Source organism: Nycticebus coucang, chromosome 6 (assembly GCF_027406575.1).
Source record: "Nycticebus coucang isolate mNycCou1 chromosome 6, mNycCou1.pri, whole genome shotgun sequence".
Lineage (NCBI taxonomy): Eukaryota > Metazoa > Chordata > Mammalia > Primates > Lorisidae > Nycticebus > Nycticebus coucang.
Genome location: NC_069785.1, coordinates 28,150,209 through 28,222,297, shown reverse-complemented (window position 1 = coordinate 28,222,297; position 72,089 = coordinate 28,150,209). Strand labels below are relative to the sequence as shown.

The window sequence follows — 72,089 nt, the reverse complement described above, 5'->3', positions numbered from 1 at the left end:
TTCCATGCCCCAAGCCATATACCAAACTGCCTCTTCAAACCCCCTAAGAATAATAACTATCCAGTTGATTCTATGGCTTCTTCAATAGACTTGTTTCTGACTGTTGAAAGTGAGTATTTCTCAGAGATACCTCAGAATGATTACTCTTTAGAAGACTGGACTTTACATAGACATGGCACTGAGGTAGGTGTGAATTACAAGGGGCATTCATCAACCAGCACCTTGCATAATCTCCATCAGTACCCTCTGTATGCTCTCAATATTTGCATTATTTAAATAAACTACTGTACAGGCACACTTTAGAAACACTGTGGATTCGGTTCCATTTTATTGCAATAATGCTAATATTGCAATAAAGTGAGTCACACAAATTTTTGGTTTCTCAATGCATAAGCTCTGCTTATGCTATACACTGGTCTATAAAGCGTGTGATAGCATAACCCCTAAAAACATACCTATCATAATTTAAAAATACTTTACTGCTAAAACATGCTAATTAATCATCTGAACCTTCAGTCCCTTGTAATTTTGCTAGTGGAGGGTCTTGCCTCCATGTTCATGGCTGTTAACTGAGCACAGTGGTAGTTACTGAAGGCTGAAATGACTGTGGAAATTTCATGAAACAAGAGAACAGTAAAGTTTGTCACGTCAATTGAGCCTTCCTTTCATAAAAGGTCTTCCCGTAGCATGCAATATCTGATAATATTTCACCCAGGGGAGAAGTCTTTCAAAATTACAGTCAATGCTCTGAAATCTGCTACTGATTTATCAACTAAATTTATGTTATATTCCAAATCTCTTGCTGTTGTTTCAATGATGTTCTCAGTATCTTCACTAGGAGTAGATTGAATCTCAGGAAATCACTTTTTTTGTTCACTCATAAGAGGCAACTCCTCATCTGTTGCTGTTTGATCGTGAGATTAGAGCAATTCAATCACATCTTCAGGCTTCATTTTCAATTCTACTTCTTTTGCTATTTCCAATACGTCTTTAGTTACTTCCTCTACTGAACTATTAAACCCGAGAGTCATCCATGAGGGTTAGAATTAACTTCTTCCAAATTCCTATTAAAATTTATATGTTGACCTCCTGTCATGAATTACTAATGTTTTTAATGACATCTAAAATGGGAAATTGTTTCCTGAAGATTATGATTGAATTTGTCCAGATTTGTCAGTATAATCGCTGTTTATGATAGCTATAGTTTTATGAAATACATTTCTTAAAAATAAAGCTTGAAAGTCAAAATTACCCCTTGATGCATGGGCTTCAGAATGGATAGTGTACTAGTAGGTATAAAAGCATCTCCATCAGAGCTCTTGGGTGACCAGGTACATTGTTGATAAGAAGTAGCATTTTGAAAGACAACTTTTTTCTTTCTGAGCTACAGCTAAATGATGAGCTTTAAATATTCAGTAAGCGATGTTACAAGCAGATGTATTATCATCCAGGCTGTGTTATTCCATTGGTAGAACTCAGGCAGAGTAGATTTACATAGTGTTTAAGGGCCAAGGGTTTTCAGAATTGTAAATGAATGTTGGCTTCGATTTGAATTCACCAGCTGCATTAGCTCCTAACAAGAGAGACTAGACTGCCTGTCCTTTGAAGATTTGAAGTCAGGCACTGACTTCTCCTCTCTAGCTATGAAGGTCCTAAATGTTCTCCTTCCAATATAAGGTGTTTTTTCTACATTGAAAATTTGTTGTTTAAGGTAACCACTTCCATCATTTATTCTGGATAATTTGCTGCAGCTTCTAGATCAGCATTTGCTTCTTCACCTTGTATTTTCGTGTTACAGAGATGGTTTATTTCATGAAAGCTCATGAACCAACCTCTGCCAGTTTCCAACTTTTCTTCTGCAGCTTCCTCACCTTTCTCAGCCTTCACAGAACTGGAAGAGAGTTAAGGCCTCCTTGTGCATTAGGACTCCAAGAGAATATTATCGCTGGTTTGATCTTTTATCCAGACCACTAAAACTTTCTCCGTATTAACCATAAGGTTTTTTCACTTTCTTATCACTCATGTGTTCACTGAAGTAGCACCTTTAATTTCTCTCAAGAACTTTTCTTTTGCATTCACAATTTGGCTGTTTGGAGTGAAAGGCCTTGTTTTCAGCCCATCTTGGCTTTTGACATACCTTCCTCAGTAAGCTTAATTATTTTTTGTTTTTGGTTTAAACTGAGAGATGTGCAAATCTTCCTTTCTCTTGAGCTCTTAGAGGCCATTGAAGAGTTATTAACTGGCCTAATGTCAATACCGTTGTGTCTCAGGGAATAGGAAGGCCCAAGATGGGGTGGTGGGTGAAGAGATGGGGGAGGAGAGAGTTAGTCTGCGGAGCAATAGGAACAATATTGAACAGTAAGTTTGCCATCTTATATGATTGTGGTTTGTGGCACCTCACAACAATGACAGTAATAGCGTTACAGATCACTGATTTACAGATCACCATAACAGATACAATAACAGTTTAAACAAATTGTAGCATTGCAAAAATTACCAAAATGTGACACAGAGACATGAGGGGAGCAAATGCTGTTGGAAAAATGGCAGCACTAATCAAGTTGCTCAGTGCACTGTTGTCATGAACTTTAAATTATAAAAAAATATGCAATATCTGGGAAGCACAATGAAAGAAAGTGCAAGAAAATGAAGTATGATGCCTGTGCTTCTTAATGAACTTCCTCTTCATTGGTTGTCTCATCAGAATTGCACCCCATACCCTCATGTAGAGAAGTTTGGGAACTGCCACTGACTGCTCAGGCCTTACAGATACCTTCACATGTAGCAATCATTGAAAAAACAGACTGGATAGGAAGAGCCCAGAGATGTGGAGTGTATGAATTTTTAGGTCCTCTGCTTTATGTTAATTATGTACTTCTATATCACTTTTCTCTCACCGTCCACAGAGAGCTTTCTACCAAGGACTTATTCAAGTTATTAGAGCCATAGGCTTTCGCTTGCATTCTTGGCTATTTAAAAGCATAAGAAACATTCTGAAGTTGTTTACTGAAATATTGCCAACCATTTGTTTCTCTCCCCACCATGGGATATACGCAAGGAGAAGTGTAATGCATTTATCTTCTCTCTCCAATCTTCTCTGGCCATCTGTGGTGTATCCAAGAGGACCAGGGAAGACTGCATCTATAATGACTGCGCTTTAATATTCTGGATGCTACTATAGATACCAATAGATCTGGGGAAGAACTGAAGCCTAGGGAAATATATGGGTAAATTCAGCTCGGTTACCTTCCTTCAGATGACTTGCCTGAAGTAGAACATCGTAAAGTTTGCAGGTTTATACGTGACATCTTTTAAAATAGCTCTAAATGTGCGGCCAGCTCTGTTGAAAAAAAAAAACGTCAAAGGTGACTCAGCCTAGCTGAAGCAAGAAAAGTTTAATTCAGAACATAATTTGCTTTCCTTTATTTGCACACTGCAGTTCTGGGGGAATAAAAGCCATTATGGAATCAAAGGACAATTTGCTTTGTTGTTGTTGTTGTTCTGCACTGAATTTTTAAAGGCTTTTTTAAAAGAACATAAACAGATGAATGATACCAGATTCAGTGCGGCTTAAAACTAAGTACCTTGAGCTCTTTTCCATGATAAACAGAAACCAGTCTTGGCTCTCTGCCCCCAAGCACAGTGCTGCATGTACTCAGTGAGACAGATCCTCTTCCTCGTCTGGGGGAAGGAAGCCCAGTCAGATATGGGCAATGATTCTCAGAGAAGTGGAAACTTAAAAAAGTTTTCAATTATAAATGTTCTGATACTCTGCCCTCTTCTCCTCCTAAAGCTAGTTCTCTCACTGCCTTTTAGTTATCTCTGTCTCTCTGGACTTACAGGGACAATTTTGAGCCTGTCAGAGAAGTTTCTGAGCTCTTCTATGTATCTTGTGAGGTAGGGGGAATATAATTGGGATGGGGAGGTCAGGCAACCCTATATCTACACTGAAAAGAAAATAAAAGAGAAGATTTAATAGAAAGAGGGAGCCAGCAAAGATGCAAAGCCATATGAAATGTGCCTTTGTGAGATTTCCTGCTGGAAGTAGATTATGAAGCATGGACCCAGAGGTTTTCGGGGGCAGTGGCTGACTATGAGGATATTGATATGAATTATGCATTAAATCCCTTGGACCTTCTTCAAGAAATGTCAGCAGAAGGTGGGATTGCTTTTAATTACTTTTTGATTGTTGAACTATTTCTCTGGTTGTGACACTGCCCAGAGAATAGACAATGTCAGGTCCCAGTTTATAACAGAAATTAAAGAAGAAATTAAGTCTAAAGGCAAGAGAGAGATAGTGGGTCTTTCTAACCCTTCTTGAATCAGGATATCCCAGATGCATGTGTCCCTAAGGACCCTGTGAAGTCCCCAGGGAGAATGATGACCTGGAGTATGGTGAGGGTCTTCAGATAATTCTCTGTGCAAATATTTATCTCCATAATTCCATCAGGACTCCACTGCTGACCACTGGATAGCAGGATTTATCGCTACCATTAAGATACACTCTGCTGTAGTCCAAGAGAAAAGACAAGAACAATTAATTCTGTGTCTACCAGGGGCCCAGTCCTGGGGCGAAGGAAAAAATGGCATATGGTTCTTAACAGCTGTAAGCACCCAGGAAGCTTACAGTCTTGCCAGGGAGTCATGACTAGGCACAACTGGGGACTAGAATGAGCCTGAGAACAAGGAAAGGCACATTCACTGGACATTTTAGAAAGGGCTTCTTGAATGGCACCTAATTCGAGTTACAAAGACGGTCTAAGAGCAGAGGTTGCAAGTCCTTGGGGCTCACTCATTGCTGTGGGTTGCAGGTGCAGACCTGTTGGAAGTGGAGATTAACCTCCCTGTTCCTGGTCAGGGTCCCACATTTTCACTCTGCACTGGGAACTGAAAATTATGTAGTTGACTCTAAAGATGAGTAATATTCATATAAGGAAAATGGAAAAAGGGAGAGTTGCAGGCAGGAAAAATGCATGAGACTAGCATGTTCTGAAGAGAAGTCACTTCTCTCCTCTGCGTTTATGAAGATTCGTAAGTATTCTCTCAGCTCAAGACAAGAAAGATTGGAAAATATAATTGTTTCCTGTGTAATTACACTATTGATTAACTCCAGAACTGACTTGTGATTATTTTCATTCTTGTATCATTCTACCAGAGACACTGGAAAGTGATAATACTCAATTATCCATCAAACCGTTTTGCCAGAGGTAGGCTGTGACAGTTCTGGCCAATGACCTATATAACCTAGAATATCTGAGATTATTATTAGAATTATTAGAATGCCTGAGGTTTGTGTTGCCTCCAAAATCAAAAGGCAAAAATCTCACTAGTAAGGCCTAGTCTTCACCCTTCTTCCTCTGAGGAATGCTAACATCAGGTGGAAATTCTATTCATTACTCTTGAAACAGGAAACATAGGGGTTAAGGAGTATGTGATAAGTAGGAATGAACTGAGAGATGCAAATGTCTTTGGTTCCTAAAGGTGGCCTCTTGGAGTCACCATGGCAGTCTTAATTTTCCTACCCTTTAACTTCCTGCTTTATGAGATGCATAATGCTTTAAGTCATAATAATTGTCTATTATTTGCAACCAAATGAATTTATAACTAGCAACTCAATAGAAATGCCATTTATCCCCTTTCTCATAGAAATGAATCATCTTCCTACAGTGGCAAGTCTAATTCTTTCAGTTCTCATTACTCCTTCTACACCCCCTAATGACTCCCTAAATTTAGAGCAAAGCTTCCATTTTTCTTGGGTGATACATGATACCCAAAGTCTCATACTAATTGCCAGATGCTTCAAAAGGTATTCTCCACAGTCTTTGAAATTACTAAAGCATTTTTAGCCCCAGACTAACACTACACCACATTCAAAGTCTAGCTTGTGGTCTAGGTGAATAGCAAAAGACTTATCCAGTATTTTGTATTTCCACAGTAAAAATAAGGGGATAGATCTTGGAGTAGAATGTGTCCATTTATGACTGAGTTCATGTGATTTAAGACAGCTATTTACAAATAACAAAATTACTTAAACTACTTCTCTAAATCAATGCAAGTAAAAATCAACTTATTTTCTAAAGTTGCTTCTATTTATAGCTATGCTATATTCTAGCATTTGACCATATCAAATAAACTGTCTATACCTCAATGCTACTCTTTTAATCTGATTTTTTAAATGCATTACTATATTATGAAATGTGATATTTGTTCATGATTTTGTGGGGGCCCAAGTGATCTGTGTCAGTTCAGATGCATTCAACTCTGTTGGGATGGAAATTACCATGTCTTGAGTCAATATTTATGAATATGCTTTGTTTATTTATCAAAAATTTTGTAGGTTGGAAATTGCAAGATTTGTTTTTCAGTTCAGTGATGTAATAGGACACTGATTCTTTCTGTTTCCGTTTCTTTAATTGCTTATTCTCCATGTGTTGTTTCATGTTTGTCTCCTCATGGTAGCGTGAGTGAGGGCTGCCACAGCTCCAGGCATGTTATCACTGGTCAGTAGTACACAAGCAGAGAAGGACTTAAAGTTACATTCTTCTACACAATTCTCCATTTAATTAGATGGAATTAATTCCTAGATGCCCTCTAAAACTTCCTCTTTAGGAAATCATACAAGAATAATATCTGCAAAGAATAAGAGAAAAAAAAAGTATTGTTATTGGCTTAGACTCACCATGATACACCCCTTGGGTTAGCTATATTGCTATACAGATTCTTTTATAATGCACCCCTCATTTTTCTGCCAATTGTAATGTTCTTCATTATTCTTTATTATGTTTTTGTATCCTTACTAGAAGTTCAATATCATCAATAAGTTAATTGTTATCCATGTGTTAGCCTATAATTGTTTTTAAGTGAAGGATAGCCTTCACCTTAACCTTAGCAACTCTGAAAGACTTTAGATGGTACAGAAATGCAAAACCATAGGATAAACAGTATACTTTCATTCATATGTTCATTCAATAAAGTTTTACTTAGTAGCTACAGTATGCAGCTAGATACTTAATATTCTAATGTTCTAATGTTCTAGATACTTAATATTTATCAGGGTAAAGAGCCCTGCCCCTGAGGTACCCTCTCTATATTTCTGAGCTCGGGCTTGGCCATATTATTTGTTTTATTATTTGTTTTAGTTAATGACATGTCAGTGGAGGTAATGGATGCTACTTCCAAGCAGAAGCATCTGTTCTTTCCTCTCCATCAGGAGGAAGGCAATTCAACAAGGACTACTTAGAATTAAGAAGACACTGAAGCAGAGCTGTAGTCAATCTGTAGAAATAAAATGTGGTAGCATTTATAATTGATTGAGGTCACTTAAGACTGAGCATGGCAGACTAACGGGGTTAGCATTGTGAACAATACATAAGGTAGAGAGACACTACATATTGTGGGGAAAGGAAAACACTAATGCAGAATGTGGAGACCAGTAGGTAGCAGGGTGGGGGATGTTCAGGTAGCCACGTTAAGTAGGACAAGGCAGAGCAGACTTCACTGAGGAGAGGAGAGTTGAACTTCCATTCTAGAAAAATGCAATGGGATTTTGCTAAGAGGATATCTGAGGAAGGAGTATTCCAGATTAAAGAGCCAGCTGGAGCAAAGGCTCTTAGATGAGAAGACGCTCAGAATGTTTGGGGAATATGACAAAGCAAGTGAGAAAGGGGAGGGTGGTAGGAAATGCGTCAGAGGGGTAACCTCAGATTGACGGGGCTTTAGAGTTCATGGAAAGGCCTTTCCCTCTGAGCTGGGTGGGAACCACCGCAAGGTTTTCCAGCAGAGGAATGAAGGGTGCTAACCTGAAATGTGAAATCATCAGTGTTGTGTTGAATAGACTGTTAGCGGCAAAGGTGTCATGGGGAGACCAGCTCAGAGTCGATGGCAAGAATTCAAGCCCTAGATGACGGTCACTGGAACCAGGCAGGCAGCTGAGGAGCTTATAAGATAACGATAAGATTCTGGTTTTATTTTAAAGGTAGAGAAAACAGTGTGTGCTGATGAATTGAGGGTGGGTGAAGAAGAGGCAAGGACTGTGTCCCTGGGATAAAATGAAACGTGCTCCCTAACAAACAGCAATATCTCATTCGGTGGGAGCAGGAGAGGCACTCAGCACTGTCCGCCCTGCTGCCAGCTTGGTGTTCCAGTCCGTGCTGCCCCCTGAGCCTGTGACATACAAAATGTTCCCAGATCACCAGGGGAAAGTGTCCCCAGTCACGAGGATTTGTGAAATAGAAATGGAAATTAGGAATTATCTAGGCTTGCTAGATAAGAATCCAGGCATTCTTGCTACAGTGGTTTTATTATGAATTGCATTCTTTTATATTGTGCAGCGTAAATCTAAAACAATTTGTTTTATTATTTTGTGAAACTTTTGTGCTAGTTTATGATAAGCTCTTTTGGTTTCAGTAAACTAAAAATACACCAAATTCATATTTATTAATACATAAATACCGAAATCAAGAAAGTTGATGATAAATGTGGAACTTACACAAACTCTTGTGACATTTACCATCCTCCATGGGGATCATAATAATACCATAGGCCACGTGAAAACCAGAAGACAATTATATAATAAGGAGGCATCAGTGTCCACATCGAGTTTAGCTGTTATTCAAAAAAAAAAAAATTGTTACCAGAAAATGATTGAGTATGCTCAGCTGCCAAATGTGGGTTTATATATCACTGAACGAAGAATAACTTTTCCTTTAGATCAACGTTCATTATTTTAAATTACTTTTGCTCAGCTTCCATTTCAAGGTTTCTTGTGGTCTGATAGTTGTGGAACTTTATGAATAATTACGTGATGCTGTTGTTATATGAGCATCATCAAATTCTTCAGATAGAAAATCAGTTAACTCAGTAATGGTTAGATTATTTTGTTCAAAGTGACGCTCTTTAATTTTCATACTTTTGAAGGCAAAATTATTCAAATGTCATTATTCCGAATGCCATTTGGTAAAGCACAACAATAAAGATCAAATTACTTGATTTATAGTGAAAAATCTGAATGCAAATTTGGGGGAATACAGCATCATAATATTAAGAATAACTTCCTTATTCATTATGATCCTTGTGAAAGGCCAGATGTAGTGGCTCTGGCCTGTAATTCTAGCACTTTGGGAGGCCAAAGCAGGAGAATGGCTTGAGGCCAGGAGTTTGAGATTAGCCTGAGCAACACAGTGAGATCCTTTCTCTACAAAAAATAATTTAAAAATAAAATTAGCAGGACATGGTGGCACTCCTCTAGTCCCAGCTATCCAGGAAGCTGAGGCAGGATGTTTGCTGGAGCTCAGAAGTTTGAAGTTGCAGTGAGCTATGCCAGCCTGGGCATCACAGTGAAACCCTTTTTCAAAAAACCAACCCGCCCCCCCCCCCCCAAACCAGGAAACAAACAAACAAACAAAACAATCTTATGAAGTAGACATATATCTAGAATTGATTCAGGCATACATATCATAGCTTACTCTAAATATCAAAATGGAAGTTGGCAAACTTCACAAATAATTTTTTATTTATACACAGAAAAATGACCTACAAAGCTGATGTTTAATTTTTAAAAAACAATAAAAAGACTTCAGCAAGGCATGGATGCCATCTTTGTTCCTGTGAAATGCTACCAAGTGGTTTAAAATGGTAATGAACTATTTAGAAGTGAATGTAAGAATTTGGGTTGCTATTTGTTCTAATTTGGGAATCTTGAATTGAAGCATTCAAGAATCATAGAGCCAAACCAAACTAAAACAAAACAACAATAACAAAAAGAAAACACTCCAGCTTCTAAAGATTGTAATGAATTGCAGCTAATTATTTAAAGTCTAAAAACAAAAAAAAAAGTTATTCAAATTTATTTGTATGAAGGCAATAAACAATAAAACAAAATAAGAAATGATAGGTCACATAATATTCAAGATTTCATTTTGAAATTTGACAACTTCTACTCTAATATTCCCAACTTAGAAAAAAGTTTTCCATGGAGCTCCTATTTCTAATTCAATATCTGCATATTCTATACTAGTGGAATGAAAGTGGAAAGTTTTGTGATTTTTCAACAACATCTAAATTTGATAAAACATTCAAAAGAACCATATGTAAATTATCTGACACTATTTTCTTGTAAAATATTAATTAAAGAAAGGTTCTCTTGATGGAGGCAAACAAAGAACTTATGGCAGATTGGGGATGCATCCTTCAATGAAAAAAATGGAATTAAGCTATACTACAAATTAAATTTATCCTGAGATTTGGAGTTAGGGTTTTGGTTCAGTGAGAGGGGCAGAAGCTAGCTTCACTGCCTCGAGAAATAAGCAGGGAGGGAAGAATAGCTACAGAGGTGGTGGGTACTTTGAAAGTCTATAACCATAAAGCAAGTTGTGATGAGGACGGGGGTGTCCAGAGAAGAACGTAATATCATAAAGTTATTTTAAAGTTAGGTAACACTTGAGCATGCTTAGTACGGATGGAAAGGATGCCCCGATAATGGGAGAGATGAAGATGCAGGGGAAGGAACCCTCCCTCATTGGTAGAGTGAGACACTGTAGAGGTGAGAAGGCAGAAGATCAGGTTCACAAGCAGAGGGGTGAGTTTCTCCACCAAAATAAGAAGCAGGGACAGGAGAGGTGCAGGTGCAAACAAGCTGCTTGGGTTGCATGGAGTTGAACAAGATGTATTAATAGGCATCTATTTTCTCCTTGAAGTAGGAGGTTAGGACATATGCTGAGGGGTAAGAAGCAAACTGGCAGGAACATCAGTTTTAGGAGAAGGAAGAAGGTTAGAAATACCGTTGCAAAGAAGGAGGGTTGTGACTAACTAGGAAATCAATGGCAATACCCCTGAGGTCAGACACCATGAATTTAGGGTGCCTTGGTGCTCTCAATCTGCTAGCTAGAGGTTCCCTAAATGCTCAGTATTAAGGGTATAAATCTAAAGACAGCAGGCAGTTAAATGCAGTCAGAATTAGCTTTTTCCAGGTGGATGTTTTAGAAAGGCAGAGAAGTCATATGACACGCATGCTTTCAGTAAAAGCAGATTAGGATAAATGCTGCATGAATACCAGACAATGATGTCTGCTAATGCATAGAGAAGAAGCTAGTTAGTATTGGCTGCATTTGTCAAAAAGAACAGTGGTCATTTTCTAAGAGAGTTGGGAAATGGCAGGGCATTCTAGGTAAGGAAAATTCATAGGTGATTGCTTAGGCATAAAGCAAGCACCATGCTCTTGAGATAGGGAAAAGAGTTGTAGAAATGGCAAATTCTCAGCGAGAAAAAATGTGAACTATCTGTGACAGGTAAGTATGCACAAGTGTGGAACACGTGTGTGTGTGTGTGTATGTGTGTGTATAAGTTTGGAGCCATTGGAAGTTGAAGCAAAGCAGTGATACATTGTGGGAAGGAGTAATGAATAAGGAACACACACACACATACACACAACACACAACGTACACACCCATCATTAACTCATATTCTTTTATCAACATCACCACTGATGTGGACACTGATGCTTTAATTTGGTTAACAATAAATGGATGCCTAGGAATATGGACACAACCACGATTCCTATGCAGCTTATAAAATTCTACACCTACTAAAGGAACTTTTGGAAACTCAATAAATTGTTCAGTTTCTATAAAAGCTTGGTTGCTTTCAGTCAACAGATATAAAGTACCAGCTAGTGTACTAGGTGCTGAGGTAAGAGCATGAAACAAAACAGAAAGAAAGAAAAATCACTGCTCTCAACAAGTTCACCTTTTATTGAGAGACAAGAAAAAAAAATAGAAAATTTTTTTTTTCTATTTATGCCATGATGTTATGTGTTCTTTAGGAAAAAATAAATAAAGGATGAAAGGTAAATGGGGAGTGCCAAGGTCTGGGGGATGTTTAACAGTTTTGAATCAGTGGTTGGCAAAGGTGTCATTGTGAAGCTGCCATTTGAAAGAGAGGTGAAACATGCAGTGGAAGCAGCCATGGGGTGATCCAAGGTGATTGTATAGACTTTGGTTTTTACTCTAAAATGGCTCAATTAACAAATCATGTGTTTTTTTCTAGACACATTGACTGGTGTGTGTTCAAGAGTAGAATAGTCAGCAACTGAGATTTAAGCAGGGTTGAGATTTTTGTCCTATGAATGTGATGCAGACAGAAGTGCCCATGAGAATTGAAGAAACATCCTAGAAAGTGAATATGTTTGCTCTTGGTAAGGAGGCTAGGAAGAACGGGACATAGGTGAGACACAGTGAAATCGTTACAGGATTATTGAATTGTAGGTCCTAGTGTGGCAGGAGAATTTTATTATTGCACTTGGAATTACTGAGCCTTTCCAGAACTGTCAGTGGTTTAACCAATTAGTCAAAGACTACAATTTTTGAACTCAAGTATTATAACAAGAAATGACCTGATCTCACCATAAGAGATTCTAAAATTGAATCATCTTTGGGTGACCCAGAATTCCTTTTAACTATAAACAGAAGTTTAGAAAGAATGTCCTGATTTTGTTATATATTACCTCTATAAGTTAGGTAACATCACATAAATTGAAGAAGACATGGTTTGTCGTGGATATTTTCAAAGTTGAACAAGTTCAATTCATTATGTTTCTTAAATATTTGTAAACCCTGCTTCTTAAAAACAAAATCACTATTTTCAGCCTTTCTGTGTATGACCTCCTGTCAACACTTCTAGCTGTCCACCCCATATAAGTAGTAAACATATTATTTTATACATTTTCAGGATACAGGGCCCTGTCTATCCTTGGTAAGATAAAAGAGAGAAAATTGATATAAGCTTATGGGGGTGATTACATAAGGATGAAGAAGCTAGGAAGTGAAACAAGGATGAAAATCTTATTTTCTGCTTACAACAGTGCAAACTTATGTCCTTCTGGAATGGACATATAGAATCAGGCAAATCTGGGGCACAGTATTCTTTTTCTTTTGAATGAGCATATGGTAAAAAATTTGTAAAAGAATCTAGGAATTAAAAAGCTGTTTTCTAGCAATTCTACATAGGAAAACCAGAGACACATTAGGTGGAACTAAACCTTGGCTTATTCTTGCTGTGACTGTCACATCAAGACAAAACCCCACACCATTCCCTCATCATTTAACATCAACTTGAGGGACCATGAATAAAATTAAACAATAAATGTAAACATTTAATCCATAATGGATTGTAAGCCTTTTATCATGGTGATAAAACCTGTGATGTTTTTGAATATTGTCATGGACTCTCAAACCACGGGTTTTAAAGGATTCCAGGTTGAAAAGTTAAAAGATGGAATTATATTATTGTAGCTTCTCAACTGTCAGACTAGAGCACCTGTTGCCACCAAACTTCAGTAGAAGTTCCTAGAAGTAAAGCTGTAGGAAACAAGTTTCGTACTCCTCATTTTCCCATTCATAGCTCTACCTTTTCCCTCTTTTTATGCAGACAAACTTGCCTTTCCATTCTTGGGCATTACTTCAGAAAAATGCCTTTGTTAGGAAAGTTTCAAGTAAGTTGGGCTCAGATATAAGATAAGGTATAGGAAAAAAGTCAAGCAGATTTAGTTTATTTTCAGTGACCCTTCTTTCATCAAATTAAAACTCTATACGCTTTTAAACAACTAATGAAGTCAGGCAAAAATTACAAAAGAGGTTTAAAAAAATGGAAAATAGGCAGGCAGGAAAGTGAGCCCTTAGGGAGGGGACACACATGAGGTGAGCTCCATCATGGATTCAGCTTTTTGCATGGGGGCAGTTTCAGGATTATAGGGCAGGGGAAGAAATAGCGCCCACTGTCTTTCTGTCTGGAGGAGATAGAGTCCAGAGTTAGAGGAGCTTGAAGAAGCTAGAATTCACAAGGCAGAGCACCAGAGGAAAGAGAGCCATGCAGGAAGAATGCCCTGGAGGCCTGCAGAGGTTTCTCCTTGAGCCTTCAGCTGTGTACTCATCAACACATACTTATGAGGCAACCAGCAAGGTAAGAATCACCCAAAGGAGCTGGGAAACAAACATCAGGAACCCCATAGGGCTAGAAATAATTTGATTTTCCAAAAGAAGAATGAAAGGAGCCATAAAACATAGGACATTTAAATAGAATTGTCAGTGCCTCAATAATAGTACAAATTAGTTCTAGACCAAACTGTTCCGGATCTGCCTAACAAAGCCTGAAAACAAACCTGGAGAGGACCCAACTGTTTCCAAATGACTAAACTACATCCCAGAACAAAGCCCCCAAATGTTTAAAGAAATAGAAAAAAGTTATGTACTCATAAACCAAAATTCATAGTGTCTGGTATCCAGTAAAAGTTCCCTAAAATTAGGCAGCACCTGTGGCTCAGTGAGTAGGGCACGGATCCCATATACCGAGAGTGGCAGGTTAGAACCCGGCCCCAGCCAAACTGCAACAACAAAAAAATAGCCAGGTAGGCACCCGTAGTCCCAGCTATTCTGGAGGCTGAGGCAAGAGAGTTGCCTAAGCCTAAGAGCTGCAGGTTGCTGTGAGCTGTGATGTCGCAGCACTCTACCAAGGGCAATAAAATGAGACTCTGCCTCTAAAAAAAAAAAAAAAAAAAAAAAAGTGTCACTCAAATGATGATAACATTTAGGGGCAGCACCTGTGGCTGAAAGGTGTAGGGTGCCAGCCCCATATGCCAGTGGTGGCAGGTTCAAACCCAGCCCCAGCCAAAAACTGCAAAAAAAAAAAAAATTCTCTAAAATTATGTATACTTATTATGCATCAAGGAATGCAATAAATAAAAAATATTCTATACATTCAAAAAAACAGGAAAATAGAAACCATAGTAAGGGGACAAATTAATAACTAGTAACATACCTTGGAAAGTAGATGGATTATTGAATTTGTAGAGCAAAAAAATATACCGGCATTTATAAAGATACTTCTTGTGTGTATAAATATCCTTGATGTGATCAAGAAAGTAATAAAAGTAAACAGGATAAAGAGACAGTGTATAGACATGACACACACACATATACACAAATACATATACATAAATATATACATAGAGATAGCCACATCACACTTCTTGAAATTAAAAAACACTACATGAGATTGGTAGGAAATGACTACAGAAGAATAGAATAGTGATTATTAAGACATAGCAACAGAAATTATACAATGAAACGAAGGAAAGCAAATACATAAATAGATCATCAGAGACTTGTGAGACAACTACAAGCAACCTAACATACATGCATTTGGAGTCTCAGAAGGAGAGGATGAAGGAGAGGAAGTTAAAAAATATATTTAGGGCGGTGCCTGTGGCTCAGTCGGTAAGGCGTCGGCCCCATATACCGAGGGTGGCAGGTTCAAACCCGGCTCTGGCCAAACTGCAACCAAAAAATAGCCGGGCGTTGTGGCGGGCGCCTGTAGTCCCAGCTACTCGGGAGGCTGAGGCAAGAGAATCGCTTAAGCCCAAGAGTTGGAGGTTGCTGTGAGCTGTGTGAGGCCACGGCACTCTACCGAGGGTGGTACAGTGCGACTCTGTCTCTACGAAAAAAAAAAAATATATATATATATATTTAGGGCAGCGCCTGTGGCTCAGTTAGTAAGGCGCCGGCCCCATATACCGAGGGTGGCGGGTTCAAACCCGGCCCCAGCTGAACTGCAACCAAAAAATAGCCGGGCATTGTGGCAGGCGCCTGTAGTCCCAGCTACTTGGGAGGCTGAGGCAAGAGAATCGCTTAAGCCCAGGAGTTGGAGGTTGCTGTGAGCTGTGTGATGCCACGTCACTCTACCGAGGGCCATAAAGTGAGACTCTGTCTCTAAAAAAAAAATACATATATATATATATATTTAAATAAATGATGGCTGAAAATTTTCCAAAATTTATAAAAAACTATAAATACACAGATTCCAGAAGCTCAACAAAGTAGAACAAATAGGAAAAAATTACACTGAGATAATAACACTGCATAAAACAGATATGAAGACAAAGTTCTAAAAGTGAAGCAGAAAAACACATTAAATACATAGGAATAGAGGAACAGAGATAAGAATGACAACAAACTTTCTTTTGGAAATAATGTGATCTAGAAGATAGCAAAAGATCACCTTCAAAATGTAGGGTATGGGGGAACTATCAACTCAGCAAAAATATCCTTCAGAAAATAAAAGTGAAAGTAAGACTTCTTACTTTATAAAAAAGCAAAATAAAATCATGAACAGAACCTGCCTATGAGAATATTAAAAAAAAATCCTTAAGCATAAGGACAATAATATTAGCTAAAATATGGATCTAAACAAAGTAACAAAAACATCAGTAGAACTCATTATAATAACCAACTAAAGGAAATCCATGTGATCATCTCAATAGATGCTGAAATGTACTTGGAAAAAGCTTAACTTTCATCTATGATTAAAATTTTTAAAAATCTCAGCAACATAGGAGTGGAAAAGAAATGTTTTCAATCTATTGAAGGTATCTACAAAGAGACTGAAAGCTAACATCAGACTTTATGAGGGTTTGAATGACCATCCCTGTGAATAAAAATAAGACAAGAAAGTCCATTCTCACCATTTCTACTTATCATTCTGCTGGAAATTCTAACCAGCATAATAAGGCAAGAAGAAATAAATAAAAGGCATACTGATTATAAGTGAAGAAATAAACCTGTCTTTATTCACAGACTACATGCTACTTTACTAGGAAGATCCTAAGATATTTCTAAAAATCCACCAGACCTGATAATTGAGTTTGGCAGAGCTCAAAGTCAATATATAAAAACCAACTGTCTTTCTCTAAATAGATAATAAAGAAGACATTTCCATTAAAAAGCCAATATTATATACAATAACATGACAAGTGTGAAACATTGGCAGATAAATTTGCCAAAAGAGAGACAAGATCCATGGAATGAAAAGAAAATTTTGTTGAGCTAAGTTAACATAGTGACACTTAAATGGAGTGAGAGAGCATGCTCAATGATTAGGAGACTCAATATTGTTACAATATCCATTCACTTCAAATGTATCTGTAGATTCAGTGTAACCCAATGAAAATTTTGGCAATGTGTTTAAAAGAAATTGACATGGTGATTATAATATTTATATAAAAATGCAGAAAACACAGAAGACTTAAAGCAACTTTTAAAAAGAAAAACAATGAAGAAGGGCATACACTGCATGATTTCATGACTTTTTATAAACCTAAAATAATCAACAGAGTATGGGTATCAAGTAGACATGTGGAGCAATGGAAGAGAATACAGAGTCCAGAAATAGACGCAGACATGTACAATCAACTGGTTTTCAGTACAGGTGCAAAGGGGAAAAGAATAGTATTTTCAAAAAATGTTGCTAGAACAATTGGATGACCCTATGTAAAAATCAATCAATCTTGACTCTTATCTCTAATTTCATTATAGATAAAATTGTAGCTGTTAAATCTATAAGTATTTAGCAGATAACACAGAAAAAATATTTGGGACTTTGAGTTGGGCAAACAGTTTCTGAAAAGTACATAAAAAAACAAACAAACAAAAACTATAAAAGAAAAAGTCAATAAATTGGACTTCATCTAATTAAAATCCTTTGCTCTTTGAGGAACACTCTTGGGAAGACACAGTTAGGGACAAAATGTTTGCACAACATATGTGTGACCAAAGAACTGCATCTAGAATATATATGGGATTCTCACAACTTAAAAAGAGACAAAATATTCAATATAAAAGGGCAAAACATTGGAACAAATACATCCCTAAAAAGATACACATATGGCAAACAAAGAAAAGGATACTGTACCATTAGTCTTTAAGAAAATGAAAATTTAAATCACAATATAATTACACATCCAAAAGAATCTCTTTTTTGGGTCATGTGGTCTGGGTCACAGCTATTCAACCTTGTTGTAACACAGAAGCAGCCACATACAATACCTATATTTAAATCAATGAATGTAGCTGTGTTAAAATAAAACTTTATTTATGGACACTAAAACCCAAATTTAATATACTTTTTACATTTCACAAAATATTATCTTTCTTTTGAATTTTTTTCTCAATCACTTGAAAAAAAGAAAAAGCATTCCTAACTCACAGGCCACAGAGAAACAGATTGTAGGACAGATCTGGCCAGTAGAACATTGCTTTCATATCCCCAGCATAGAGCAACCCTGCTTGTGGAAATTTAAAACAGTACAAATCACTTTGAAAACAGCTTGTCAGTTTCTTCAAATGTTAAACATATACGTACCATATGATTCAGACATTTCACTCTTATGTGTTTATCCAAGAGAAAAAGAAGCATATGACCATATCAAGACTTGTGCGTGAATGTTTGTAGCAGCTTTATTTGAGTAGCCCCAACTAGAAATAACTCAAATGTCTATCAACCACTGAATGGCTAAACAAATTGTGGTATATCTATGCAATGGAATCTCGTTTGTAACCAAAAATATGCTATCAATACACACAACAACAACAACAACAAAAACTGCATCTTAAAATAATTATGCTAAGTGGAAGAACCTGTTAAAAAGCATATATAGTATCATTTAATTTATAATAAATTCTACTTAATGGAAGATCACCCATAGAGAAAGAAAGAATAGCTGTTGCCTGGGAAGGTAAGAGAAATGGGTTACAAATGGCCACCAGGAAACTCATGAGTGATAAAAATGTTCATTATGGAAACTATAGTCTGGGGGGGCGGAGCAAGATGGCAGCCGAGTAACAGCTTCCTTGCATCTGGGCACCGTGAGTCTGGGGAGATAGGACTCCAGGCATCTCTGGCTGGTGGGAACTGCCTATCATCACTCCTATGAGGATACAGGGAGTCAGCGAGAGACTTCTGGACCCCAAGAGGAGGACTAAAACAGTGGAAAACTGGCAAGTGGTCGCGTGTGTTCAACCCGTCTAAACCCGCCCACAACTGTAAGTTCAGTAGCAGCGAGACTGCAAACCAGAAAGGCCTTACCTGTGAACTCTTTTGATGTCCTTGGACTTGGCACTGAGTTGAACTGCCTTGGGGAAGGCCTGAGTGGGAGTGCGGAGAACTTTGGCCGTTGTCTAGGGCCCCAGTCTGAGCCGCTGAGCCAGACGGAGCTAATAGTGTTTGGCGGTGGGTCACACGGATCCATTGTCAGTGATCTGCCCTGGCAAGCTCCGCCCTCAGGGTCACAGAGCTAGAAACGGGTGGGAGCTGGTAACCCAGCAACCAAGTAGCCTAAGGGTGGGGCCTGAGCCGCCTTGCAGCCCTAACCCTCAGGGGCAGAGTGAGACTGGTTTTGGCACACTGAGTAAGTGGATAGCCACTTCAGCAGCGATTCCAGCGAGAAAGCTGGGAAAGCTTCTGCTCAGCAAGTTTACAAGTTCAAAGTGCCTTTTAAGTGGGCTGAAGAGAGATTTAGGGTGTCTACCTGCTGGGGTTTGAGAAATCGGCAGCCTCCAGTCGTATCGGAACTGTGACTAACATCCCATACCCCAAAAGACCACGTGTTGCCCAGACAATATTCATCAACATATACAAACTGCTTTGTTTTTGGTTGTGTATTTTTTTTTCTTTTTTTTTTGTTTGGTTGGGTTTTTTTGTTTGTTTATTTTGACGTTGTTGATGTTCTTTTGTTTCTTAATTTCAATCTTTTCCATACAGATCCCTTTTTCTTTCTCAATTTTTCTAGTTTAATTATAATTTCCCATTGCTGCCTTTTTTAATAACTACAACTTCATTTTTGCTAGTGTTTCTACCGCTATCACTTGGTTTTTCACCCAATTTTATCGCCATAAAGTTTTCTGTTTGCTTGTTTTGGTTTGAGTTATAGCATTTTTGTCTTTCCTCTCTACTTGGTGGAGGTGGGGTACTGTGTCTGACCAGGTTAGCAAAGAGCTGCTGACCTCAAGGGAACCACCCAACTGGGCACCCAACCCCCAGAAGGTGGGGTTTTTTAAGGTTGTGTCAAAGTACCCTACTGTACACCTATATTGCCCTGTCTCCCTCTTTCTGTGCCTCTCTTCTTTTTGTCAATATTCCTTATCCCTACCCCCTCTCCTTTCTCTATCTTTCTTTTTTTTCTTATCACTCGGTCCTCCTTTCTTTCATCCCTTTTTTGCTCTTCAACCTTCTCACCTTTCTGGTCCTGTAACCCTTAGTCCACAGGCACGAGAACTTAAAGAGCAAGAGGAAGTGAAAGGAAAATTAGGGCAAGGAAACAGATAAAAGAAATCACTCATGAGGAAGAATCAGCAGAAAACTCCAGGCAACATGAAGAACCAGTCCAGAACAACCCCGCCAAGGGACCATGAGGTAGCTACTGCAGAGGATTCCACCTATACAGAAATGTTAGGAATGACAGAAAGGGAATTTAGAATACACATGTTGAAAACAATGAAAGAAATGATGGAAACAATGAAGGAAACTGCTAATAAAGTGGAAAATAACCAAAAGGAAATCCAAAAACAGAATCAAATCAGAGATGAACGATATGAAGAATATAAAAAGGATATAACAGAGCTGAAGGAAATGAAACAGTCAATCAGGGAACTTAAAGATGCAATGGAAAGTATCAGCAACAGGTTAGACCATGCAGAAGAAAGAATTTCAGAGGTAGAAGACAAAGTTTTTGAGATAACTCAGATAGTAAAAGAGGCAGAAAAGAAGAGAGAGAAAGCAGAACGTTCACTGTCAGAATTATGGGACTTTATGAAACGTTCCAACATACGAGTTATAGGAATTCCAGAAGGGGAAGAAGAATGCCCCAGAGGAATGGAAGCCATACTAGAGAATATTATAAAAGAAAATTTCCCAAACATCACCAAAGATTCTGACACACTGCTTTCAGAGGGATATCGGACCCCAGGTCGCCTCAACTCTAACCGAGCTTCTCCAAGACACATTGTGATGAACCTGTCCAAAGTCAAGACAAAAGAAAAGATTCTGCAAGCTGCCAGGAGTAAGCGCCAGTTGACCTACAGGGGCAAATCCATCAGAGTGACCTCAGACTTCTCTAATGAAACTTTCCAAGCAAGAAGACAATGGTCATCTACCTTTAATCTACTTAAACAGAACAATTTTCAGCCCAGAATTCTGTACCCTGCTAAGCTAAGCTTCAAAATTGACGGAGAAATCAAATCATTTACGGATATACAAACATTGAGGAAATTCACCACAACAAGACCAGCTCTACAGGGAATACTTCAACCTGTTCTGCACACTGACCACCACAATGGATCAGCAGCAAAGTAAGAACTCAGAAATCAAAGGACAGAACCTAACCTCCACACTGATGCAAAAGATAAAACTAAGCAATGGACTCTCACCAAATAAGACGAATAGAATACTACCACACTTATCAATTATCTCCATAAATGTTAATGGCTTGAATTCCCCACTGAAGAGACATAGATTGGCTGACTGGATTAAAAAACACAAGCCATCCATTTGCTGTCTGCAAGAAACACACCTGGCTTCAAAAGACAAATTAAAGCTCCGAGTCAAGGGTTGGAAGACAATTTTTCAGGCAAATGGAATTCAGAAGAAAAGAGGAGTTGCAATCTTATTTTCAGATACATGTGGATTTAAAGCAACTAAAGTCAAAAAAGACAAAGATGGTCACTTTATATTGGTCAAGGGAAAACTACAACAAGAAGACATTTCAATTCTAAATATCTATGCACCAAATTTAAATGCTCCCAGATTCTTGAAACAGACCTTACTCAGTCTGAGCAATATGATATCTGATAATACCATCATAACAGGGGACTTTAACACACCTCTTACAGAGCTGGACAGATCCTCTAAACAGAAATTAAACAAAGATATAAGAGATTTAAATGAGACCCTAGAACAATTATGCTTGATAGACGCATATAGAACACTCCACCCCAAAGATAAAGAATATACATTCTTCTCATCACCCCATGGAACATTCTCCAAAATTGATCATATCCTGGGACACAAAACAATTATCAACAGAATCAAAAGAATTGAAATTTTACCTTGTATCTTTTCAGACCATAAGGCACTAAAGGTGGAACTCAACTCTAACAAAAATGCTCGACCCTATCCAAAGGCATGGAAATTAAACAATCTTCTGTTGAATAACAGATGGGTGCAGGAAGAAATCAAACAGGAAATCACTAACTTCCTTAAGCATAACAACAATGAAGACACAAGCTACCAAAACCTGTGGGATACTGCAAAAGCAGTTTTGAGAGGAAAATTCATTGCTTTAGATGCCTACATTCGAAAAACAGACAGAGAGCACATCAACAATCTCACAAGAGACCTTATGGAATTGGAAAAAGAAGAACAATCTAAGTCTAAACTCAGTAGAAGAAAAGAAATCTCCAAAATCAAATCAGAGATCAATGAAATTGAAAACAAAAGAATCATTCAGAAAATTAATGAAACAAGGAGTTGGTTTTTTGAAAAAATAAATAAAATAGATAAACCATTGGCCAGACTAACTAGAAATAGAAAAGTAAAATCTCTAGTAACCTCAATCAGAAATGATAAAGGGGAAATAACAACTGATCCCACAGAGATACAAGAGATCATCTCTGAATACTACCAGAAACTGTATGCCCAGAAATTTGACAATGTGAAGGAAATGGATCAATATTTGGAATCACACCCTCTCCCTAGACTTGGCCAGGAAGAAATAGACCTCCTGAACAGACCAATTTCAAGCACTGAGATCAAAGAAACAATAAAAAAGCTTCCAACTAAAAAATGCCCTGGTCCAGATGGCTTCACTCCAGAATTCTATCAAACCTTCAAGGAAGAGCTTATTCCTGTACTGCAGAAATTATTCCAAAAAATTGAGGAAGAAGGAATCTTCCCCAACACATTCTATGAAGCAAACATCACCCTGATACCAAAACCAGGAAAAGACCCAAACAAAAAGGAGAATTTCAGACCAATCTCACTCATGAATATAGATGGAAAAATTCTCAACAAAATCCTAGCCAATAGATTACAGCTTATCATCAAAAAAGTCATTCATCATGATCAAGCAGGCTTCATCCCAGGGATGCAAGGCTGGTTCAACATACGCAAGTCCATAAACGTTATCCACCATATTAACAGAGGCAAAAATAAAGATCACATGATCCTCTCAATAGATGCAGAAAAAGCATTTGATAAAATCCAGCATCCTTTTCTAATTAGAACACTGAAGAGTATAGGCATAGGTGGCACATTTCTAAAACTGATTGAAGCTATCTATGACAAACCCACAGCCAATATTTTACTGAATGGAGTAAAACTGAAAGCTTTTCCTCTTAGAACTGGAACCAGACAAGGTTGTCCTCTGTCACCTTTACTATTCAACATAGTGCTGGAAGTTCTAGCCAATACAATTAGGCAAGACAAGGAAATAAAGGGAATCCAAATGGGAGCAGAGGAGGTCAAACTCTCCCTCTTTGCTGACGACATGATCTTATACTTAGAGAACCCCAAAGACTCAACCACAAGACTCCTAGAAGTCATCAAAAAATACAGTAATGTTTCAGGATATAAAATCAATGTCCACAAGTCAGTAGCCTTTGTATACACCAATAACAGTCAAGAGGAGAAGCTAATTAAGGACACAACTCCCTTCACCATAGTTTCAAAGAAAATGAAATACTAGGAATATACCTAACGAAGGAGGTGAAGGACCTCTATAAAGAAAACTATGAAATCCTCAGAAAGGAAACAGCAGAGGATATTAACAAATGGAAGAACATACCATGCTCATGGATGGGAAGAATCAACATTGTTAAAATGTCTATACTTCCCAAAGCAATCTACCTATTCAATGCCATTCCTATCAAAGTACCTACATCATACTTTCAAGATTTGGAAAAAATGATTCTGCGTTTTGTATGGAACCGGAAAAAACCCCGTATAGCTAAGGCAGTTCTTAGTAACAAAAATAAAGCTGGGGGCATCAGCATACCAGATTTTAGTCTGTACTACAAAGCCATAGTGCTCAAGACAGCATGGTACTGGCACAAAAACAGAGACATAGACACTTGGAATCGAATTGAACACCAAGAAATGAAACTAACATCTTACAACCACCTAATCTTCGATAAACCAAACAAGAACTTACCTTGGGGGAAAGACTCCCTATTCAATAAATGGTGTTGGGAGAACTGGATGTCTGCGTGTAAAAGACTGAAACTGGACCCACACCTTTCCCCACTCACAAAAATTGATTCAAGATGGATAAAGGACTTAAATTGAAGGCATGAAACAATAAAAATCCTCAAAGAAAGCATAGGAAAAACACTGGAAGATATTGGCCTAGGGGAAGACTTCATGAAGAAGACTGCCATGGCAATTGCAACAACAACAAAAATAAACAAATGGGACTTCATTAAACTGAAAAGCTTCTGTACAGCTAAGGTGACGATAACCAAAGCAAAGAGACAACCCACACAATGGGAAAGGATATTTGCATATTTTCAATCAGACAAAAGCTTGATAACCAGGATCTATAGAGAACTCAAATTAATCCACATGAAAAAAGCCAACAATCCCTTATATCAATGGGCAAGAGACATGAATAGAACTTTCTCTAAAGACGACAGACGAATGGCTAACAAACACATGAAAAAATGTTCATCATCTCTATATATTAGAGAAATGCAAATCAAAACATCCCTGAGATACCATCTAACCCCAGAGAGAATGGCCCACATCACAAAATCTCAAAACTGCAGATGCTGGCGTGGATGTGGAGAGAAGGGAACACTTTTACACTGCTGGTGGGACTGCAAACTAGTACAACCTTTCTGGAAGGAAGTATGGAGAAACCTCAAAGCACTCAACCTAGACCTCCCATTCGATCCTGCAATCCCATTACTGGGCATCTACCCAGAAGGAAAAAAATCCTTTTATCATAAGGACACTTGTACTAGACTGTTTATTGCAGCTCAATTTACAATCGCCAAAATGTGGAAACAGCCTAAATGCCCACCAACCCAGGAATGGATTAACAAGCTGTGGTATATGTATACCATGGAATACTATTCAGCCATTAAAAAAAATGGAGACTTTACATCCTTCGTATTAACCTGGATGGAAGTGGAAGACATTATTCTTAGTAAAGCATCACAAGAATGGAGAAGCATGAATCCTATGTACTCAATCTTGATATGAGGACAATTAATGACAATTAAGGTTATGGGGGGGTGCAGAAAGAGGGATGGAGGGAGGGGGGTGGGGCCTTAGTGTGTGTCACACTTTATGGGGGCAAGACATGATTGCAAGAGGGACTTTACCTAACAATTGCAATCAGTGTAACTGGCTTATTGTACCCTCAATGAATCCCCAACAATAAAAAAAAAAAAAAAAAAAAAAAATGTTCATTATGTTGATTATGGTGCTGGTTTCAGAAGTGAATACACATGACAGACTCCTCAAATTATATAATTGAACCACAATAATTATATTCTATGTCAAGTGCAACTTAATAACATTGTAGGAAACAAACCAGCCCTTGATAAAATTTTATACATTTTTTTTTTGTTCTATCTTAAATTTTAGTTTATGTTCCCTTTCTGGGACAATTGCTTTTTAAACCTTTTCTCTCATTATAGAACAGTAGGCTTTAACCTCTTCAATACAGCAGCAGTCTTTAGCAAGCGAATAGAGAACGTAGGGGAAGTAAAGCAGAGAGTAAGCGATCATAATATCTGAATGAAGGAAGAAATATATTGTAGGAAAAACAGATATACCATGAAATATTCACTTTTCCCATTACATATAAAACCAGTCATCTGGGGCAATAAGAATTTAGAATGGTTTCCCTTCCTTTCTCGTTTTAAGGCCACTTTTGATTTTCCCAAGTCTTAAAATTGAAAATGAGACAAGTTTGTTGTTAATTATGTCAACTGGTGGGTTGAGAATGAAGCATATAAATTACACCACTAAAAATTCTAAGTGGTAAATGAGAATTTAGAGATAATGTTGCCCAGCTCCTTCATTCTGAAGAACAGAAAACTGAAGTACAGAAATGTAAAGCGACGTTAAACCTTTTAACCAGTTTCTGTTGTACACCAATCGGATTATCAACCGAAGTACGAACAATAGTAGTAAACAAGCTTATTTAGCTACTTTAATAAGAAAAATATGAGATTATATCAAAGATTTTAATGATCAGAGAACCATTGCCCTAGCTGTTTTTCTTTCCTATATATGTACCGAAACTGTGAACATATGCACAGTTTTGCTACAGTGGATGGTGTAGATTTCCTAACAGATTTCATTTAAAGTAATTTGATGTATTTATACACATTGGTCAAGAAATGTTTGACTAATATATAATAAATTACCACATTGCTTCTATAAATCAATAATAATGGTTTAGAGTTTAATCTTGAGAAATACATTTGGTGTGAAAAGATAACGTAGTGCTTTCTGTTAAACTTACTACGGTGCTATTTACATTCAGCACTGATTAAAAGGTTAAAATAAGTTCAAACACTATTGCTTTCATTTTTATTGGGGAACCCCAAATGGAAACTCTGAAGCCCAAATTGATTTACAAAGCCCTATTATTGTCCAGGAGTTTTGCTTGTTGAACATAGAACCAGCACAGCATTACTTCACAAACTAAAGTTTGCAAGGTTATCTTTTTGTCTGATTTGCCTGGTAGCTCCCTTGTCTCCTAAGCTTGCATTATACATTCTGAATAGGACCCTGTGAACGCAATTAAGGGTCACACATACAGCATAGGGAGTAGGGGGATAAGGAATTAATTTCTCAGTTTTTCTTCCCTGGGCTACAGATTGGTTTGCAAGTTACCATTCAATTCAGCAACACAGAACTCAGAGGAAAAGACCAAACTGCTGCAGCTGCTCTGCATTATAAAAGCAGGAGAGAGAAAGAGGGAGACAAAGATTAGATTTTATTTGCACACAAAATGAACATTCACAGTCTGCACACTCTATTTGGGAATAGCTCTGTGTTTTGGGTTATGTAGGGTTTTTTAATCTCTTTTTTTCCTTCTCCTCCCAAGTTCTGTTCAGTTTATGAACATCATTAAAACTCAGACAGAGTACCCTTCTGGGCCTCATTCATGCAAATTGTGGACTATTCAAAAAGAAGAACATAAAGGTGATACCGAGTGGCCGGGAAATTACACTCTGAGGGTGATAATTAATGACAAGAAGGCATTTGGGGAGAGGGATTAAACCATGTCTACACTGAGCCACTATCACAAACATTTTGACTCCAAAATGTGGTTTTACTATGCAGTAGCCATGACACTCAGAAGATTCAAATTAAAATGCGTTTAAAGATGAAAAAGGTCAAATGGGTGGTCCTATCCACTAACTGAGAACAGCACAGGTGTTCATACGGGCAAGACTTTGATAACAGACATTAATCATTTCCTCATATACAACGGGATAATTTAGGGAAATTTGTCATCCTTATGATACTTACCATTTTGCTCTATCCATAGCCAATTTGATAGGCTTCTAGAAAACCAAATAAAACTAGCCTAGTCCCTTCTACATGATTAAATTCACCGGTTGGTGCAAATATGTTTACAGCATCTCAATACCAAATTAATAGTGCCACCTTAATATGTAAAGCTCCACCTTAACATTCAGGTCTATTGTAGAACATTAATTGAAATCTTACAGGTTCTGTCCTAGGAATGATATTACCCTTTCTGGCCTCTTCTCCTAATCGTTAATCAGTGAAAATTAGATTTGGTTCTCTCCTTCCTACAGTGTATCCAGTTCCTCCCATTTTATCTCAAATAAAGTACCACAGGGATAAAGTGGGAATCTTTTCCTGTCCCCTACACTCTCTTCAACTTGTACGCTGTCCTCCTCCTCATCTGCCTGCTCAAGATAGACTTGAGGACATGTATCTATTCCCTTCCTCCTCAAGAAGGAAATTATAGAAACAGTATTTGCAAATAGAAACTATAAAGCTCTAGGGAAGGGGCCAGAAAAGGGAGGAGTAAAAATGAAGGAATAAAAAGAAACTATGAAAGAGGAACAATTTTGAGGACTTACTGGAAGAAAGACAATGAGATTTGAATTGATGAAGAAAACAGAGAGAAACATTTGGAAAAGACTGAAATGTATGGGTGGGTGATCCTACCACCCGGAAAGACTCCAAAAACTAAAACACAACAACAATGCACTATAGTTGAATAAGAATTCTTATAAATTAAAACTATGTTAATTTTTTAATCCAATGTATAGCCAAAAGAATTAAATGGGAAGAGCAAGAAGGAGTTTCTAATTAAAAGATAAAATTGAGGAAATGTCCATCTAAAAAAGAAGGAGCCAGAAAAATAAAATTAAGATTCATAAATGTTAGATCTAGGAAATTAAGTATCATTCCAGTAAGAATTATAGAAAGAGGAAAAAAATAAGGGAGAGGAAAAAGTAATCATATTACATAAATACAAAATAATTTCCTTGATTGGAAGAATAGTAACAGTCTTCTGATTGAACAGAATCATCAAGTATCAAGTAGAAAATAAATAAATTCATAAATCCACATTCATACATATCCTGGTGAAATTCAGAACTTAGTTAAAGAGGAAATGCTCAAAACATCTAGAGGTGAGGGGGTGAATTCCCCACTAAGAATGAGAATTATATCACCACTAGACTCCAGATTAGCAACTTTGAACGTTAGCCAGCAATGGAACAAAGTCTTCAGTGTTAAGGAAAAAAAATTGAAACTTATTTCAGTATTACCAATCCTTTCATTTATAAGTAGGTACATAGTAGATATGAGTGAAAACTTACTGCTTCTTTTCATTTGAGACCAGAGTAGCAGTATAGCCCATAGGCCAACTTCAGCCTGCTGCCCGTTTTTGTATGATCTGAGATTGAATTGGCCATAGACAATATGCAAACAAATGATCAGGGAATAAGCTTTTCATGGGTGTGTATATTGAAATTTGAATTTTCACATTGAAAACTACATGAAACTCACATTGAAAATTATATAAAATTCACATTGAAAACTATGTGAAATTCAAATTTCAGTGTATGCAAAGTTGTATTTGAACATGGTCTTGCTCATTTGTTGACAGAGTTTCTATGGCTGATTTTGCACTACAACAGCTGAGTTGTGAGAGACCGTATATAATTTAGTTACTCTCCGGCCCTTTTCAGAGCCACACTATTTAAAATCCTTTGTTGTTTGACCATATTGAGGGTAGTCTCTCCTCCCTCCTCCCCAGAATATACAGTACCGTGTTCCATCTCCTCAGGGCTGCCTACATCTTTTCAGATAACAGAAGAAGCAATGAAGAGTAGTGGGACTCAAATAAGTGAAATGATAATAGCATCCAAGCTAAAATGAACTCCACAATCAAGTGTGAAACCCAAATGAAGACATTTTGGGCAATGCATGGACTTACAAATTATACCACCTCTCAGGGAAGCCTTCCAAAACAGTAAAAAAGAATCGGTGATGGGATAAGTAAGAAATAATGGCAGCAGAATATGATTTGGATAAAACAAAAAAAGCAAAAAGGAAATAGAAGGGAATCCACTTTACCTTGGCACACAAAACATTCTCATTTGTACAGAGATTTAATGGCACAATTGTACAGAAGAACCTTAGTAAGCTGACCACCCAAGGGTCTATAACAAATTGGTCATGATAGAGAAATGGTCAACATAAGGAACTAGGCCTACTGTACTGATGAGTATGTGTGGTGCTTGTCCAGTCTATGAAAATTGGCTCAAATTATGTAGGTGGTCATTGTACGGAGGTGGTCAATATGGAGGTTCTACTGTATTTACTTTTCTATCAGTTCAGTAATAATACATATAAAGTGAATAATATTTATATAATAATAAACTAATATTGCTTTTCTTCTGTTCAAATTATTATGCTTAACCTGTAGACAAAGAAAACACAGTAATGACTTATAGGTCAGAATGAAAATTCGATATAACTTGGTAGTGAAACTTTAATAATACAGTTAAAAATCATAGGTAAAAAGAAGGGTTACAGTGCTAAAATTGTTATATTTTTAGGTCATAGCTGCCTGAAGTTGGTCAAGAAATAGAAGTTAAAAGAGTAGCTACCAAAAATATTAATTGTGGTTACTGCTAGGCGATATAAAGAAAGCCTTTTCTTTTTAATTATTTTAGACACTTTATTGTTTAATTTTGTGTAACATGTTCAGGATGGCAAATACCTAATCTTTTTTCTCATTTTCTCAGGGTTACTTAATATTTTGCTGGGGGATAATGGTAGCAACAAACATGTCATCACACATCAGCAGGGATCAAACAAATACATTAAAAGGTAACATAATAATAGCTAAAATAAAGATTTTACAAATTCCTCATAGGCTAGAGCTGGGAATGGGTTTGTAAGCTCAGTGATGGCCTACAGCATGGTTCTCAACCTTCCTAATACCGCCACCCTTTAATACAGTTCCTATGGGTTGTGACCTACAGGTTGAGAACCGCTGGCCTACGGATGCCTTTAGGACAGGAAGAGATCTCTGGTCTGAGTGGCATTTTGCAGTCCTACAATGTATCCTGTATGTACGGGAAGATCATTTTGACCCAGGGCTATTGTTGAGACTCAGAAAGTGATACCTAAAATATGGCTCTTTGGCATGCTGAGTACTTCACACTGAAGGGCATTGGGAGAGCCTCAGAAGCAAAGTCTCTTTTCTGACCTTCTCTCGCCCTTCTTTCTCCTGCTCCCCTTTCTGCCTCAACACAGGCCACAGAAACTAGAATTTCTTTTACACAAAGAAGGTCTCAGAAACTGAACCCACCTCCCCTAAAGACAGCCAAAAAACCTAGAAATATTACTGTAACCTCCCCTCGTCTGTCTAAGAGTTGGTCATAAAGAAACTCTCTGACCTAACTTGTCTTATACCTGGGAGCCCTGCCTCACACCGGGGAGGAAGCAATGTCATACACACGGACAGGCCCAGAAGGACTTGTCCTTGCTCGACACCCCCCACCCCCATTACTATTAGATCATTCTCTTCTGTTTAATTACATTGCTGTCTATTCTTCCTCAAACCTAAACATAAAAATAGACAGTTTTCCCTGAGTTTTTGGATCTTCATTTCTGAAGCTTTCTGTGTCACTAAAAAATAAAAAAACAGCTTTGATAAATAAACTTGTTATGCTTTTCTCTTGTTAACCTATTATTATAGGAGTGCCAGCCATGACCCTTATGATGGCTGAGGAATAGTATCACATCTTTCTGCCCTTATGCCATTCTGTGGCCAAAGAATGACAAAAAAGTTGATTGATAAGAAGCAGAGCACACTTGAGTCAAAGTATGATTATATCTGGGTTACACCAAATTAAATTCTGGTTGCTCAGATGGCCATGTAGATAAATGGATGACAGCCACTGATTCTGAGGGAAGAAGTGAAACTGGGTCAGTTGTAAAACTCTGATTTGGAGAATTTAGGTCACTAGGTATTGGCTTCTGGACCCTCACTTCTTCCAAATATTCTGTAGCCAGCCAGGGATGACATAAATCACTTGCTTTTGGTCACTGAAGAGTCTCCTTATCTTGAAATCAAGGTCTCTCCTTACTGGGGCACACACAGTCCTTCCTAGTGAGCCCAGGGAAATGGCTCACTCAGCACAGAAAAAGTACACCCAGCAGGCTTCCACCTTTCAAGTGTTTTTCTCTTGACTAAAGCAAATGAAAGGAGAATACCAACCAAATAAACAAAAGTTCAAGCAAGTCTTCTGCAGATTAATTACCAGGAGAGCAAGGCTGATCTTCAAGGCTACTCTCCTCCAGCCTTGTCATTTCTCGTCCTCACCTAAATCCACGGGTCAGGAACCTATCTTGCAGGATTCGTGCTTTGTTTACTGTCCATACCTCAGAACAATTACATGAGAAAGTCTAAATCCTTGAGGGGATAGTTCCCTTGCTTGTTTTTATGGACTTTGGCCTTGCTATATTTTAAAAGTCATTTTTGTTTCCAATTATCAATGCTACTGACTTACTGAATTCTACTTCCTCCTGATTTTTTCCCACTTCCTCTTCTTCCCTTGAGCAGTTTTTTGTGCTTTAGGAACAACGTTCTGAATCTTTCTCTCACCTCTTCACTCCAGTTATCTTCCCCCTGCTGGTCCCAACTGCTAATCGGACCATTTCTCTGCACTAAATTACAGAATTATCCTGAGGCAACAAAACTTTAACATGAAGGTTTCTTTGCAGTTCAAAAGTATTCTAGGCACTAGGTGAATGCCTAGTGAGAGTTCGTCCCCAAATGTACGCAGCAGTATTCTTTGGGGTTTAATTTAATCTATGAAAGCAAAAGATAAAGAGACATGGCTCCACTAACATGTTTTCCCTTCCTTTGCTTGGTGTTTATCAGTTCTTCACGGTCATCCTCTGATATCGGCAGCATTGGAGTCACTCTAAGTCTTCCTCTGTTAACAATGGCTCTTAAGACTCCCACTCCTTAGCTTTGCAGGTTCTCTCTCTAACCTTCTGTGAGTGTAAAAACAACTAGGCAATCTTGCTTTTTTTTTTTCTCTCCATCTCTTAGCTTTTTTCCTGAATCTCTGCTGAATTATATTTGAATAATTCATCCAACTCAATTTTTACTGAGTGTCTAATGTGCTAATTAAAAGAAGAGTCATTTTAAGGTTGGATTGGGTGCTCATTACTAAACATCACTGTAAAATATTCACATTATATATGGGAATTCAGGGAGAAATACAGAAAGGACAGACACATGTAAGTATGTTATTATCTTTTCAGAACCATGATCAGAATCACCATTTTTTTCTGATTCTATAAGTGTTTATGTTATAAATTCTGGGCTCTGCCATTTCTTACTGGGTAAAAATGCATTTAGGTAATAGATGATACAGTTTAAAACAAAAATATCCCCAACTGCAGGTTGGCCTAATTTGCTCAAGGGTGTCTAAATAACAATTGGATTCAGTAAATAAGGCTATCTTAATTCCAAGAACGCCCCTTCATTTCTCAAGCCATGCTTTGTATATATCAACATATTTCTGCCTCTTATTGTGCCTTAATATATATACATCTAGACACACACAATCGTAGCAATAATGCCATTTCTGTATGACAAGGAAATGAAATTGTAGTGACAATTGTTTAAAGATTCTATGTGACATTCTTGAGGCAAATGACCTCTTTTGACCAGAGGATTTTCCCTAAAAATCATGGTCTAAAAGCTTTCAAAAGCATATTTGAAACCTTCAATAAGTGATACACATTGACTTCACAGATAGTCTTGATTAGACTTCCTATCTAAAAGTATAATAAAACCTTGATCAACGGAAATGCTTGAAGAATGGGATGTTCTGGCTAATTTAATTTTGTAATAAAAAGACACCTCTTTTTTGTTTCGATTCTTCCTAATAAAAATTTTTCTCAAATACATCGTCTCTCTTTCCTTAATATCATAATGATTAGAAGTACATTTTTCTTTGATGGCTGAAAATTATGAAATCATTGTGAACATCAAGGATTACTACAAATTCTTATAGATGAACAAAATTGAGATTGTATTATACAGTGTGGCCATAAAGTTCATGAGTATATTGCAAGATACGGATTTCATAAATTCTCTGAGTTTATTAATCTAGTATTTTACCACTTTCCCCCTAGAGTATACTCTATATCAATAATTGAACTGGGTTATGTATTGGTCATGATTTCATGATTTACTGTGTACTACTCTCAGAAATTAGTAATAGACTCATTCTCTCCTGATAAGCCAGTCCTTAGAGACAGGAAAACACTCAGGGAGGCACACAAAGATGCCTTGAATGGGATATATATTTGGCATTAAGGGAAGATACATTTCAGTGTTTAAAAATGTGGGAAATAAAAGTGTTAATATGCAAGTAGATCCTTCACACAGTATGTTGCTGAAAGTTTGGCATTTGTCCCCAGAGTTGCATCAGAAGAATGAGACAAGTGGTTTGAGGAGAAGGAAAGAGCAAATGATGAGGCTTTCAGACTCGCATCTAAAAGTGTGAGAATTCTGCTTCTGGGCAGAAGTACAGGGCTTTTACAGGGGATGCTTCTGATTAATCCCATCTTCAGCTAAGACAGTCTTGTGACCTCCAATTCATCCCATCTTGTCTATGACTATCTCAGGACCTCCCCCAGAACAACTCCCTTGAACCATCTCCTGTGGCACAAAGAACAAAAAAGACATGCCTTTGCCACTCCCAACCACTGGCCTGAGACAGTGATACAGGTTTTAGTTCTCAAAAGGATTAGGGGGTTTTGAAGAAACAAAACATTTTTATCCTTTTTTGAATCATTTTCTCTGTTACAAGTAGACATAAAATAGCCAATAGTGAAATTTCTCATGGCTTAAGTTGGGGGTAAAAGGTAAAATGAATGTTATTTCAGAATACTGCAGTACCCCAAAGGAAGCATCATAACATCTAGGACTTCAGTGCAGAGGGCCTCTTTTCAAGATAAGCATTAACCTGGGAGCTGCTTTCTCTCAGCCAAGACCCCAGAGGACTTTATAACTCTTCCCACTCTAATGGAGATCATAGACATACCCCCACACATGGTGCTGAACTAAATTACACAGACAACACTCAAATCCAGATTCACAGATATGAAGAAAAGGATTTTGCAAGGAAAGCAGACCTTCTTGGTAATGAAAGAAAAGAACTCTGACCACTGAGAAATTCCAAACACAGAGACTGAGAAAGCCTGTGAATATCATTAAAAATTACTACCCCTTATAAGAAAGCAAGGAAAATAAAAAGTGGAATATTAAAAGATATATGGCAGAAAAACCCAGCACTATAAAACCAGGGTAGCAAGAAATGAATGAAGCTCTGAGTGAGGGCAGAGTTATGCCCCTGGGTCCCAAGTAACTAATTGGGGTTCCACCAACTCTTCTGTGAGGACACTTTGGAAGATACTCAGGTGGAGTGGGAAGACTAAGGCATGGGTTCTGGTCTAAACCCAGGCCTTTCTAATTGGGTGATCTTTAAGAAGTTATTCGGCCTCAGTTTCACATAAAAACAAGGGACCAAATAAAACTACCTCTCACTTGATATTGTTGTTGCAGGATGAAATCACACATATACAGAATGAAGTACTCCAAGTATATGTCCTATGGGGCTGCTGGCTGCTGTAACTAAGTAGATGGGGGAACAAATTACAAAGAAAGGATGAAGGGGAACATGGCCTTCTTTGCCTGGGAGAGGGGGCAGGGCTCTTTGCATTGGGTTCTGAGGGTTGAGTAGGAGTCTACTAGCATAAAAAAATAATTTCAAAGAGGAGAGGTAGGAGCATACTTGTAAACAAACAGACAACAATAAGAAAAGCAAGAATGATAAAAGGAATAAGGCTCATTTGTCTGGAAAGTAATTATTCATTTAGGAATACCTAAGATATTTTAGAAAGAAACTTCACAGAAATTATTTCTTTTGATATTCATAGGAGCTTTGATGAAGGCTGTTAGCAGTTTTTTACAAATGGCAGAGCTATGACTCAGAGAAAGTATTTTTTTGAGGACAAAATATTTATTAATAGGCTGGGCACGGTGGCTCACGCCTATAATCCTAGCACTGTGGGAGCCGGGGTGGGTGGATTGCCTGAGCTCAAAGGTTCGAGATCAGCCTGAGCCAGAGCGAGAACTTGCCTCAAAAATAAAAAAAAATAATAAAAAAATAAAAAATAGCTGGGCATTGTAGTGGGAGCCTGTAGTACAGCTACGTGGGAGGCTGAGGCAAGAGAATTGCTGAGCCCAACAGTTTGGGATTGCTGTGAGTTATAATGCCATGAAGAGAGACTCTGTCTCAAAAAAAAAATGTATTAATAATAATTTTTGATGTACCTCTGAACCTTACATAGGTCAGTGAAGGGCAGGGACTAGTTTGACTGAAGCAGTAGAGGCAGTGTTGTTTAGGTCTACAGCTCGTCAGAGAATTCCCTCTCATGTCTCAGGTTATGGTCGAGTCACAGATGTTCACCGACGCCCCTGAAGCCATGTGCCATACAGAACCGTAGACAGCATCAACTCTGAATGGGTTAAAGGTCAGTTCGAGGTTGAGATGTCAACATCCGGAGTTCAAAGCTAAGTACAAGTGGAATAAAAACAAAATCATTCAGGGATTAGTCAAAAAGTAACCCCGGGCAATGGTGGCAAACATAGGCGGCTGTGTAGAACTGGCTTCTGTGGGTTCACGCACACATTTGCTGTGTGGAACAATCAGGCGTGTGGAGTTCCAAGGAGGAGACTAAAGTAATTACTCGGAGTGTAATGACTGGAATACATAAATAAACCTCGAGTGAATGACTTAATAGTTTTCGAATTTTAAGAATCATACAGAATGCTTAGTGAGAGAAGGAATCTTAACTATCATCCAATTCAACGTCCACATTTTACATCTGAGAAAGCTCATTTGCTAAGAAGTCAAATAATAGGAAACCTGCAATAAAACCCCAGGCCTCCTCTTTCCTAATCCAATGCTCTGTTGTATCGCAGTAGGAATCAGGGATTACAGTTTATTTGCTGCCTAGATCTGCCAAAGTGTTCTACATGCAAATATATCTCTTTTTCTTTCCCAACTCTCACCCCTGTATTTCTAAGAAATACAGAGAGGAGAAAGTCAAAATGGAGATGAAAGTCAAAATGGAGATGAGGACACTCTAGCAAAGAAACAGCAAAAGATCCATCTGACTAAAATTATTCAGCAATCTTTGAAGTCTAGAACCACATCTCTGATGCCTTGGTCCTTGCTATTTCCCAACATGCCTCTTCTTACATTTTTTTTTTTTTTTCTCATATGTTCAGAAGTTTAGCCATCAAAATTCTACTCCTCAGATTTTCTCTGTGCCCTGGCTGAGGACATAGTTGAATAATGCTCTGTCTCAGTCTCACAGATAAAATGATCACAAATCTCTTCACCAATTTAGGATCAGAAATGTACTATGTGCAGTAATGCACTTATAAGATGTGGTCTCAAGTCTCTTTCTGGCAGTGCTTATTCCATTGCTGTTTTAAGTAGACTAGAACAGATTTAAAACATGTTTAGAGAGTGAGGTGCGCAAATATGAAATGTAAACATAAATATCTTTTAATATTTTATATCGAAGTCAATAGAGAAAAACCGGCTACTTGTAATGAAAAGGGAGATATATCAATTAAATGCAGGAAAGATACCAGTAACATAAGGAGAACAGAGTAAAGGTAGCAAAGGGGAGTCAAAGAAAACAAGGGCCTTTTACAAGTATTGCAGTGAAAAAAGAAGTACCAGAGAGAAAATAGGTCCACTAATAAATGAAGAGCATGAAATTAATGATGAGTCTAAAATGGTAGAGATAATGAACTCATTTGTAAAATTGGTCTTTAACAAGAAAAATGAAAATAGGAAGTTTGAACAATTAAGAAGTAATGAAAACCTTGCAAAAATAGCTGTTGACAAAGAAACAGGAAAGAAAAGGCCAATTCTATTTTGGGCTGGAGGAAAAGAAATGAAAGAAATTATTATGTCAGTGATAATGTACCCAAAATCTTAAGCTAAATTTGTGGCCATCTTGATCCATTGTATTCTCATATCCACAAGTGGGGGCGCAGTGGCAAGAACGGAAGCGCCACCTGACAGGCGATGCACGTGCAGAAGACGGCAGATAACCAGGCCAAAAAGAGTAGAAAAGGAAACGTTTTTGTGTGTTGTTTCTACCCTCTGAGCAGTATTGGTGGGCACGGTGCCCTACGAGGAGCTGAAAATATGTTTTGCACATATAAAATGTACATTTTTTTTCTTAAAATTCATTATCAATAAATTGAAGAATGTTGATTGACAAGGCTAAACAGGGCAACAGAAAACAAGGTAGGATGACATCATGACAGGGTACCTCGTCTGCCCTATGATTTCCTGCTTTCTGTCTGTTGATGGGTAACAGAGAAGTTATATACTGTGAAAAACACAGAGGGGAAAATATAGTCACTGACTTACTATAGTTTTAAATGATTTTCCAGCGTTATGATGGTGTGAAAGTGATAATGCATCCAAAAGAAACTGCGCTTCCAATTTTGAATTTTGGCATTTTCCTGGCTAGTAGTATGTGGCAAAATACACTCGTGATGCTGGGCAGTGGCGGCAAGCTCTACTGCTAGTCAGCCACGTGATCCTGGGGGTAAAAAACTAACATTCTACAGTGTCCTGTGTTGCCAGAGTATTTTTTCTAACAGTAGGAAGGGTATGTGTTCTGAGTGCTTTTAATGTAGGCTACACTAAGCTATGATGTTCAGTAGGTTAGGTGTACTAAATGCATTTTTGACTTATGGTATTTCAACTGGCAATGGGTTTATGGGGATCTAACCTCATCGTTACTCAATAATCTGTGATTGATATCTATGCATTATCAAAGCTTCATTACCTTTTCCTGATCTGACCATGACCAATTAGATACTAGTAATATTTTAAAAGAGATTCAGACACTATGATTCTCTTTATCAAACTTTAATACCATGCATGAGTCTATAGACTCCCAGTAAAAGAGCAACAGAAGAAGTGAAGGATCTGGTGGAGCATGGGGGTGACACATAGAGAGCTGCAGGCCACCTCGATAGCCTTACATCTTCCTCTCACCAGATATTTTTGGACAAGTATTTTTTTCTCCAAATCACACATCACATGACATAACCAATACCGACAGGAACAGAATATATGCTATTTAGCAATTAAACATGTTGGTAAGTTTTAACGGGGTAAGTTTTTACAGATTTAATTAGCATTTACTAAGAATGTATTATATGCCAAGGAAGATGTGAAAAGGGATGGCTGAGATTTAAGCTATAGTATGAGAGAAGTGAAAAGGTCAGCCCATTCTGAGTCCTGAGGCCAAGAACCTTCCACGCAGAGGACACACCAAATGGAAACAGCAACTTCCATAGGACAGGAATGAACTTGGCGAGTCTCAGGACTTTACAGAATGACACTGTGGTTGTGCTATGTTAAAAGTGAGAGAGGAGAATGCTCCTGAGTGGGGAGGGAGAGGTAGGCATGGAACATCTCAGGCAGAAATTTATAAACCGTGATAGAAGAGTGCAGGCCACATGCTGACTGCCAGGGAAAACATAGAAATATTCTAAAGTTTGTTTGAAATATTCTAAAATATTATTTACAGTTTTAAACTTTCGTTTCATTTGAATAAATAAGAATGGCTGCCTTGTAATTTGAGGGTCAAAAAATGAGGAAAATATTTGGATTAAAATTGAAAAGCATACTAACTGAATAACAATGTCAGATGAAAAATTAGGAATGGTTGTATGTTAGAGAAACCCTCTTTTGGGCATATGGGGTAGTACCCAAGAGAATGGTAGAAAATGCTGAAAGGGTCTTGGGTCAAGGGCTGAAACCATAAATGTGCCTCAGCTCAAAGTGAAGACACTTCCCTGGGCTAGTAAATGGTCAGTCACAAGTAGTTGAAGAAGTAAATGGGTTTTAAGAGAAAAGAGCAGGGCCTCTTGTACAAAACACAGTATTAGCCCTCCTTCTAGGAAGAACTGATTTAGTTCTTTCTGTGTTTGCCATTTCCAATCTCAGAATTATTCCTCTATTAAATAAACAAATAAAAGAATCTCAACAGAAAGCTGAATGTTTGACTATTCCAAATAATTCTTAGGCAGAGTGCTTTTCACATGTAATCTGAGCAGAACCAATATTCTGGGAAAATACAAGGTGATATGGAAAACCAAAGTGATGAACTTTGTCTTCTGGATTAAGCTCAGATTCACCAGTTGCAAGCTCTTTAATTAATTAATTAATTTTGAGACAGAGTCTCAAGCTGTTGCCCTGGGTAGAGGGCCATGGCATTATAGCTCACAGCAATCTCCAACTCAGGCTCAAGAGAACCTCTTGCCTCAGTTTTTCTATTTTTAGTATAGATGGGATCTCTACTAAAAGGCTGGTCTTGAACTCATAAACTCGAGCAATCCACCTGCCTCAGCCTCCCAGAGTGCTAGGATTATAGGCACGAGCCACCCGTACCTGCAAGTTCTTTTTGGGACCATTTTACAGAAGATCATGCAGAGCCACAAGGAATAAACCATCATTAGACAGAAGACAAACAGTGGAACCTCTGTACATTGACCACCCAAGAGACTGTAACAAACTGGTCAACATACAAAGGTGTCAACACAAGGAACTAGGCTACTGTACTGGGTTGCATGTCTGGTCTATGAAAATCAGGTCAGTTTAAGGAGGTGGTCGCTTTAGGGAGGTCAAGGGTGGAGATTCTAAAGTACCAACCTGCTGAGAATCAAACTGGCTGGAATGTCAAAACAATGTATGTATAAAACAATACGAATGGGGTAAATTAAAACAGAGTCAGAAACAGAGAGGAGCCAGACTGTTAAAAATGAGAGAATTATAGAAACACCGAGGTAAGTAGAGAAAAACAACAAAGGGGGAAGAGAAGAGGGAATGAACAGAAAGAGAAAGGTGTTGTATGTGGTTTCTACAATGGACAAGGAAACAAACTGCCTAGGATTCTGTTGCTTTAGGTTCTGCTTTAGAAGAACCACGTTGCAAGGATAATGCTTGGCTTCTGCAGGCTGAGTTAAAAGGCTGTTGCCACATGTATTCAGAAGTGTGTGACTACGAAACCATAACACTCTGAAAGGAAAGGAGTATTTAGTGCTCACATAGATTTTGCTCTTTTAAGAAACAGTAATCAGTCTGTGTATGTAATTTGGAGAGCAATGTAAATTTGGATAGGGCTTGTTTATAATTGGGAACTAATGTGGGAGTATTGTGCTAATGAAAGAGTCAAGAGGGAAGCAGAGGCTGCTCTTTAATGGATAGTTTGTAATAGTAGTAATTGCAAGACACAGCAATTTTGCTTAACAATTAGACCATTGGCTGGTTTGCGAAGGTCTATTACATTTTTCTATGGCATCTTTTCAATCATTGTGCATTGGTAGTGAATTGGCCTAGGCTTCACTTGGGGGATGGATTCATAGAGTAGTTATTTTTTTTCTTGGATAGGGTGGCTCAGGAAACAGGTGCTATAGGTGATGCCAAATATCACTGCACAGCACAGTAAGAGCAGAGGGTAATGGCCTCTGTAAATGAGAGGCAGTAGGGAGATGGTAAACCCGGGGCTGCATTACCAAGACCGCTTCTATACACACAGGGGTCATGGTATCTTGCTTCCTTGGCTGGAAGTTTGGAGCCCTGATCTCCAAAAAAATTGAATGAGATGAAAGTTGGAATTCATGAAAGTTGGAATTCACTAAAGGTAGGCAGTGCAGAGTAATAGAAAAGAAACATAGAATTGGAATTTTAAGTACTTGTGCTGAAATTCTAGCTCTGCTACTGGCTATTATCTGAGATGAGTAATAAACTCTCTGAGCTGCAGTAATAATACAAAAATAATGATATACATCCCTTGTATTATAAAGCTTAAATAAATTAACATGTAAAGTACTCAGTTTCAGTTTGTTGCTCATAGAATCAAATTATCATTTTTATTATCAACATTTTAAAAGAACATTTTAGATGTTTTCCCTTGAAAGTCTACAAGTTTACTTACCAGCATATAGGACTCTAAAAACATAAAGTGGGTGAAAAAGCAAGTTGCAAATGACTAAGTAAAGCATAATAAAATGTATGCAGAGACTTAGAAACCAGAAATTCTGGTTTTATTTAGATTATTGGAGAAATACCAATAATACCGTGTATTATTTAGATTATTGGAGAAATAAATGAGAATGATAAATCTCAAATTCAGAACAGTGATTGTTTCTTTAAGGGGATGAAAGAAGGCAGTGGGAGAGAAGATAAAGGGCGGGGAAACCTACACCAGGTCGGTCATACAGGGACTTCAACTATTACTAAGATGTTTCACTTCTTAAGCTGAGCTGTGGGCATATGGGTAGACATTATTTATACATCTTTTCATAGGTCCAGCACATTTTAAATTAATTTAATTTTCACTTCCATTTCTTCTATGTTAAAGGAAAGATAAAATCATGCAAAACACATGACAAACTACCACTGAACATTGATACATACCACTTGCTAGTATTTAATAATTTATCAATACTTTTGTGTACATTATCTCATGGGACTTATAACCATCGACACATTTAGGCAAGGTAGTGGTAGAAAAAACACAGGTTTAAGTTTAAAAAAAGCTTCTCTCAAAGTTTGACTTTGGTGATTTTAGCCAGGTGATTTAGCTAATGTCCTTATTTTTAATAATTTCATTTCTGAACCTATAAAACTTGAATAATAATGTTTCCTTCCTTGGGAGATTGTGGTGATTGCATAAAATAGTACGTAGGCCTAACATATGGATGGCTCTCAACTAACATAAGTTCACCTCGTTACTAGCTTGGAGAAGCACACAGGATACTCTGCTACTCTGAAGTGGTCCCTCTGGGAAAAGGTGAATTTCAGGTTATTTTAATATGATATGATACTACAGTATAGTCTTTTGAAAAATCACCAGAGTAGAGGTCCCATGGCTGTCAAAAATATGAAAGGGAGAATGACATCATTCCTGACATCCTTCAGGAAAAATTAAGTCGGTTATTACTTTGTTTACATAACATTCATGTTCTATCACCAACAGACTCAGGAACAGAGAAGTAAGGAATGTAGTTAAATTTAACTGATAAGATGCAGTCACATGAGGAAAATATAGCATCCAATACAATTGTGAAACACAGGAAACATTTTCTTTTCTCTGGAAAAACCTAACCACCTCCACAGGATTCTAGCAACAGAGAATTTAACAAAATAGACCTAAGTTTTCTGATACTTAGGGCATTTCCCACCCACTCTGTCTCTCTCATTCCAAGAGCTTGTAAGAACTTACCTGCTTGTAATCCTGGATGAAGAAACACATTGGGTAGGAAATCACTTGAACTTGAAATACCACAATAATTATTAGACACTCTCTATGCTAATCAAAGTATAACCTATAGAAAAAGGCAAAAGAAAAATAAAGGCAAAGCAATGAGTCAGAAACCAGTTCATTAAAACGGCTGACCTTTAGCTATGCCTCACTGGCATTTTCTCCTCACAAAATATGACCACTTTTATAAGGCACCATGAAATTACATACCTGTTATAGTTAGTTTTGCTCTTTGCAAATGGAGCTGCTCAAATTGGAAATTAGAATAATGTTTGTATCCGATTGTGTGCTTTTTAAAGGAACCTGAAAGGATGTTTGACTTTTACTGCTGAGGTAGGACAACGAAAATAGAGAATTTACACACACAAATGCACACGCACATACATATACACACGTGTATCTTTTTCTCTAATCTTACCTGAAGAGTTAAAGGGAACTGGTATATTGACTCATCCTTTTGATGTTCATGCCAAATAATTAAGTAAATAAAATATGTCCTGTTTATATCAACATTGAGAAAGTCCCCTTCAGGAATATACTTTTCAGAAAGCAAAATTTTAAGCATCATAATATTTGATATTATGTGGTATTGTTAAACTTATAGAGAAACGGACATTCTTAAATGCTACTGGTAGGTATGATCTCTTTAAAGACATTAGTTAATGTATCAAATTTTACTTTTACATACCATTTAATACAGCAAATCCATTTCTAGAATGTAGGCTGCAAATGCAAAGGGTATTAGTGAAGCAATGTTTCAGTAACAAAATAATTGCAACAACTAATATGTCAATTAATAGTGCATTAGTTAAAAATAATGGTATAGATGTAAAGTTGAATCTATTTTTGCCATTAAAAGGAATAAAATAGACTTCAAATGTTCTATGTTGAATGGTTGTCTAAATGTACATTTAAATGAAACAAAGTTAAAAAAAAATTTATATAGAATAATCACACACACACTCAACCTGCACATAAACACATTTGCTTGATTATAGATGGAATACATATCTTTCTAAAAAGGTTAGAAAGAGACTTTTTCTCCTTTTATTCTAGGAAAGCAGATTAGAACTGGAAATGAGAAGTGTCCTAACTATTACTTCAACTTAATTCATTTTTTAGCATATCATGGTGTATTACTTTTACCAGTTAAAAATTACTGTTGGTATTGGGAAGGGGAATATGTAATTTTGATTCCATTTCTCCTGCCTGAGTGTGAAGCAGAATAAGACTAGGAGAGACAAACAGAAATTTTATCTTTAGAATTATGGCCAAATTGGTTTACTGTCACTTAACCCATGAAATATATGAAATAATTCGATCACAGTAACACTCCTCTTCTATGAGGAGTCTGAGAATTAGAGAAGGTTTACTTTATACAGAAAGGATAAGTCTGAGTTAGAGAAAGACCCTAGGGGGAGCTGGCCTAAGTGTATTTACTTCTTTACCTTACAAGCTTATCAAGGAAGTCACTCTTCCTACCTGCAATAAGTTTCCTCTCATAATTTCCCCTTACAAATAAGAAAAACCCATTCTTTCAATGGCAATCTGAAGAGTCAGAAATAAGTTCTCCTTAACAACTGGAAAAAAATATTTATGCCAACTTAGAGTGTGGAACCTGTCTCATTCCCCTAAATCAACATCTTAATATTTTACTATAAACAATACCTCTTATTAACAAAAGTTCTCTTACGAATGTGATTCTCAAAACAGAGCTCTTCAGATAAACTCTTTGTTCAAGATAACTGTCTTGGAAACCTAGAATGTCTAGGAGGAAGAGCAATTTGAAAGTAGGGTCTTGGGTATCAGTAAGAACTGAATCTCTCTTGTCTTTAGTTATTTCATCTTCTCTCTTCAAGATAAGCCAAAAGTAACATCTTGCCTAAATAAACATAACTGATTTTTCTTGCTTGAGATCCATATTTTGTTTATCCATTTTTATGCAACTGATAATCTTCAATATGTATATCAGATACAGAACACTTCTCCCTGTCTCTCTCTCTCTCTCTTTCTCCCTGGAGTGTTGTTTTTCTTAGCTGTAGATATCCCAGGTGACTTTCATCCTGCTTAGCTTTCATCTGTGGGTCTTCAATGTTTGGGTAAATGAAGGAAAGAGAAATAATAGCAATGCATTTTCTTTTTACTCATTTGTTCAACTGGATGCATTTCTTCTAAAAATATTTCAGAGTTCTCTATCTGTCCATTCAAGTTTTGATAGATGATGCTGTATGTTCTTGAAACAATGTAAGAAGTAATATTAAATATTAGCAAATTATGTTTTGGCTTCTGGCTTCCAGTCTGGCATTTAAGAAGATTAGAAGTTGTTACTCTATTCTCACAAGGAAAAAAACAAACTAAGACATCAAAAACTTCTCTTGGATCTATCAGAGAAATGAGATCAAAGGGCAAACTGCTGGCCCCAAAATTGGAGAGAAAAACAGACAGATGCAGAGAATCACACCTTACTACAACAGATACCTGTGAGCAGAAATCTTAGCGGAAACTAGTGCTGGAATAGGAAAACCTGAACTCTATTTGACAAATTTCTGGAGACTCAGAAATTAAACACTAAGAGTTTAAAGCTTCAGGAAGAGGGGAAACCTCCGGGGGGAATTCAGTCACCAGGCACCCTCATGCTTTTGTGAGCTTTGTAAGCTAAAAAATAAAATAAAACAAGACAAAAACAACACAATAGAATCTCCAAGAATTAGGGATAGCTACAAAAGGTATAACTACACATAACAGGAATACCAGAAAAGAAGAGAAGAAGAAACAATACAAACTGAGGATTTAACATCAGACACCAAAGCACAGATTCAGGAAGCTCAAAGAACAAAAAGTGGAGTAAATTCCAGGAAGAAGCAACTATACCTAGGCATGGTGAGAAAGAGAATAAATCACCTTACGTAGAAGGAAGAAAAGATAAGAATTAGTTCCATCATCTCCTCTGAAGCCATGTGACCAAGAAGAGAGTGGAATGAAATATTTAAAGTGTTGAGAGGAATAAAATACCAAGCAAGAATTCTGTACCCTGCAAAATCATTTTTCAAAAATGAAGGAGAAATGAAGATTTTCTCAGACAAAAATTGAGGCAATTTGTTAAGAAAACAAATCAATCCAATTAAAAAATGAACAAAGGATTTTTATGGATCTTTTCATTTTGACACCTATGTTTTTTCAAAATTAAAAAAAAGGACAATACTGAGTCAACTTGATACAGTACTAAGAGTAAATGGTGTAAACTATGGACTTTGAATGATAATGATATATCAATGAGTCCATTGATAATAACAAATGTACCACTCTTGTGAATGAAATTGATACTGGAATTGATACTGGAGTAGTTTTTTGGTGTATGGGGATAGGTTGTATGTGGGAACTTTCTGTATTTTCCACCATGATTTTGTTATGAACCTAAAATTTCTATAAAAATAGTTATTCATGAGAGTGGGAAAAAACATGGTTTCTCTATTATGGCCTATCTAGCTATAGACACTATTTCACAGATGAAATTAGAAAAGTATCCATACCTACTTATGTTTATGACTATTTTATTTTTCTTGAAATCTAGCATTAAGACAAACTTCTCAATGACCATTAACTCACAAGCCTAGAAAGAACCCCTTGTGGTAGTTCAGTAAAGAAAGAATAATCAATGCTAAAAAATAAGGCAGGACAATATAGTTATGTAGTAACTGTCTGAGTTTGATATCATTGCTCTGACCTCAATAGTGCCTGGTATTTGATTAAAATCCTTCAGCAAGGAAAAATTCTAGGTTATTCATCCTTGCTATTCTTAATTCAACATTAAGGATTCTTATAAGCCATCAACTTTCAAGTAATAAGGAAAGGTTTCAGTTCTGAAAGCAGAAATCATTCACATTGCCTTGGGTTATTTTTTGAACAAAATGAATATATTTTTTAAATATCTCACAGAGTACCTACAAAAGAATGCAAATGTTTTGGCATAGAGAAAGCATTACCATTAGATATTTGCATGTGATCGGCTCAACCTAATATTGAAAAATAAACATCTGTGTTTTCCCTTTGACCTTGAAATAGCAGAAGATACTACCAAGTAGGAAACATTACTGTTTACAACTCACCACACTGTGAACCACAGGGATTTACAAGGTTAGAATGACAGGCACATCATGTATTTGCATCATGTTTGAAATGTTAGTGGCATATCACACACACATGGGTAGCATGTTCATGTTCCAGTATTCATCTCAGTTCTTCCTGTCAAGGATGGGAGGTACAGGCAATAAGACTCTCAGATATAGATGCTAAAGGAGGCTTCCTTTCCTAGCCTTCCTTTCCTCTGCTCAGTGACCATGAATCCTTGACTCTGGAATGCAGTAACTCTGAAACCTTCAGTGATTCTGTGTTACAGCTCAGTATACTTTTTGCTTACCTATTTATTAAAATCAGTAGGCATGCTCAGGAATGAACACAAACACATATGTTCAATTTTCAGGCACGTATGTAGTAAGATTTGAACAGTTCATGTCTTCAGCTTATTTGATATCTCCCAAATCTATCAACCCTATAATGCACTATATTTTCATAGCCTACTTCTGAAATTCTTCTGTTAGCTAGTTTGGGTGATGTGACTGAAGAAAGCCCTACAAAAACAGTGTACAAATCAGAGAAATTATCTCTTGGAGGGAAAGGAAACATTCTGGGGGATGAAGTGCTGTTCTGGAAGACTGTCCTAATAGGGATTTCTCCACCATAACAAGCCTGGGTGCTTCAGCATGAGTAAGGCAGAGAAAAGGTGCTAAAGTGAGTGGAGAAATCATCAAAATACATTCTGCTTCTTTTACAGTTTTGCTGATTTTTCAAAGGGCCATTTAGCATACTGACATTTCAAGAATTCTTCAGGTTATTGATTTTCAGAAGCATTGTGTAAGTCTTGAACTCTTGGAATTGAATAAGAAAAGTGTTATGTTTCCTCAGAATGGTTAAGATTCCTTGGGAATTCTTAAAGACGAGGAGGAGTTAAGTGTTGATCAATGCCCATACTTAATCACTACTTATCCTAATTGGAACAAAACAAAACTCTTAGAGGCTTCCCTTTTCCTATCTTGAGTTTCAGATATTTATAATCTGGCCCCAAATTTATTTTCCCCATCCGAAATCTTTCCATTGCTTGTATCTACATGATCATCCCACTGTGCTCAGTGTCCAACTTTCAGAATAGCGTCTGTTCTGCATTTATCTAAAAATTTCATCTCTTTTCCGGTTGTTCCGGCGCAAGCAACAGAGAGCAGCCAAATCTCGCGATACCTTGTATGCAGCGGCCTGTGACGTCCTGGCCGGAACCAGTGCAAGCTGAAGTGTTTGGAAACCGTGAAAGCTGCTGATCATCTTAAGGAACTATGATCTTCCACCCTCTGCACCAAGTTCTTCATGAGCGTCCTTGGGGGCCAGCTGCACTGTGACAAGGTCAAGGCTGTGGACGTACCCCACATGGACATCCAGGCGCTGAAAAAACTCTACAAAAATAAGAAGCTGCTCAAGGAGCTGGCCAGGAAGTATGATGCCTTTTCGTCCTTAGAGTTTCTGACAGACAAGTCCCATGAATTCTTGGCCCAGGTCTACATAAGGCTGGCAAGTTTCCTTCCCTGTTGACACTGGGTGAAAACAGGGTGGCCAAAGTCGATGAGGTGAAGTCCACAATCGAGTTCCAGATGAAGAATGTTCTGTGTCTGGCCGTGGCTGTTTGTCATGTGAAGATGACGGAGGAATAAGCTGGTGTACAACATCCACCTGGCTGTTAACTTCTGGATGTCACTGCTAAAGAAGAAATGGCAGAATGTCTGGGCTTCATACATTATGAGCACTCCAGTGCAGAGGAGCCTATATGTTTAGCTGAAACAGGTCAGCTTCAAATGAAGTATTGTTTTTATTTGCTAATTTATATAATAAATTAATTGATTTTTTAGCATCACTAACATTGGAAATCTTCTTCCATGCAATTCATATAGCTCCATGGATGTCCATTGCTAAGGGAACCATTTTCATCTCTTTATGGACTTCCCAACCAGGCCAATGAAACAGACATTTCCTATTCTTAAAAATTTAGGGAAAGTAACCACCACATTTCTATCCATTCAGATCACTTACTCCTCCTAAAGGGAGAGATTACTCATCTGGCTGATGAGATTAGGAAAAGGATATGCAGACTTATGGCCTTGAGCTTCTGCCTCTTCTTTTGGAAAATCTGCTCTTACAAGTTTTCAACTTTGGAGGAGAGGATTAGGTTGTCTGTGGTTCTGTGACTTAAGAGTTATTGAATTGAATTCTGAATGAAACATGCTATAAGAAAGCCCAATTATGGTCATATTTTCAACCTACCTTTTCTAGTTCAACTCTATCACCAATAAAGTTTGCATTTTGATATTTATTCTTCTGACCTATGCACATTTTTCCAACTGGTTCTTAAACACACACGTCCCAAACCCCAAAAGTTACCAATATCACTGTCTCTTCCCTAAATCATTTTTAGCTTATTCTATTGCCTCCATGGCTCTAAATAATAATAATGATTCTAACATCTTCAGCAGTCTTAATACTTTTCTCATAGATTCTCAGAGAAGTGTACAGGGAATATGGAAAAAAAGCAGAATATTGAATATTTCATTTCTGTGAGATCTAGAAGCTTGATTTCCCTATAGACCTAATTTCTTTTAAATCTGGAATATTAGTGTTAGCAAAGTCAAGGTGACGAGGAGATATATTCAAATTCAGAAAGCCATGGTCTCCTTTGTGAACATTGCTGGGTAGTTTCATCTCCTACCCCTTCCTGCATACCAAAGAAAAGGAGATTAAATGAAGTACGTATTTCCAAGTGAAGTTATTAGTGCCTAGGGCGTTCACTCTTCAGCCTGTTTCATCAGGGCCATTAGCATGGCTGAAATGCAAGAAATAGTTTAATAAAGCCAAAGATAAGATGATAGCTGCTCCAAATACTCTGACTTGTTTTATAGCTAAAGACAATTAATGATTTTGACTAATAAAGCTACTTAGATGGAGAGCCTTGCTGCTAACTGTACGGATTGCAACCTTTTCATATTTGGTAAACTTAGAACCCAGTTAGCCATATAAGGGTTAGCCAATTGCACTTAAAGCCAACCCATTAAGCAAAAGGAAAATTTTCTAAACCTATTATGTAAACTAGAATTTTCACCAACTAAGAATGTTTATATCGTTGCTTTGCTACTCTTTGTTCAGCTGTAAATGATCTCACTAGCTCCTCTTCATCTGCTGAACAAATGGCACAATATAAGTTTTCAGATTGTGCTGAAAAAAAGAGTAAACATAAATAAATCATACATTTCTATTGTAATTGCTAAATCCAGAGCCTGTTTCCGCTACTGTTTCCCTCAAGGTGGTCACTGTATTCTAGTTTGGCCTCAAAAAGAAAACAAAAGTGTGTGGAATGAAGGGTGGGAGGGGGTGAGCTTCACAGGAAGGCAGCCTCCTCCTGTCCATGAGAGAGGGGAATGTAGAAAGTCAGCCTTTTTAATTTAATGTAAGTAGCCACACTGTTCCAAAGATTCAGATCTAAAAAAAGCTCATGCTTCTTTCAGCTATTACTTTCCCCAGTCCTCCAGGATTTATTTAAAAAGCAATCAAACCTAATTAAAACTATCTGCTTTACCTCCAGAGTCGCCCTTCAATGCCCTAGAAAAACACAGGGATGGCTCAGAAAAGGGCCAGGAAACAGAAGGAAACATGAAGTTTTGTCACTCTTTGTATGCAACAAAATGAGAACAAGAGAGGTTAATGTTACTGAAGAAACTTAGAGGCTGAGGACAGGTGTTAGGACCTGAGGCAAGAGGCGAGACTGTGGTAGATGGTGTGCCTGAAATGGGGGTGTAGCAGGTCTTGGAAGATCCAGCCAGCAGTCCTGACCTATTTGCTCCACAGGAGTGACCGTGTTATTACTTCAGTTTAGTGTGTCAGCCTCCATGCTTACTGAACCCTGGCTGCTAAAGGGGACAGACTCCATGGCAAACCTGGATTGCTTAAATTGCTGGTTTAATTTTCCTGCTGCTCTCCAGAGAGTCTATTTCTATACTGTCGTGTATTTATTATGCATATTAAGTGATAAAACAAGCTGCATTTGAAAAAAGAGTCATGCCCACTGAAGCCTTCATGTTAATTAGCTGCAAATACAGCTCGAACATCTCTAGAAAACCAAATGCTTTCCATGTTGCCACTTGTTAAGTTTCTGTCTCCTCACCACCGCAGAGCCACGGGGTGAAGGAATTTCTCTATTGATATCTGTAGTAATATTTTTAAAGCGGTTGTTGATGCTACTATTTTCCTCAATTTATAAACATTTAGGAATGTTCTACCTATAGCTGGAAAAATAGGACACATGGGAGCACATGTATCATGACATTTTACGGAAGTACTAGTTTTCATTTTAACCAGTAATTTGACATTTTACCTCCCAACCCAAATTTTGATGTCAGCCCATTAATAAAAAGAAAATGATTTTCTGTGATTTCAGCTTAATATAAAAGCCCCCAAAGATCACAAAGAAAGCACAGCCAAGGATATGATACGTGTATGTGTGTGTTGTTGGTGGGGACACAGAGGAAAGAGACAGAGGCAAAGGGGCCAAAAAGTGTATTGGAAAAGATGCCATCCAAGAAAAGTGCCTTTCAGTAATAGTAATGGGCATAAAAATACTCAGGAAAGGATTTCACATATGAGATTCTTTCCTCTGGAGTACATTTGTCTCCAGAATGTAACATTTAAATTAAAGATGATAAAAAAATTACTTAAAAGAAAGTGCAAGTAAAAAATAAAACAGGATATAAATGGGAAAAAAATCAGAAGTATAAAAAAATGCTCATTTACAAAAAGAGCAATCCTAAGTGATGTATCACAAGAATGGAAAAACAAACACCACATGTTCTTACTGTTAAATTAGAACTAATTGATCAGCACTCAAGTGCAAAGATGGAAGTAAAACTCAACATAAATCGAGTAGGTGTGTGTAGGGGGGAACAGGAGATGGGTAAACTCACACCTAACAGGTATAATGCACACTTTTGGGGTGATGGGTACACATATCACTTTGATTCAAACCATACAAAAGCAATTCATGTCGGCAAAACATTTGTACCACCATAATAGTATGAAATATTTTTAAAAATGTCAATTTAGGTGTCAGTTCTTTTAGAATTCCAGAGATGTGGTTGCAACTGCTTCATTCACAAAAACTTTCCGCATAAAACATTCAGGACAATGTACTTGGGAACCTCAGAACTCTGGATCTCCCTGGCTATTGTGAGATACTCGACACTTTAGTCAACTGCAAGTTTGAAGTTGCCATCAATGACTAAGTCCTGTTGGTGTAGGGTAGTGAGGATTTGAGAGGCAGAGACATTATCTAATAGTCCTTCGGGCAATCAGTCTTTTTTGTTGTGTAGCCATTTGGTTGCTTTATGTTTTGGTCTTTTTTGGTTAGGTTGCTTTCACCCTTCGCTAGGCAAGATGGAAATAAACATAATCCAAATGCCCGGGAGGGTTCAACTGTTTACGGGTTCAAATGAATCTATACTATTAGAGTATAAGAAAACTGAAGTTTTCTCAACACCTACCACCTCTAGAAGAGCTGGAGCCCACACCCCCTTTAACATCCCTTCCCAATCTCATAACTCACCGTGTGTCCCAGGCTGAGCTCCTCTTCCCTGCCCTCAAGGTGCCAGTCAGCTCTTGTCTCTGTTAGGTGCGTGCTTCTGCCCCATGGGTCCAAACCACAAAAGCTCTCTTAGCCTTGGGCTGTGTGGCCGCACCCTCCTCAGGAATCCTGCTTACACCTGTGCTCCTGGACAAGCCTTCTGTTACTTCCTCACTTTAGCACAAGAGACAGCTCATACTTTTCATGAGGCCTGCCTGAAGGCCCAGAAAGAGGGGAAGAGAAGGACCCACAGAGGTCTGAGAGGCCACAGCACCAGCACTTGGTTGTCTCAATCTGTAAAGGAGGTGAGTTTTCTCTTCAAGCATCCTCACATTTGCCTAAACTCCTCAGAGACAAGACTCAAGCAAATCAATCCCCAGGAGTTAGAGGTATCTCCATCTCACGTCTAGACAAAGATTTATTTCCTATCTCACAATCTACTTTGGCTCAGGATCACTGATACTGGCAACCTCCACACCCCTGTCAACAGGGTTTACCCTACGGTTTCAACAGGGCAATCACGGTCCAACACCACTGTGCTTCCTTATACGTGATGAGCAGACAGATGGCAGAGCCAGTGGAAGGCTAAGCAAACAGGCTAAGGCAAACTGATTTTTAAATATCCCTTGCTTCCAAATTACTAAGAAGAATCGATTTGCCTTTAATTTTGAAAGTTTCACAGCTTCTGTGAACTTACCACATAGAGGGCTGTTTAACGGTCCTTTCTGCAGGAATTCCTGCCTGTCTCTCCCCAAGTATCAGGTCTCTGAACCTGACCACTTCCAAGAATCTACTAACTATAAGACACTAGTGAGAAGCAGCCATTTGAAAGCATCTAAGTCCATACTTTTAAAAGAAACTTACTTTGCAGAAGATGCTGCCTAGAGAAATACTATTCTGCTTACTACTCAGATGACCTTTTCCATGATCACCCACAACTGTTTAGAAGCTTTTCAAACACCTCCTTTTTAAACTATGACCTGTGATTTAGATTTGCATAACTGAAAGGCCGTGCCACAATCGGCCTCACAATTTAGAAGTAGACTGCATCAAAATGGTATTCAAGTCCCCACTTCTAGAAAAACAGAAAACCTATTCGCAGTTTTGAAATAACCTTTCCTCAGGTTCTCTCCCTCCCAGCAGTGTTTCCAATACCTTGGGCCCAAGCAACTGCCCACTCCCATGCCTGGTTCCAGGTACCCCACACGGCCATTTGATGGCTAGTCTTCCCAACAGTCCCCTGACATCTGTACTAAACACACACCCCTTAGAGACTATGCCCAGTGTGTAGGCCAGAGAGATTAAAGGACTCACCCAGATAGAGGGTAAAAGCAGCAGAACAGAAATTTAACTTGGACAGTTTGGCTCCAGAGTTTGTCTCTTAACCCATCTACCCCAATTGCCTTAAGAGACTGTATATCATCATAACTTTTCATAGGTCCCCAGTTTAAAAAGTGGCTAAGCGGGCTTAATGTTTCAGCTGCTGTTCCACTTCAGTTACTTTCTAGAAGTAGAAGGCTTTGCGGCAGACCATCTTGGGGGAAATGTGAACAGGTAGTGCCTGTGCCCTTGCTTCTGTCCTCATTGCCGTCTGTCACCTCGTAGCAGCTGCCATCAGTGAGGCTGTCACTGTGTCCTAGGTGCTGAGCTAACCCCACATGATGGGCCATGTCTTTGCGTTTTCACAAGCTCATGATATAGTTGCTATTACTCTCGTCCATTCTTCTGTGTAGAAAATTGAGGTTCTGACAGGTTAAGTAACTTGCTGTGGGCCACAAGGTTATTGAGTTGGAGAATCAAAATTGGAATAAGGTAGTTAGACTCAGTACTTCTGACCACAATGCTGTATAGCTTCAGTGTATAATTGTTGCTCCAGGAATATGGAATTTGATGTAAACCATCAGGTTATTTTAAATAAATGAAAATTCACTTTGTCTTGTGCAAGGGAAACAGAGTCTTAGAGTATTCCTACATGATTTATTTTCATACCATTTAATACCTCATGTCTAAATTTGTTATAAAAAGCCAGTTTTGTGGGGAAGAAGAAAAATACCTTGACTTAGGTTATCTGGACTAGGAGAACTCTGTTATTCATTTTTGCATTTTTTTGATTAATTTCATGAAACTTGAGATTGTATTCATTACCTCCTTGGCGAGAGTCTTTCATTTACATGCATGCAAGCAGTCTGGTATGAAAACTGTTGTTCTTTGTTGTATAATTACTTTGACCCGGGATTCAATAAATAGAAACATGTTTATAAGATTGTGATGCTAATTCGCATGCAACTGGAAAACTTTCAGTGTTAAAAATGTAACAAAGGGAATATAATATCAAGAATAGTTGCAGGAAACCAAATAATATCAATACTGCTATTGCGACAATTGTACCTTTATTTTTACAAGGTTTTCTTATCTTAGGAATTCAAGAGACTTTTCAATGTATAAATATACTGTGGTCTGAGGGATTCAAACATAAGGTAATAGAGACATGCAGAAGAAAGTGCTCTGCACAGTGAAGTAGCCCAGGAGAGTGAGAAGAGCATCAGCATAGGAGCTAAGACATTTGGGTGACATTTCCAGAAAGCAAACATATCAAAATCTTATAGTTATTTTTACCACAACAGGATTGCATGGCTTAGTTATCCTCATCTAAAATGGACTGCAAAAAGCCGTAAGAATAAACCAATAGTTTCAAAGAACTACTTCTTCCAAACGGTTTATAGACATATACTCCCACATCCGATGCTGTTTACCTGGGATCCATAAGGTCAGAACAGTTACTCATGAGAACAGATTTTAGACACTTAATGACTAGAAAGTTATGAGCCTGAGCCTATGGCCTTTCTCATTTCTAAACTACCTGGTGCTTAAGATGTAGATTTTAAGTTTGGGAAATACATATGTACATAAACCACCTGGATTGGCTCTTTAAAAATAAATCCGTTCTCATACACTACTAGTGGGAGCATAACGTGATTTAAGGAAGTATCTGCTAAAACTGGATGTCTATATACCTAGGAATATATCCTCTGCCCAGCAATTCTATACCTAGGAATATATCCCCCTAAATGTGTACATATTTCACAAAACAACATGTATAAAAATGTCAGAGCAACACCACTTTTAATAGACAAAAATCCAAAACCATGTTAATGAGCTTCAATAGCTGAGAAATAAGTAAGCTATGCAATACTCATGCACGGGAAAACTATACAGCAATAAGAAGGACAGAACGGCTGCTCCATCGCAACATGGGTGAACTGAAGAAATGTGAGGTCCAGTTAAAGAAAGCAGACACAGTAACTGCATTCTAGGATTCAATTTCCAGAAAGTTCAAAAACAGGCAAACCTAATCTGTGGTATGAGTAGTTGGGATAGCAGTTACTTAGAGCAAGAAAAGATGCGTAGACTGGGTCATGGGAGGGCTTCTTGAGTATTCGTGGTGCTCTTTTCCCTGAGCTGGCTCCTGTGTTACACAGATATGCTCATTTGTGAAAATTAATTGAGATGGGCTTTTAAAAAGTTTGCATTTTTGTGCTTACTCATGTAATATAAATCTATGTTAAAATAATTATATATTTGTATTTATAAAAATACCATGTAATTTTTGTTTGACAACCTTATAGTAAGATTTCACAGTATGAGCTATTCACATTTTGGGGCTGGATAATTTTTCCTGTGGGCAGCTGTTATATGCACCATATGATGTTTGGTATCATCCCTGACCATGGCCAGCTACATGCAAGTAGCACCTCCTCCCCAGAGTATGATAATCGAAGATGCCTTCAGACATGGCCACCTGTCCTCTGGGAAAGTAAAATGGTCCACAGTCTTAAACTAATTTGAACCAAAGAGTCACATTTCAGCAAGGCTACTGGTCAATTATACCATCCACATCATTTCCTTGACTGGTAGTTAAATGTCAATAAGATTTTTAATAATTTTTAGATGGGATCAGTCTGGAAATTAGGAGACAGAGTCCTTTACATCCAAGAAACAGAATTATTCATGTTACATGTCATGCAGATGGGAGTGGAGCAAAAGAAGATTCTAAAAATCATCCTAAAATTTCTTTGAGAAATCTACATGATAAGTAAGAAATGATGGATTAAATCTTCACCTAACTCATTGTAATTTGAAAAGATGAATAAAAGAGGGGAAGGTGGGAAGTAGATCAGATGAAGGGCACTCTTCTTAGGGGTCCTTTGGTCACTGCAGGGTGTCAGGAGGTACAGAAGTCCGAGGGGCCACAACAAGTAGGGTTATGGCAGGAATTCTTTCTACTGAAGGTGAGCACCCTTAGATGACAAAAACCCAAACCTGCCCCGGTCACTATGTCTTTAAAAAAAAGCAAGAAAGCAAGGATGCAGTTTCCCTGTCAGACCTGCTCTTGACCCCAGATCTCTCATCACCTTGGTGAGGTTCTCTACCATGGACCATCTCTCTAACCTGTCAGAGAATTGTCTAGAGCAGAGCAGCATTTTCTGGGAGAAATATAATGCAAATCACATATATGTTTTTATATACTGGGGGTGCCAAAAAATGTATACAAATTTTAAGCAATCTTGTTGGAAGTAAATTCAGTCATTCCTAAAAAGTGTATGATAAATTGGATGTGCATAGCATGCCTGGGTCCACTTAACCAGTACTGCTTACCTTTAATTCAATTTTGAGAAGAAATATATAGATAACATCTCTTAAAATGTGTATACATTTTCTGACACTCTCTGTATTTTAGCTTAATGTTAAACAAAGTAAAAAAAAAAAAAAAACCACGGGTGAAATTATTTTCGATAATATATTTTATTTAACCTAACAAATTCCCAACTATCGTCATCTCAGTATGCAATAAATAGGAAAAGTTATTAATGAGATATTCTCCATGCTTTTTTTTTTTACATAGACTTTAAAATCTAATGAATGATTTACAGTCATAGGACAGCTCAATTCAAACTAGCTACATTTCGAGTATTCAGTAGCCACATTTGGCTTGAGGCTGGACAGCAGAGGTCTAGAATCAGCAACTAGGTAGGCAATGAAGATACCTAGGGAGAATTTATCCATTATCTTTTGGAGGTATATGATGGGCATAAACAGTTTTTGACAAGAAAAAAACAATCAGTAAATAGAAACCAGCTAGGAAACCAGTAAATAGAAACTTCTCATTACAGTTTCCAGTTCTAATCTTTTGTGATTTCCTTTATACTTTCTTCTTGGATCCGTGAACGGCTAAGAAGGATATGTTAAAACTTCCAAATATATTTGGAAAGAAAGGAGGAGGAGAAGAGGATTTTCTTGTTTTTAGTTTTGTTTCATTGTGATCTCCATTATGTACATCTTTGCTGTTTCTTGACCAAGGACTTGGGCAATCTGGCACGTGGGTTCCATGTGTGTTTGTTCAGCTCTTTAATATAATTTTTTGCTTGGTATCAAAAGTTTGTTTCATTTATAAATATCAGTTGTCTATTTTTTGAGACTTTGGGGAAAAAAAAAGACGTTAACTGATGATTCCCTACTGAACCTCAGAGTCAAAACATTCTATGATAGATATACTTTTATCTGACAATGTGATGTTAGTTTTTTTGCATTATTATTATTGCTCAATATTTCAATTACAGCAATCATCTGATTTCTTTTCCAAGTGTATTTATCTTCATTTATTCTTTACGAGGTTTTTGTTTCTAGTCCTTATCTTAAACATTGTTATTGTTATTAAATTTTAAGCCTTTTTATTTATTTATTTATTTATTTATTTTTATTTTAAGCCTTTTTAATTCTGTGAAGGCAAAAAGTAGAAACCAAATAAACACATGTATATTTATAGAGAAAATTAAAAAAATTTGTTTCAGATCTTATACTATTATATATTTATCCATTTTTAGTAACTTTGTTAGAATTTTCTTCATATATGGCCTAAATTGCATGAAATTGCCATGCTTCATCATTTTTAATCTAAAAAATAATAATTTTATATGGTTCGATCTAATACTAAATCAAAACCTAATATTTTGAATTGTTATAAAAGACAAAGTTTAGAACACTTGTATCTTTCTGGTGATTTGTCCTTTTTATAATAATGTATTGATGTCTTTCATGAAAATATGTTTTACATTAAAATCTTTTTGTTTAATAACATTGTAGATATTAACTCTTTAAAATTAGTATTTATTAAAATTTTTTTACGTATCTTAATTTCATGGAAGCTCAACATTTTTATCATTATGTTGTAGGTATATTTCTAATAGTTGATATATATAGGTACTTAATTTTAATCTGAAAGGTTTTTTATTTACTGTGGTACTCTTAAAAATTATAATTGATATGATAATTGATATCTTTGGAATTATCTTTAAATATTCTAAATTGTGCTTTTCTCATCACAATATTTGTTTCTTGCTTAGCTTTCTTCTTTTCTTGCTTCTGTAGGACAGATAATCTTCATTCATTTCTTTCTACTGCTTGATTGCCAAATTACATTTGTGTCTACATGTGCGGTGATAATTGTTAAACCATTATTGTGGATTCTTTATAATGTAAACTTAGGTTAGCAATTCTGGCTTCTTCTTTTCAAATAAAAATATTTAAAACAGCTTACCAGTTGAGGAAACAACCATCCTTTGATGCACAAATGAATTAATAAACTTTGGCATACTATTTAGCCATAAGAAGGTGGAGATTTTGTATCTGTTGTTACATCTTGAATGTATTTTAAGAACACTCTCTTGAGTAAAGTATCACAGGAATGGAAAGACCGGCATCACATATACTAAATATTAATTTGAATCTTGTAGATTAACACAACGTTCTCACATGAGAGAAAAACTCCATTGAATCCGAGAAGGGGGAGGGTTGGTGGGCTGTTCCAAGCAGGGAGGATACATGGGTGGACGGCACACTTCCTATAGGAGGGACATGGCTGCAACTCAGACTTTGCCTTACAAATGCAAGCAATGTGGTCTAATTTTATGTACCCTCATATTAATCAGAAATAATAAAAAAGAAAAAAATACCTTATTGCTAATCACAGCTCTCCTATCTTATTTCTAGTATTTTACTTTTTATCTAAATTTTTATACCCCCCCTCACAACTATTATTATGGCTGTAGCTGTCTGATTTCTTTTAGCACCAGAGTTCTCTCTGTATTTTGCACTGAGATCAATTTTCTTCTTTAAGATGAGCCTGTCGCAGTTCTTTCACTGAAATGTTACAGTCTTCAATACTTATACGCCACCTTTTCTTTACTATGATACTTTATACTTGTGTATAATTCTTGAATGGCTGCTATTTTTTTGGTAGCACTTTGAAGACATAATTTCCATAATCTTCTGGACACTATTACATACTCTGGTCAATCTAATTCTAGTTCCTTTGCAAGACAGCTACCTTTTCTCCCTAATTGCCTTAAATTTTGTTTGATCTTTGGCTTTATTTTTTTTTTTTTATACAACCCAATGAGTCTGGGTATTGGATTGCTTTTATTAATTCTCCTCATTTTAAAAAATATCAATTCTGGGAAACTTGTAGTCATAGTCTCTGTAAATATTGCCTTGCAAATATTTTTTATATTCCCTTGTGATAAAACTCCTCTGAATACCTGTGGGGTCCTCCTGTATCTTCTATGTCCACTTAACCTCTCTTTTCATTCTCTCATTCTTTTGTTGTTTCATTCTATGAATTGAATTGATCATTAAGATCACACATTCATTATTTAGTTGTGACTAAGTAGTTGTTGAATATATTAAGTTGGTTTTCAATTTAAATTATTAATATTTTCATTTTCTAAATCTGTATTTAATTCATCATCCTAGTTCATTTTATTAGATTTTAATTCTTAATTCATTATCTTAATTGTTATTCATGTTAATTTTATTTTCTGTTTTAAATGACTATTTTATTAGTTCAAGTTCTTGAGTTACAATCATTCCATTATCTATTCATTAACATAAAATTGGTAATTTCTTAGGTATTTTGTAGTTTGCCTTATGATGTTATTTTTACACAGATTCAGTTTTTCATCAAAACCCATGTAGCCTGGATTGTAGAAGTGTCCCTTGAGAATAATGTATTTAGCACCTATAGATTACTCTTTCTTTATTGCAAGTTCAACTATGCATTACAGAGATGCTGCTTCTATAATTTATTCAACGTTTCTAGTAGTTTAGATATCTTGGTTTGCTATCTTGTAGCAATTCTAAATACCATTTGAACTTTTCCTCTACTTCAATATTCGGGAGGGCCAAAACCTACTTCTACCCATAATAGTTATCAGTTATGAATTCTGTCCAAATAGGGAACATGTATTTATGAAGACTCCTAGGCAGTACCTCTCAATCATTAATGGGCTCATAGTTTAACTGGTAAATCTCATTAAAATGAAGATTTGTATTCAGTAAGTGAACCTATGGTGCCGAGCTACAGGAAGCTCATAGCTTACACTCTGGGAAGCAAGGCCCAGGTAGATTCCTGATATGTGTTCTTTTAAGAAAGAATCTCTGGGGTGGCGCCTGTGGCTCAGAGGAGTAGGGCGCTGGCCCCATATGCTGGAGATGGCAGATTCAAACCCAGCCCCAGCTACTGAAAAAAAAAAAAAAAAAGAAGAGGGCATCTCCCTGCCAAGTGGCTGATGCTTCCAGTTCAATGTTTGAAGCAAAATATTTGTGGATACACTTAGTGTCGATGTGACCACATCAGTCCATTAAAAGGTTGCTGTCTTTCTTGGGTAATACAATCTAGTTTTTTACCAAATCTTTTAAACATTCAAAATAGTAAGGGTACAAAGTTTTTGGTTCATAGATACATTATGTAACGTTTAATTAGTGATATTAAGTCAGTAATATTATTGTGCCCATCACCAAAATATTGTTCATTTTCCGTATAGCTCAGCTTTTATCCCTCCAATCACTCCTCTCCAATACCTCCCTTCTTGGTTCCCAATGTCTTTTATGTCTCTTTATGCCAAAATGTATCATCGTTTAGTTTCCACTTATTAGTGAGAACATGTGAGATTTGTCTTTCCACTCTTAAGATGTTTCACTTAGGATAATGGGCTCCAGTTCCTTCTAAGCTGTTGAAAAGACATTATTTTATTCCTTTTTATGGCTGAATACTAATCCATGGTATATACCGGGGGTGCCAAAAGAAGTATGAATATTTCTAGAGATGTTATCTATGTATTACTTTTTGAAATTAAATAAAATTATGGTAGCAATGTGTAGTATGACATTTGCTCAAAAGATGGCATTAATCAAATAAATGCTAATGTCACTGTGTGACAGGCAAGACAGTGAAATAAAATGGCCAAAATGCAGTTGTCATTCGAGGACCAAGACGATTTTGATGTGGTATTTGATGTTTTCCAGACTTAGTACCCCTTAACTTATACTTACAAGGGACCTTAAAGGATGTGGTGTACTGTAGAAAACCGTCTACACAGTAGTACTTGCAGAAGAAATTGAAACATCATCTGCAATGATACAAGTGAACACTAGTCAATGTTGCTCAAGCAGTAGTTCAGCATAATGAGAAGTGTCTGAGTGATGATGATAACCACTTTGAGTACCATTTGTAACTGCAGAAGCAACATATAGCTTGTATTCATCTTTTGTTATCAATTTATATTATTACAATATTACAGTTGTTTTTAATGTGTATGCATATTTTTGAAACCCTCTGTATATATCACAGTTTCTTTATCCATCCATGGAGTAATATGCACTTTCATTGAGTCAATATTTTTGCAATTGAGACTTGTGCTGCAATAAATATTTGAGTGATTGTGTCTTTTTGATAAAATGACTTTTTCTTTTGAATAGATACCCAGTAGTGGGCTTGCTAGATAATATGGTAGGTCTATTTTTTGTTCTTTGAGGACTCTCTGTACTGTTTCCATAGGAGTTGTACTAATTTGCAGTCCCACCAACAGCATTTTATAAGTGTTCCTTTCTCTAAGTGTTCCTTTCTCTCTGAATCCATGCCAGGACCTATTGTTTTTCATTTTCTGTTTAACTTTTTTTATTTATTTATTTATTTATTTATTTATTTTTATTTTATTTTATTATTTTTTTTTTTATTGTTGGGGATTCATTGAGGGTACAATAAGCCAGGTTACACTGATTGCAATTGTTAGGTAAAGTCCCTCTTGCAATCATGTCTTGTCCCCGTAAACTGTGACACACACCAAAGCCCCACCCCCCTCCCTCCTTCCCTCTTTGTTCCCCCCCCATAACCTTAATTGTCATTAATTGTCCTCATATCAAGATTGAGTACATAGGATTCATGCTTCTCCATTCCTGTGATGCTTTACTAAGAATAATGTCTTCCACTTCCATCCAGGTTAATACGAAGGATGTAAAGTCTCCATTTTTTTTAATGGCTGAATAGTATTCCATGGTATACATATACCACAGCTTGTTAATCCATTCCTGGGTTGGTGGGCATTTAGGCTGTTTCCACATTTTGGCGATTGTAAATTGAGCTGCAATAAACAGTCTAGTACAAGTGTCCTTATGATAAAAGGATTTTTTTCCTTCTGGGTAGATGCCCAGCAATGGGATTGCAGGATCAAATGGGAGGTCTAGCTTGAGTGCTTTGAGGCTGTTTTACTTTTTTAATGATACCCATTATGATAGGGGTCAGGTGGTATCTCATTGTGATTTTAATTTGCATTTCCCTGAGGGTTATTGGTCCTGTGAGTTTTTTCTTACGGTCCTTGGCCATTTGTATATATTCTTTGAACAACTTAAGTAGATGTCTTTTGCCCACTTTGGGGTGTTTTTTTCCTGATTTGTTTGAGTTCTTTGTAGATTGTGGATATCAGTCTCTAGTCAGATGTATAGTCGGTGAATATGTTCTCCCATCTGTAGGTTTTATATTCACTCTTTGATTATTTCCTTTGCTGTGCAGAAGCTTTTTAATTTAAGTCTCAATTATTTACTTTTGTTGTTATTGTATCTTCTTTTGGTTTTTAGTTACTGATTCTTTGCCTAGACCAACGTCTGGAAGAGTTTTTTTTTATAAGTTTTCTTCTAAAATATTTATGGTTTTATGCCTTACAATTAAGTCTTTAATCTATTTTTTAAATTTTTTTTATTGTTAAATCACAGCTGTGTACATTTGTGCAATAAAGGGGTACAATGTGCTGGTTACATATACAATCTATCTTGAATTAATTTTTGTTTATGATGAGAGATGGGTATCTTATTTCATTCTCCTACATGTGGCTATCCAATTTCTTAGCACCATTTATTTAGGGCATCATTTCCCTAGTATATGTTTTTGTCTGCTTTGTTAAGGATCAGTTGGTCTGGCAATATAGTTTTACTACTGGGTTTTGTCTTCTGTACCATTAGTCTGTATCTTCTATCAGCACCATGCAGTTTTGTTTACTATTGCCTAATGTGAAGTTAGGTAATGCAATGTCTCCAGATTTGTTCTTTTTGCTAAAGATTGCTTTGGCTATTCAGGACTTTGTTGGTTCCAAATAAAACTTAATATTATTTTTCTATATCTGTTAAATAATGACATTGGTATTTTTATGGGAATTTCATTAAATCTGTAAATCACTTTGGGTAATATAAACATTTGACTAACTGATATGTGAGTATAAGATGTTTTTACATATGTTTGTGTCATCTATGATTTCTTTCATGGTTGTTTTGTAATTCTTCTTATAGAGATTTTTCACCTCCTTGATTAAATATATTCCTAAGTATTTTATTTTATTTACAGATTTTCTGAATGATATTGGGTTCATTTGACTTTTTGTTTATTCACAGTATATAGAAATGCTACTTATTTGTGCACATTGATTCTGCAACTTGAGACTTTGCTGAATTTATTTATCAATTCTAGGAGTCTTCTGGTGGAGTGTTAAGGATTTTCTAGATACAAGATAATATCATTAGCAAAGAGGGATTGCTTGATCTCCTCTTGGTCAATTTGGATACCCTTTTGTTCTTTCTCTTGCCTTATTGTTTTAGTTAATACAATAGTACTATGTTTAACAGAACTGGTGAAAGTAGGCACCTTTGTCTTGTTCCAGTTCTTAGAGGGAATGCTTTTAACTTTTCCCCATTCAGTATGATATTGGATTTGGGTTTCTCATATATGGCATTTATAATTTTAAGGTATGCTGACGGATTTTTTCTTTCATGAAACTGTGCTCTATTTTACTGAATGCTTTTTCTGCATCTATTAAGATTATTATATGGTCTTTGTTTTTGCTTCTGTTTAGGTAGAGGGTGAATCAACTTTATTGATTTGCATATGTTGAACAATCCTTGTATCCCTGGGATAAAATTATCTTAAATATGACAAATTATCTTTTTGTTATCCTGTTGAATTTGGTTTGCTAATATTTTGTTGAGAACTTTTCCATCCATACTCATGGAAGATATTGGACTTTAATTTTCTTTTGAGTATGTCCTTTCTTAGCTTTTGTATCAAAATGATACTGGTTTTGTGGAATCAATTAGAGGGGATTTCTTCTTTTTTTGATATTATGGAATCATTTCTGTAGGATAATTACAAGTTCTTACTTATAGGTTTGGTGGAATTCAACTGTGAATCATTTGATCTAGGCCCTTTGTTTAAATTGTGAAATCCTTTATTACTGCTTCAGTCTCACTACTCATTGCTGGTTGGTTCAGAATATCTATATCTTATTGAATCAGGCCTAGGAGGTTGTGTGTTTCCAGGGATTTATCTATTTCCTCTGTTTTCTAGTTTATGTAGAAACTAGAAGAGACTTCAAACCCAACTGTCAGAATTGGATTGATTAGGAAAGCAGATAATCAATAAAGAAACATAGGACTTAAATGGGACTCCAGAACAAATGGACCTAACAGACATTTACAAAAGATTTTATCTGAAAATAACGAAATATACGTTCTTTTCATCAGAACACGGGAAATTTTCCAACATTGATCATATGTTAGGCCACAAAACAAGTCTTAGCAATTTCAGAAAAATTCTCTGAATTTTTTAGAGAAAAAAATTTTGACTTTTTGTTTAACTATTCATAGTATATAGAGAGAATTTAGGAGAATTTTGTAGTATTTACAGATGACAGTCAGTTAAAACATATCTTTCTTCATTTCAAATTTAGCTTATTTGAGTCCTTTCTCTTCTATTTCTGGCTAATATGGTTTTTCATCTATTGATTTAATTATCTTTTCAAAAAACCAACTGGTTGTTTCCTTGATTCTTTGTATTATTATTATTATTATTATTTTATTGTTAAATCATAGCTGTGTACCTTAGTGCAATCAAGGGGTACAATGTGCTGGTTTCATATACAATCTGAAATATTCTCATCAAACTGTTTAACGTAGGTTTCGTGGCATTTTCTTAGTTATTGTATGTAGACATTTATATTCTGCCTTTAGTAAGTTTCACCTGTACCCATTCTAAGATGCACTGTAGGTGTAGCCCCACCCATTACCCATTAACCTCCCCTCTCCCTTCCCCTTCCTTGGCCCTTTTTGTTTTCACTTTGTCTAGTTAAATTCTGACCTTTGTTTTTTCTTTTGCTGGCTGTGGGTTTGGTTTGTTCTTCTTTATCTATTCCCTTGAAACATGATACTAGGTTGTTAATTTGTGACTTTTCTATCTTTTGATAAAAGTGTAAAAGACTATGAACTTCCCCCTTTGCATTATTTTTTAGTATCCAATAGATTTGAAACTGGTATACTGATTGTTCTTTATTTTGAAGAGTCATTCTATTTCTGGTCAACTTCATCCTGACCCAAGGATAGATCAGTAGGAGGTTGTTTAATTTCCATTACTTGGTATAGATTTGAGAGTTTCTCTCAGATCAGATTTCTAGTGAAACTAGAAATCACTATGGTCTGAGAAGATATATGGTATTATTTCAATTTTTCTGAAATTGCTGAGACTTGTTTTATGGCCTAACATATGATCAATGTTGGAAAATTTCCCATGTTCTGATGAGAAGAATGTATATTTCATTATTTTCAGATAAAATCTTTTGTAAATGTCTGTTAGGTCCATTTGTTCTGGAGTCCCATTTAAGTCCTGTGTTTCTTTATTGATTATCTGCTTTCCTAATCAATCCAATTCTGACAGTTGGGTTTGAAGTCTCTGCCAAATTATTATACTACTGTTTATTTCTTTTCCTAGATCTAGTAGAGTTTGTCTTATGAATCTGGGACTGTCTGTGTTAGATGCATATATATGTAGGATTCCTGTCTTTCACTGAATTTCTCTCTTTATCATTGTATAATGACCATCTTTGTCTTTTTTTTTTTTTACTACTGTTGATTTAATGTGTATTTTATGTTTGGTTTCCATTTGCACTGAATATTTTTTTCTACCTCTTACCTTGCGTCTGTTCTATTCTTTGTGAGTTAGATGGGTTTCGTTGAGACAGCTTAAATTTGTGTTTTGTTTTTCCATGTGTGTATCTTCTGCCAGTGTGTATCTTTTCAGTGGAGAATTAAGATTGTTCACATTCAGTGTTCGTATTGATATGTGGGATGTTCTTTTCGTCATTTTGAATGGTACCTTACTATTTTGCTTTCATTCTTATGCTACTGTTTTATAAAAGCTGTGAATTTTACTTTCAGGTGTTTTCACACTGGTAGGTAGCTATTGGTTTCTCCCATGTGTAGAGTATTTTTGATCATTTCTTTTAGGGTAGGTCTAGTAGTGACAAATTTCCTTCATGTTTGCTTTTCTGGGAAAGTCTCTATAATCTTTCATTTGTAAAACTTATTTTTGCAAGATTCAAAATTCTTAACCAGAAGTTGTTTTTTTAAGTTGTTTTTTTAGAAATGGAGCCTCAATCTCTTCTGGCTTATAAGGTTTTGCTGAGAAGTCTGCTGCTAGCCTGATGGGTTTCCTTTTGTAAGCAGTTTTTTGCTTTGTTCTTGAAGATTATAGAATTTTCTGGACTTAGACTTTGTTCAGGTTGATGCCTATGTTCCTTGGTTATAACCTACTTGCTATGAATCTTTCCAGTGTTTGATGACCATCTTGTATCTGTATAGCTGAATCTTTGGTGAAACCAGGTATATTTTCCACAATAATTCCCTTAAATAGGTTTTCAATTTTTTTCTTTATCTTCTTCAGGAAAACCTCTAAGTTTTATATTGGCTGGTTTTACATAGTCCATATTTCTAGGAGTAATTGTTCATTCATTTTTCTTTTTTTGGCTTCTTTGACTTAGTTGGTTTGAAAGCCTTGTCTTGAAGCTCTGAAAATCTCTCACTTATTTGCAATAGCCTGTTGTAGAAACTTTCTGCTATGTTTTGAAATTCCCTGACTCTTTTATTTTTTTAAGTTGTATTATATCTTCTCCTATGTTATATATCTCTTTAGAAACTTTTCTGTTTTTTTTTTTTTTTTTTAATTCATGCTCTGAAATATTTTTTGGCTTCCCTGTGTTTATCTTCAACTTTCTCATCAATTCCAATTATCTTATCTGCCATCCATATTTTGAATTCCATTTCTAACATGTTGAAAATTTGCTTTTGGTTAAGGTCATTGCTATGAGATATATTGTCATCCGTTGGGGGTGTTAAGCTAGCTTTTTTTTCTTTTTCTTTATTTCTCTTTATTTATTTATTTATTTTTGTTTCAGTTTGATAGGAGGGTACAAATGTTTAGGTTACATTATTTTTATTTCTGAGATAAAGTGCAAATTGTAGTTGAGCCTTTCACCCTGGAGCCAAGCTATAAACTACCTTTTATATAATTTATGTTGCCAGAGGTTTTTTTTTTTTTCCTTTTTCTTCTGGTTTCTTCTCATTTGAAACCTGTTTTCTTAGCTCATAACAGACCAGTTTGTGGTTTACCTGTTCTCCATTGCTGTAAACTTTTCTACCTAGTGAGAAGAAGGAGAGGTTTCCAGATGATGCATTTGTGTCCTACTCTGGAAGGTTCACCCTGTAGGAGAGGGATGAATGCACTGAAAGGCTCTAATGCATCTATTCTGCATTGTCCTGCTTCCCTGTCATTGTCACAGTCTAAGCCAGTGCTGGGAGCTTAGGATTCCTATGTCTATGCTGGGGGATCTTTGTATAGACTGATTGGTTGGTCCACAGTCTGCTATTGGAAGATCAGTCCCTCTCCATGAATGTGAACAGTGCAGGAGATTGCTCTGCTTAGGTTCCCTTGTGGTAGTGGCAGTGGCAGCTGGGTGAGGCTATCTACATGGTAGTCACAGGTGTCATGGCTGTAAGCATTGACTTCACCCAGGTCCAGGAGCAATGACAGCACATGACAGGGGGCCAGTTCATGGCTACTTTGTGGCAGAGTTTGGGCCCTTGTACGTGGTTCTGGGCAGGTAGGACTTCAGGAGGAAAGTCACTGTTTGGCACACAGGACCAGGGGGCTGGGCCACTGGTTGCCAGGGGTTCTCTCTCTGTGCAGATCCTGCTGAGGCTGTTGCTATGGAACTTCCTAGGTAGTATCAACACATGATCTGTTCAAGACCCCCAGTAGGGTGGCTATATCCAGCTCTAAGTCATGAAGTATGCAAGAACATCTCTCCCTGACCCCTCCCTGGTCCAACAGGGTCAATATATAAGCAGTTGAAACAAAGCTGATCCCTGTTAGATGGGACCTGAGAGCTCACAATGGAATCAGTTGCAGCAACTGGTGAACAGAAGCCAATGTGTCCCTGCAGAACCTGCTTTCTGATATATTACTGAAGTCTCCAAGCAGTTCCCTGGGCAGTATGGAGACTTGCAGTGGTGGTATAGACCTCACAGCTGTGTTAGAGTATCCATCGGGGAGCATAGAGCCCAGAAATCTATCTTCTTACCTTTCCCCATGTGTAGATGCTTCCTCCAGTTACCTTCTGATAGTGGCAACTAGATCACCTCATCTCTTTCTCCTCCACTTTGAGTGTCTGTCATCACTTCTCTGATTATTTATAATATTCTTCTCCAAGAAGGTCCTTCTGTAGGTGGTTATCCAGCTGCAAATTTTGATTTTTTCCTTGAGAGCAGCATGTGCTGGCTGCTTTTAGTCCTGCCATCTTGGCTAGATTCCATGTCCTCAAAGTTTTAATGTTGTTTTCTTGTTATTTTATTTAAAAACTCTCACGTTTAACTATAGGAAGATCTTTAGGAACACTGACTATTTTGCTTATTTGCTATGTGCCTTACTTTCCCATAATTCTTTGAATTAAGTAAATTCTTCAATTTTAGAGATAATATCTACATTTCTGCATCCTCACTATTGCCAACTCAGGGAAAAACACACAGAAAGCACTTAACACATGAGAGCTGATTATCAAAAATGAGCTAATGTCATTATCCAGAGATGGACTCACTGCCTTTGTCTTGTTCTATGGTTTTATGAAAAGAGAATTATCACCCTAAGACTATTGTCTGTTCATTTCCTATGTTTGGCACTTTAAAAATGAGGCACAGTCTGGAGAGGGGACACTGTGAGAGTCAGGGTCTCTCTTCAAGGATAGTCTGTCTTACATTCCTCAAGGTGAATATCATTGCCTAGAGTAGACATAATAAATGCTGCCTAGTTGTGATATTGTTTGAGGACAGTTTTTGAGTCTGCTGGCTTCCTTACTCTCTAATCTGGCTGGGGAGGACACCTCAAAATAGATTTTAATAAAACTCTCTTTTCCTTTTATTTACCCTAACATGCATGATTCTCTGTCCCAACAGAAATATTAAAAGGTAGAAATAGATTTCATTTACATAGCTGAATCCAGACACTCAACAATCATGTTTGTGTTCATCCCCATAAATGTATTTCAGTAGTTTTTCCCATCCTTTCTTCACTTCATCGCTGAGCTCAATTTGCAGTGATGGAATATTTTTTTAAAGTATATATGTGTAGACTATTTATATATAAAGAGTAAATATATGTATACAAACAGACACACCTTTTAAAAAATACTCCTATAAATTGAGTTCAGTGATGAAGTAATGGAAGGATAAGGGAAACTATTTAAGTTCTGCTTTGTATTAAAAAAGGGACAAAACTTGGGAGGCTGAGGCTGGTGGATTGCCTTAGCTCATGAGTTGAGACTAGTCTTAGCCAGAGAGAGACCGTGTCTCAAAAAATAGCTGAGTATTGAGGTGGGCGCTTATATTCCCAGCTATTTGGAGGCAAAAGAATCACTTGAGCTTAAGAGACTGAGGTTGCTGTGAGCTATGATGCCACAGAACTCTACTGAGGGCAAGAATCTGTCTCCAATAAATAAATAAATAAATAAATATAAGTAAAAAAGAGACAAGAAGCAAAAGAAATGTCAATCAGTGTATACCTTTCAAGTAGAATTTAGTGCCCTGGGTGAAAGTAACAAAAACTATTGGTTCCTCTAACCTATGAATTAACCTATTCACCTTCATGGCTTTATTTTTATAGACAGCCAATCCTATGTTTCTGGGGACTAGAAGACAATGGAGCATTGGCATATGGGTGGTCCCCATATCCCACTTTAATCAATAGCTCCTTCAAAAGCCCTTAACAGAAGAAAGCCAAGGTGACTGATGGAATATAATCTCCTCTGGCATCCCACCATATGGTGGAAGATCTCAAGTGAGTAGAACTTCTCAGAGGTGGGCAGCTCTAAGAATGAGAGGATCAGAATGTACAGAGAGAACAAATGGCTGCATGCTATTGAAAAGAGACCATATTTTGTACGTAATAAAGTCTGAGGTCCTGATTCCATTTACGAGAGAACTTGCTTAGCAGAAATCTGCATAGGGAAAAACCCAATGGACTATGTGCTCCTGAGGATGGGGTTGTATCGGCTTTTATTTTGCTCCTACTACCTAGCACCGTGTCTGGCACATGATAGCTACTCAATGTACACCTAACCTAGTTTTACAGAAGGGAAGAAGAAAGGAAGGGAAGAACAAATGAGACATATTTATCAGGCTATATCTTATATTTTGTTGTTCCTTATTGATGGAGCTGCACCACACATTCTATTTTTAATTTCACAAAGCTGCTGGCATTGTCTGCATATTACAGTGTACTCTTGACTGATCCTTTATCACCATATGCCCCAGTCACCCATTGAGGTCTGAATTGGCAGTTAATCAGTGTGCCCCGAGTATAAGTTTGTGACCACAGGAGCCAGTGTTTTCTGTAATTATGCTCCTAGGCTGTGAAATCTGTTCCCTGTTGAGATTAAGAGAGGAGCATCTGTTGCAGAAATTAGGTTAAAGTAAAGAAGGTACATCTGACATCTCTAATCTTTACTGCTGTTCTTCATTTGTTTTTCATCTGATTTTCCTTATTTTCGTTTGATATTCTTTATAGGCTGCATAACCACATGATAAAGTGGTAGTAATTGTAAGATTAATCAATACTCTTGGTAATTTTACCAAGGGCCAGACATGGCTTCATGTTCATACAAGCTCTATTGGTAGTTTTGTAATTGCCTTTATTTTATGGAAGAAAATAAACTGAAGGACAGAGACATTAAATTTCCTATGGTCACACAGCTATCAAGCAACAAAACTAGGAATAAACCTAAACCATCTACCTGTGACACTTGTAGCATAGAAATAAATTTTGTGCATATGTATATGTATGTGCTAAATGTATAATGTGGGTATTTAAAAAGAGATAGCAATGTGTGTTTGA

At 37.0% G+C, this 72,089-nt stretch overlaps 1 pseudogene; it reads left to right on the top strand.

Annotated features, from left to right (window-relative positions):
- Positions 1 to 13,860: 13,860 nt before the first annotated feature.
- On the top strand, positions 13,861 to 48,669 carry LOC128588607 (60S ribosomal protein L10a-like; annotated as a pseudogene).
- The last annotated feature ends 23,420 nt before the right edge of the window (positions 48,670 to 72,089 follow it).